We start from the raw sequence: 71,721 nt of genomic DNA, 5'->3' as shown, positions 1-71,721 counted from the left end.
AGCTGACCAGTAAAGCGGTGAGTTGAGAAGAGCGTTTCACCCCTAGATTTTTACAGCAGGTTCTCACTCGCAACCTAAACGTGGAAATTTGCGGTTAAAAATACGGACTGCCGCCTCCTTCCGTAGTTCTATAATAAGCTTGTCTTCTTTTAAATGTGTTTGAGAAAGGTGCACCTTCGAACAAAGACACATCTATCTCGTTTTCGCTATTTTTTTTTTTACCTCTTTTTCTGTTTATTCTTGTCATAATTTCAATCAAATTAAGTTTGATCCGAGAGGTGTGACCCTGTGTAGAGGCTGACCCCCTGTTTGCTAAACTCTTTCATGATTTTATTTTATTATCTTACTTGATGTTTTTGTCCTGTGGCTTCAGCGGTGTGCTTCTGAAAACAGGCCGCGAGAGTCTGAGATGGTGGGATCAGACCTAAGTGGTGGGGTCGGAGCGGAAGTCAGCTCTGAGCGTGTGCGCGCCTGCCCTGCGTGGGCGTTGTGATGACGCTGATGGATGTGAGTCCTCACAGACACGCAGGGATGGACAGCTGTCCCCTTCCGGTTGGAAGGGGTGCTCCAGGCCAGGGGGTGTGGGAGGAGGAGGAGCTCAGAGTCCTCCTGTTCTGAGTGCCTCCGAGGAGCCTGCCCACCCACCGCCGCCCAGGTGAAGTGACCCATCCGTCAGTTCCACCTTGTGGACGGTGACCACTGGTCGGCCGGAGTGCAGGGAGTCACAAAACGCCGCGTTAACATAACCTTTTGCATCTCAGGCTCCATTATGTCTTTCTTTTTCTTTTTTTTTTTTTCATTTTTCTGAAGCTTGGAAACAGGGAGAGACAGTCAGACAGACTCCCGCATGCGCCCGACCGGGATCCACCCGGCACGCCCACCAGGGGCGACGCTCTGCCCATCCTGGGCATCGCCATGTTGCGACCAGAGCCACTCTAGCGCCTGAGGCAGAGGCCACAGAGCCATCCCCAGCGCCCGGGCCATCTTTGCTCCAATGGAGCCTTGGCTGCGGGAGGGGAAGAGAGAGACAGAGAGGAAAGCGCGGCGGAGGGGTGGAGAAGCAAATGGGCGCTTCTCCTGTGTGCCCTGGCCGGGAATCGAACCCGGGTCCTCCGCATGCTAGGTCGACACTCTACCGCTGAGCCAACCGGCCAGGGCTGAATGCATTACTTTATGTAGTACTTTTTTTTTCTTCAGATTCCAGGCCCCCAAATTAAGGAGCATCTTATACATGGGGATATACGGTAATTCCCAGTGCAGGTTCATTTATTTGGCTGTCTGAGCTGCAGCTCTGAAAAGCACTTGTCTGACATCAATTAAACACTCCTTGTCCCCAGAATGACTCCCGTCATCCCCTAGTTCCAAGAATCTTTACATCCACTGGTATGTCTGGTAGCGTTTGTGATCATTACGAGAAGAGAGATAAGTTTAGGCCAAGGATAAAGACCTAGCAGAGACCTGATTTTGTGTCCACGGCTCCCACGTGCTGGGTCAATAGGAAGCCAACTTTTGTAGGAAAGCTTAGGGATTCTGTGTCTCCATCTAATTTCTGGTCCATCAGCTATGGAAAGATGCTTTTATAATAATTTGTATATAAAAAAAAAAAGTCTTTTCTGAATTTGTAGTCACCGTGAGGAAAGAATTGGGACACGTATGTTTAGTGTAATTCTCAGCATTGTTTTCTTTGCTGATATAGCAGAGAATATGTCCTCTGTTAACACTCATCTCTAAGTAACACCGGCTCCCATAGTCAGTGATCCTACAAGGGAAGTAAGTGGGAGCAGCGGAGACATCAGTTCCAGGAGACGGGAGTGAACTTAAAAGTCTCGCAGGGGACTCGGAGTCACCTGAAGGCAAGGGCTTCAACGCCACTAAAAACCAGGGGTTTATATGTCCTCCTTATATATGCAATCAAAAAAAGAAAGATGCAGAGAAACAGTAGGACAGTGTTTGCTGGGGGCTGGGTGAGGGGAATAGGGAGAGACTGGTAAAAGGTACAAACTCTCAGGTATAAGATGGATACGTTCTAAGGATCTGGTGTGCAACAAGGTGACTTCATCGATAACAGTGTTGTATATAGTGAGTGAAATGTGCTAGGAGAATAGAAGGTGAGTTCTCACTGAGAAGAAAGAAGGAAAAGATACAAATGGGAGGTGATAGGACGTGCTCATTAATTTGATGGGAGGAACACTTTCACAATGTATCTATCCAACAATGACCACAATGTACACTTTAAAGATGTGCCTTTATATTCATATCCTTCAATAAAGTTGAAATTAACTTAAATTTTATAAAAAATACATAAAATAAAATCACTGGCTTATATAATAACTTAGAGCCAGTGTCAAGGGTGCATGTATTTAAACCCTGCAATGTGCTTGTGGACAATAGGGCTGAAACAATAACAACATTTCAACTAGACGATCATTCAGTCAGGATCACATAGCTAGCAGTACTCTCCTCACATCTGCCAATCAATGGTCCATGGGGCCAAGTCCAAAAGGACGTGCACTCCTAGAGGTAGGAGGGAGCTGCCTTATATAGACAGAAAGCTCTGCCCCCTGGTCTCTGATTGGTCTGTCCTCATGCAAATGAAGACTCCAAATCCTTGCAGTTTGATTGGTCCAAAAAGCCCTGTCCTGGTTGGTTAGAATGGAGCTGCTCTTGTTGGTCAGTGAAGATGCTACTAGGGATATAGCTGCACGGCTCTGATGGGATGGGGAAAGCCTCAGTCCTATTGGCTGAAATAGGATTCCAGGAACTCATCTATAAGGGCTCAGCTGGCAGCACTCAGGGTGGCAGACAGTTGAGCAGCGGTTTTCAACCTGTGGGTTGCGACCCCAGCGGGGTCGCCTAAAGCCACCGGAAAATACATAATGCATATCAGGTATTTACATTCCGAATCATAACTGTAGCAAAATTACAGTTATGAAGTAGCCACCAAAATTATTTTTTGGTTTGGGGTCACTGTAACATGAGGAACTGTATTGCGGGGTCACGGCATTAGAAAGGTTGAGAACCACCGTCCCTGAGGCAGTTTGTGTGGGAGGGCTCCCCCCCCAGTGCAGAAATGGTTGTGCCCCCCCCCCAGTGCAGAAATGGTTGCTGGGCTGTTTCTTACATTTGAGCCTGTTAGCCACCAGCAGCCCTTCTCAGTAGGTATCTTCTTTCTCAGGGTACACCTGTACATAAATCAAGTCCATTACCTCAGCCCAGAACACATTCTTCTCTGTTTGTTTTCATCATCTCTAAAAAGAGGAACATTTGGTAATTGTCTTATTAAGTTCCTATTTTCTATGAATCTCAATTTGTGAGCGATATAAACCATCCCCCGTGGGTGATGTAATTATTGTTTTAAAAAATTCAAATTGCTTTCCTTTACGCTAATTATAAAGTCATCATTTTAATTGACTGGAGGAGTTTAAGGCTCCCCTATTCCGAGTGGTGTGTTGTTTTCAAATCTTATTTAAAACTTATGTTTAATTTAACAAGTCGCTGCCGTGGTTGGGTTATGCAACTTGCAGATATGGAGAAAGCATCAGCATTCGTGGTAACAGAACATACCGTCACCCCCTCTGTGTGGTCTGCTGTCTTCTTATTCAGGGGAAGAAACTGAGCACCAAGAAGTGACCTGAATTCTCCACACGTGCGGCCATGCCCAGCATCTAACTGGACAAGGAGACGTCACCTGGGCCCTGCAGTAAGTGGCCCAGGCTGCACACTGATGATGAAACCAGAGAGAATGGGTACCCCTCTGCCACACTGCGGGAAGCCATGAGTGGACTGGGTATTGCCCATAAGAACCCAGAATGAGAGCTTCTCCATTCCAATGACTTAAATGTTACAGAAAAGTCTAGGACATGTGATGTTATCTCTGAAGTTGTAATCCGTTTCCTCTGCCTTTCGGAGCTGGTTTTCTGAGCACAATAGAGAAAAGTGTTTTGTGAGATAGTTACTTAACCTTGTCACACGGAGCCTGGTAGTTCTTTTGTTTGTTTGTTTTGGTTTTTTTTTTATCAAGCTCAAAATACAAGCAAGTTTTAAAGTTCTTCCATCAGTGATGTTACAAGAAATATGCATGGCAATTATGAAATGATTTTTCATCTCTATCTAATCTCAACAACTTGGAGAGTTGCTGGGGAAGATGTTTTGTTTCCATAGTGATTTTAAGCCCAAGAAACACAGAAAATAGATTTACAAGGATAACAAATTCTAAAATAGATCAAGAAAGTGAGTTTTGTTACATGAGTGTAGATAGAGAAGAAGGTATTCACATGCTGTGTTTCTCTCCACTATTTTGCTTTATTAATCGCAGAACTCAACCTTTGTGTTTGAGATGATATAGTTAATCCACTTAGTTACCTTTCTTTTCCCTTTGTTAGAAAAACACAAAATCACTCACTGCATTTATTGCACACAACGTGAGTGTAAGTGAGTCATCATAGGGTGGCAAGGAGGTAAGACAAGACATGCCTGGAGCCTTGATCAGGGACATGGGACATTCCACCTGGGACTTCATCAGTGATGAATTCTGTTAGCCAGAGAGAGGGATAGGCTATTTGAAGGAGAAAGGTGAACAGATTAAAAACAATTGTCAAGTTGTAAAAAGCACGGTGTGTTGTAAGTATGGCCACAGACGTGATACAATTTAAATGTTACCTGGTGAGTTTTGTCGATGGAAACAGAGCCCAGCTATCTGGGGGCCCTGTGTGTGAGGATGCGAGTCGTTCTGCTTCCTGGGAGCTCTGTGTGTGAGGATGCGAGTCGTTCTGCTTCCTGGGGGCCCTGTGTGTGAGGATGCGAGTCGTTCTGCTTCCTGGGGGCCCTGTGTGTGAGGAGGCGGGTCGTTCTGCTTCCTGGGGGCTCTGTGTGTGAGGATGCGGGTCGTTCTGCTTCCTGGGGGCCCTGTGTGTGAGGAGGCGGGTCGTTCTGCTTCCTGGGGGCCCTGTGTGTGAGGAGGCGGGTCGTTCTGCTTCCTGGGGGCCCTGTGTGTGAGGATGCGAGTCGTTCTGCTTCCTGGGGGCCCTGTGTGTGAGGATGCGAGTCGTTCTGCTTCCTGGGGGCCCTGTGTGTGAGGATGCGAGTCGTTCTGCTTCCTGGGGGCCCTGTGTGTGAGGATGCGAGTCGTTCTGCTTCCTGGGGGCCCTGTGTGTGAGGATGCGAGTCGTTCTGCTTCCTGGGGGCCCTGTGTGTGAGGATGCGAGTCGTTCTGCTTCCTGGGGGCTCTGTGTGTGAGGAGGCGGGTCGTTCTGCTTCCTGGGGGCCCTGTGTGTGAGGATGCGAGTCGTTCTGCTTCCTGGGGGCCCTGTGTGTGAGGATGCGAGTCGTTCTGCTTCCTGGGGGCTCTGTGTGTGAGGATGCGAGTCGTTCTGCTTCCTGGGGGCTCTGAGAGAGGCCTGGGGACTGTCCGAGCATGGAGGGACAGTGGAGCACTGTGTTTCGTGAATTTGACTCTACGCGCGTCTCAGATCGGCAGGTGCGGGAGGAGCGGGTCAGAGCCGCTGGGGGGTTGCGGGGGCAGCATGGGGGGAGCAGAGGAGAGGCTGCACGCGGAGCCGGCAGAGAGACCGCAGTTCCTGATGTCTGAAGGGGCCCCGTGCGAGGGAGTTTAATGACTAGACTTCAGATACACTGAGAAAGATGAAGCTTATTCCTACCACTTACCACTGTGTGTCCCCGACTTACCTTGAGAAAATGACCCAGAAAGGCCATCCAGGTAGAGAAGAAGGTAATGCAACTTACGGGATAAGGGGCACGTTTGCAGGGAAGGAAAACGGGGCTGAACCGTATGAGGGGCTGACCACCTCCCCGCCGACTCCCGGGACTATCTCAAGGTGGGGTCATTCTCCACCTGCAGTTTGATTTTGACCCTGCTCCTTCATGCAGCCATCCATTCTACAGATATCTCTAACATCTTCCCCATAGCCTGGATCCGTACTCATCAGCAAAAATTTAACAGCAGTGAAAACCACAGAGCGTTGGAGGCGATGGTGTCAGATCCCCCGCTCGGTGTGCGAGGCACCTACGTATGGTCGGAAATCCGTCCGTGGGGCTGTTCTTCTTTTTTCAATGAGTGCTTAGAAGTCATCATTTTCAGGCCATTATTTCTCTGGGCAGAATAAGTGACGTCTTGTTCTAGACGGGGCTCTCACGGTGGGATGTGTTTGGTGTTTACTGAGAAGTCATGAGTGAGACGATGATGTCACTCTGCAGATTCTCTCAGCCCACGTGTCCTGGCAAAACCCTTCAACTAAATGTAAGCTAAGTTTTTATTGGCTACAATAAAGATTTAACTGTGTAGTTTACAAATTAGTATTATCTGTCTTCATAAACCTTTCTCAGAGCAACAGAGTACCGGACATCTACATCAGCCAGTGGGTTATAAAAACGAAAACACTACTTGGTGGGAAGTCATTGCCTTTGTTCAGAAATGTTTCAAATACCCTGTGGGGGGTGGAACTCATGACAGCGTAGCTTCTGTTTCGTGAGCTCTCACCATGTGCCACATCATCGTAACAATTTAACGTTTTTGCAGTTTGCTGAGCTCAGACTTTTGTAGTCATCATCTGGTTCAAAATTCCTACCAAACTCATGGGAAAAGTATTATTTTATTCCCATTTTACAGATGAGTACATTGAGAGAGAACTAATCTTTACCCAGAACAAGAGCTTGCATATAGATGATCCCATCTCAAAGCTTTGCTGCTATATAAATGCTTCACTGGGTATATAACCAGAGACTCCTGGACATTGATAAGAGTGACATGGTTATCAGGGGGAGGGGGTTGAGGGAGGAGGTCAGGGTGGAGAGGAGGACAGAGGGACAGATTTACGAGGATGGACGATGACTGGACTTTGGGTGACAGGCAACAGTTCACATGCTATAGAGATGTTCACCTGAAACCTGTGTACTCTTATTGATCAATGTCACCCCGTTAAATTTAATTTTCTAAATATTTTTTTTTAAAAAGAAAAGAAAAGAAACTTAGTGTTAGACACCTCACAGCCAGGTGTGGTTTAGAGCAGGGGTCTCAAACTCAACTCAGCATGTGGGCCGCAGAGCAAGATCACAGCCGTTCAGAGGGCCGCACTAGGTCTACAAAAGGCAACTGTTACGCAACACTTTTCTTGAACTTCGTGGATTAGTCTGCGGGCCGCACAAAATTGTTCGGCGGGCCGCGAGTTTGAGACCCCTGGTTTAGAGGACCAGAAGGTGCTGAGGGGCCCGGCAGGGTCGGGAAGAGGAGACTTTGTCACTGACCACCTTCTTCATACGGAAACAGACTCTGCTGCTTAGAGCAAACGGACCCCCAGACATGTGTTTAGGGGTGCCTGTGCATGAACAGGGTTTTAATACCAGCTCTTTCCACTGCAATTCTATGAATATCAAAAGTGGCTTTAGAAATGGATCAGCTGGACTGGACTTAACATGTTATTTAAAAACAGCACTAACCAGTTTCTGCAGCACAGTTACTATGCATGCTTGCCTCCTCTTGGGCAGGTCTGAAAACAAAGCTAGCAGATTTCAACTCAATTCTTTCTCACCCTTCTCATTTTAATTCATAACTGAGAAACTTAATAGTAAAAATTTCTCTCGTGAGATCATTACTCCTTCATTTTTTATTCATAATCCTTTTAATTCAACAATCTGTGATTTTGTCTGCTAACTTACTTATTAAAATCAAATGGAATTTCTAGACTAAAGCGTGCATCTAGTTGCATAGCTGCATTGTTCCTAGAAGAACATTACTTATGGAAATTTAAAAAAAAAACCAGTAAATGAAGTTGAATGATTACATTTTTGCATTTTTAAATTCTTAAAAATAAATAATGGCGAGTTATTCAAAGTAAGGAGCTGCAGATAAATTAGAGCCCTAAACAAAGTGGCAAAATTGAACTTTATTAAATGTGTGTATAGATTGTACACTGTTGGAATGAAATTAAAACAAGAATATATGCATGTGTGTCCACAGATATATATACACAGCTATGTGTGTATACACACATATATATACAGATACACGTATATTCCAAGTATCTTTCCTGAAAAAAAAATACACACACACACATCCAACTGACTCTTGAACAAAATGAGGAAGTTTAGGGCACTGACCCCCACAGGGGCTTCCGCTTCAGTACAGAATGTGGCCAGATGGTGACCCCACATTCTCTCCCCGTGACACCTGCCTGCGTGTTGAAGGCGTGAGAGCCACCGTCCAGGGCTGGTATGGCCTGGGGACGAGGCTCCCTACACGCAGGGCCGTGGACAGGGGCTGCTGGCCAGAGCACGGGCTCCGGGAAAGAGCCCTGGGCGGGCGTGCACTCACCTCTCAGCTCTCCTCGAAGCAGGCACAGACACCAGATCTGCTGAAACCCGTCCCACGTGGCCCTCGCAGGCAATCCTTCGTGACGCTGTTGGCAGAGGGCACCCTGCTTCCGTCAGTGGGCAAGTTCATGGAAATGAACCAGCAGAAGGGACAGCTTGGCAATTCATGGTTACACGTAAGAAAATTCCCCCCAGAGGCTGATGTGGAAATGATCAGCTACACCTTGAAAAATAGTCCCGCCTGACCAGGCGGTGGCGCAGTGGATAGAGCGTCGGATTGGGATCCAGGTTCGAGACCCTGAGGTCGCCAGCTTGAGCGCGGGCTCATCTGCTTTTGAGCAAAGCTCACCAGCTTGGACCTGAGGTCTCTGGCTCGAGCAAGGGGTCACTCGGTCTGCTGAAGGCCCACGGTCAAGGCGCATATGAGAAAGCAATCAATGAACAACTAAGGAGTCCCAATGAAAAACTAATGATTGATGCTTCTCATCTCTCCGTTCCTGTTTATCTGTCCCTGTCTATCCCTCTGTCTGACTCTCTCTCTGTCCCTGTAAAAAAGAAAGAAAGAAAGAAAGAGAAGTGGTCCCGATCAGTACAAAAGTCCTTCTGCGATGGCCGTTTTAACCCATCTTCTCTCCCGAGCCGCCACCTGTTACCCTGTGAAACGATGGATCGCTGTCGCTGTCCACATCTCCCTGCTTCAAACCGAGCTTGTGCAGAACGTCTGTGGCCCGTCAGCACCAGGTCAGGAGGGTGAGAGACTGACCCCAAAGGGCCGCAGCGTGAGGGCCTCTCAGGGGTACCTGTGATACTGGGGGAGCACCCGGCCGGCCCAGGCTGCAGGGCACACCTTAGAGAAGTGGGAGAATGCACCGCGGCCCCTCACAGTTCAGGTCAGAGCGCTGCTGGCGCAACCCCGGCAGGGCCTCGCGGTCACACGGTCACCCTTCCCCGGGCGTCCTGAGGCTCTGGTTTCATTTCAGTCCGGGCTGGGCCTCAGGCACCGATATGGTTTCAGGCTTCCTTGGTGATTCCAAGGTGCGGACAGGGGGTGAGAGGTCACGGCTATCACAGAACAGGTGGGGGACTAGCACCTGGCCCACCTCTCCAGAAGTCGGGGGTCATTGAAGGAAGAGACCACACTTCACAATTCCAGAATTTAACTTCAGACTTCCTGCATCACCTCCTTCCCCAAACTATTCAGAGAATGACGTGTCCTGTTAATCTGCCCAAAACACAACCAGGGACCTTCCCACGTGGGTCCCGTGGCTCCCACATCACTCACGCGAGGTCTGTGATGCTGGACAGGAACCGGGAAAACTCAATCAAATCGCCCGTCCTCCCTGTGGAGAGCTGTGCAGCTGAGTCAGGGCGGGGCACGCTGAGTCAGGACAGACACGCTGAGTCAGGGCGGGCACGCTGAGTCATGTGCCTGAGATGGTGAATCTACAACAAATCCAACACCTCCGCCAGGTCCCGCTCCTGCACCGACCTAAGTGACAGCCGCAAACCGAAAGAGCCTTTCACGCGGGCAAACTGGGGTTAGAAGTCCTGCAGCATCTCCCACAGGGAGCACGGGGTCCCTGCCCACAGGACGGTGACAGTGCCCACCAGCCCCTGTGAATCCACTGCAGCATCTCCCACAGGGAGCAGGAGGGTCCCTGCCCACAGGACAGTGACAGTGCCCACCAGCCCCTGCGAATCCACTGCAGCATCTCCCACAGGGAGCACGGGGTCCCTGCCCACAGGACAGTGACAGTGCCCACCAGCCCCTGCGAATCCACTGCAGCATCTCCCACAGGGAGCACGGGGTCCCTGCCCACAGGACGGTGACAGTGCCCACCAGCCCCTGCGAATCCACTGCAGCATCTCCCACAGGGAGCACGGGGGTCCCTGCCCACAGGACAGTGACAGTGCCCACCAGCCCCTGCGAATCCACTGCAGCATCTCCCACAGGGAACAGGAGGGTCCCTGCCCACAGGACGGTGACTGTGCCCACCAGCCCCTGCGAATCCCACTGCCCGGTAGGTCCGATCCCTCCTCTGGGAGGCCCTTGAGCCCCCCTCTCACCCTGCCACTCACTGAATGTTTCCTGTGTGCCAAACGCCAGGCCAGGCACTGACGGCACGGAGCTGTTGAGGAACTAGGGAAGGTGTGTACAATTACACTGCAACAGAGTGAATACAATGTCACACAGGCAACGGGGAGGGATCACGGGAGTAGAGAATGCCGTTCTGATTTCAGTGACATCAATTCATTACAATCGGTTCAGCATCTACTCTTTTTAGTTGCTGGGGAAAATCAACTCCCAGCACGGAACAGCCACGTGAACTTGGACATGGTCTGTGTGTCTCTGAGCCCTGTCTGCACGTGCGGACGTGTTCATGGTGCCCTTCCCTGCGCTCGTCCTGGGTGAAGACCACAGAGAGCCCAGTGGGAACCAGGCTGCCCTGGACAGATACATTTTGTATTATTATTCTATGAGACAACATTGTTATTCTGTTGAAATTATTCTCAGTTTTACTGACAACCGAATTATCTGTGTTCAGACATGAAAAAGAGTACTTTACTCAGCATTGCAAGAAAATAAAAGTCGATGGCCTTGGCCGGTTGGCTCAGTGGTAGAGCGTCAGTCCTAGCGTGGGATGTCCCAGGTTCGATTCCCGGTCAGGGCACAGAGGAGAAGCGCCCATCTGCTTCTCCACCCCTCTCCCTTTCTTTCTCTCTCTTCCCCTCCCACAGTCATGGCTTGATTGGAGCAAGTTGGCCCAAGTGCTGAGGACGGCTCCATGGCCTCCACTTCAGGCACTAAAATATCTCACTTGCCAAGCAACAGGGCAATGGCCCCAGACGGTCAGAGCATCGCCCTGTAGGGGGTTTGCCAAGGGAATCCCAGTTGGGGGCATATGCGGGAGTCTGTCTCTCTGCCTCCCCACTTCTTACTTAAGAAAAAGAGAAAGTGGAAGTCAGCATGAGGGAGGTATTCCCCAAGCACCTGCCCCAGCACCGCTGGGGACTGATGCCCCTGGTCTGACGCTTCTCCATCGCGAGCCCGGCCCCGGCACCGCTGGGGACTGATCTGGTCTGACGCTTCTCCATCGCGAGCCCGGCCCCAGCACCGCTGGGGACTGATGCCCCTGGTCTGATGCTTCTCCATCGAAAGCCCGGCCCCGGCACCGCTGGGGACTGACGCCCCTGGTCTGACGCTTCTCCATCGCGAGCCCGGCCCCGGCACCGCTGGGGACTGATGCCCCTGGTCTGACGCTTCTCCATCGCGAGCCCCCACCATGAGCATAATGAGCCCTTCCTCCCGGCAGCATCATTTTGGGATTAAACTCCTTAAGCATTGCTTAACGATCATGGCTTTCTGTGATTGCTTCATAACTTAGGCAGTTGAAACTCATGATTAAAATATTATGTCATTTTCCTACAAACATGAGAGAGTCCAGACACCTATTTCTGAGGGGATGTTTATGTGAAGTCACGGTTGCAGCTGCTCTTTGGCCAGTCTGGACGTGGGAGCTCTTCCGGACAAAAGCAATCTGACCCTGTCGGAGGTGCTCCGAGTTTCCCGTGGCCCGGTTTAGTACGGCGCCTGAATCATACATCTGTCTGGTGGCTAACACTTTGGGTCAGTCCCCAAACCAAGGACCTTGGGAGGCTGGAGAGACCCCAGAGGCCACCTGTCTGGTGTAAAACGCACCCCAAAGCGTTTGTCTCTGGTCCCTTCCCAGGGTTATTGTCCTTTGTAGAATTTGCCCCTAAACTAATCACACATTTATCCCTCGTCCATCCGTCCATCCGTGGCGCTGGCTGTCCACCAGCGTCCCAGGCAAGTGCCTGGAAGATGAGCACGCAGTCACACTGTGTCCCCAGGACACTGGCCATGGCCCGGCACACGCTGGAACCCAAGACGCACTGGTTGATGAAATGAATGGACGGAACCGACGTTCCATGAAGTGTTAGGAGTTTGGACTCACGGTGCAGGGCTCTGGGTGTCCCTGTCCCATTTCCTGGCTGCACCTGGCAGAGCAGAACCGGGTAAGACAGGGGCACATGGCCAGTTTGTGCAGCCCCACCGAGGAAGTCAACCTGTAAGTTACTCACGTGATTATTCAGCTCTTCCCTTATCCAAAAAATAAAAATAAAAAACAGATTATTTTTTTCTAGATTTTCTGCCTTCCCTAACAGAATTCTGCCTTTCCAGGCCGTGAACAAAGGGACTGGTGTGGATTCCTCCCCCGGTCTCGTCCGCCCTCCCGGTGTCGAGGGTAGAAGCCGTGTGAGGAGAGAAATGAGTCTTCAGAGAGCCCCAGTCCTGCCCCTTTGTTCTCAGACAATGAACTTCCTTAAGAAATACTGATGATCCCACCCCACTTTCCAGAGTTACAGGGTAGGTCTCGGTTGATCGTTCAGAACTGACTTGAAGAATAACTTCATTCTTAGGAGAAAAGTTTGTGAATGTGTCCATTTATATTGCTTATCCATCTTTGTTTATAAAACATTTGGATATTATAATTTGTCAAGCGGCTTAAATGGCCATTTCAGCATATTGCATATAATATGAATATGTTTAAAGGAATAAGCAATTGAATATTTATATTAAATATATATAAATGTGTGCATATATATATATATACATACACACACACACAATAGTTGGGATCATACTTAAATTTCAATTCTAACTTCAGTTTTTCATAAGGTACAGATGTTGAGTAATGTTTGAAAGACCTTATCAATTTCAAAACATTCATTCGTTGACCCATGGTGGTGCAGTGAATAAAGCATCGACCTGGAATGCTGGGGTTGCCGGTTCAAGACCCCAGGCTTGCCTGGTCAAGGCACATACAAGAAGCAAGTTCATGCTTCTCATTTCTCCCCTCCCCCATCCCTCCTCTCTCTCTCTCTCTCTCTCTCTCTCTCCTTTCTCTAAAATAAATTTAAAAAATCTTTTTAAAAAAACATTCATTTGTAAATTCAATAAACAGTCATTATGCTCACCGCACATGCTGACCCATAAATAAATAAATATTCTGAAGCGCTAAGAGAGGAAAACAAAGACAAAAGCAAGAAACATCCTTGAAAAATGAAAGGTAAACAAGGCTTTCCGCCAGGGTGTTTACAATCACGAGTCCTAAATGTTAATGGCTCCATTTCCAATTCCAATTCCGCCGAATGTTTGCAGAATTAAATGTGTTTGCAGCTTTAAGTACGTACTTTATATTTTATCGTAATGACAACACGAAACACCTTGCCTTGCAAAAAATTATCATGCACTTGTTTAAAAAAAAACACATTTAAAGATAAATACCACCCACAATTATTCTAGGTCTTACTCAAGGCCCTGAGAATTTCTTTAGAGATGTCTACTCAGACAGTGTTTTGCTGCATGGGTTGGCATTTTTCTAAACACAGTTGCAGACGGGACCAGCTTTTGATGGGAGGAGAGGAATGGGAGTTTTGGAAGACGGGATCACCGTTTTCCATGAGGGACGCCGGGGAGCAGTTCTGTGTTTGAATAGGTGTGTTCCCGTCTCTGCTTCTCTGCTGAGGTAACCATCGGGGCTTGGACTGTCTGGCCAGAGACATTCCCTGAGGCTCTGTGATCTCCAAGGATACATCTTGGAAACCGATTCAAAGTCAGAAAAATGCAGTGACTTTTCCTCACCCCACTCTGATTTCATGCTTTTGTAAGCTGTTTAAAAAGTTATGCATGTCGAAGAAGGACCTTGGTGCTCACACTACACATATTTATTAAAATATGTTTCATGCCTTAAAAGAGATTTAAAATGGTGGATAATAAACTTCCTTTTATGGGGTCAAAAGTCATTCTAAAAACTGGACATTCCCAATTTTAGGAGACGCCTGAACCGTGCCCTGTGTAAGAGCATTGTTGGTCTGAACACCCTGGAGCTGTTCAAAATTCTGCGATCAGGTTGTTTTTTGTGCCTTGGAGCTGTTGAGACCCAACCAATTTAAATCACAATACAAGTGTTTCCTGCTCATTGGCTCACACCTCTCATTTCTCAAATGTAACTGAGTAGCCCCCTCTGTGTGTAACAATAAACGGTCACATGGAAACATTATTACATTTTTACCCTACAGGAGTTTCAAGATTTAGTTCAGGTGAATAATTACAGGTAACTATTAATAGTTGAACTCTGTAAAGGGCTTAAGAAAAAAAAAATGCTGCCACGTCAAAATACCTAATTTGTTCATTAAATGCAGATATATGTTCAAATATTTTATAAGCAAAACAACGCATTCCTGCTAGGACACTGTATCCTTATTTAAATTTGTGAGAGAAATGGGGTAGATACCATGTTTTTCGCTCCATAAGACGCCTGGGCATTTTCCCCTACAATTTACGAAAAATACGGTAACTTGCTGTCTGGGGACATTTGCGGAGGTGTCAGGTGTTGGATGTGACCATGTGACGACAGAGATCTGGTTCTGCTCCTGCTCCTCCCAGGCGCTCCCTTCATCACGGGGACAGCCTCCTGCCCGCCCCGAGCTGCCCCCGGACACTCCCTGCTCCCAGACGCTCCGCTGAGGTTCCCAAGGCCGCCCAGCGGTGACTTCCGGAGCCCGGGGCTCAGACCCTCACCTCGGGCACCACCCAGAGTGGACATTTGACCACATGCCCTGCGCCCGGTGAGGCCCGCGAGGACGCTCTCTCCTGAGCAGGAAGGCTCTGCCCCGCCCAGAGAGTCACTCCCTTCTCCGCTTGGAGCTCAGGGGCTGTCATTTCCAGACAGTGTCCTCGTTGCTCAGAGGAGGTAGGTGCCTCCCATGCCCGCTTTACAAGGGCAGGCATGTTGGTTTGAAGCATCCGCATGGTCGAAGCTTCACAGTCCCTCCCTGAGAGGAGAGCCCGGGTCTCCATGGGGGGGGGGGGGCTGACGCCTGCGTCCAGCCAGGGGGCTGAGCAGGGACCATCACCCGGACCACTCCCATCCACCCCCCGGCTCCCTGCATGGGACTCAGGGTCCTGGCTCTGTTCTGGCCACACAGGAATGACCCCGTGCTCTGACTTCTCAGCACTGTCACAACTGGATTCTGAAACTACCCAGGCTTGTGGGACCCCTCACATGCCGGGTCAGCCCCGGTGATGAGCTTCTCAGCGCGGAACAGCATGGAGCGGTCTGGAACAGCCTTGCTCAGGGGTCCCCAAACTACGGCCCGCAGGCCACATGCGGCCCCCTGAGGCCATTTATCTGGCCCCCACCGCACTTCCGGAAGGGGCACCTCTTTCATTGGTGGTCAGTGAGAGGAGCATAGTTCCCATTGAAATACTGGTCAGTTGGTTGATTTAAATTTACTTGTTCTTTATTTTAAATATTGTATTTGTTCTCGTTTTGGTTTTTTTTACTTTAAAATAAGATCTGTGCAGTGTGCATAGGGATTTGTTCATAGTTTTTTTTATAGTCTGGCCCTCCAATGGTCTGAGGGACAGTGAACTGGCCCCCTGTGTAAAAAGTTTGGGGACCCCTGGCCTTGCTTGTCCGAGAGAGACCAGCCAACTTCGGTGTGTTGTTGCGGCAACTGTCCATGGCCGTTCTCAGATGTGATTAGGAACTCGGAAACCAGATGGACGTGAGGCAGAGGTTGGCCTCCATATCTCTAAAACCATGTGGGCGCCCAAGCCAGCTGGCAAAAATCTGAAAAGATGAGGCTGACCACACACACATGGAGGATAGACAGAAGATACACACGTAGATAAATTGCACATAGAGAATACCAATAGAGAGAGAGAGACAGAGACCCAGAGAGAGGTGGGTGTGGTCTCCCGGGAGAACCCCACTGGGCACCGGCTGGCCAGCCTCCTGTGACCCCTCTCCCAGAGGGTGTCCTGTCTGAGAGAAGACCTGCTGGGCTTTATCACACCGGAAGCGAGCACTTGGAGGGGTTACGGCACCTTCTTCTGCACAGGGTCTCAGTATCAGATGACTTTGCAGATTTGTGCCCTGGGAGCAAGTTCAAATTCTGTGAGGTGTCTGTCACCTCCTTCCCTGTCACCCGCTCTCCGATACCCTCGTGTAACCCCTGCGGGTGCTTGCCCGGCGTGTCAAGATGAGCCCGGAGAGAGTCGTCCGAACACCCACCAGTTCCCAGACCGCACCAGCACGGGGTCCTCCCTCAGTCCTGGTCTCACCTTCTGTCTTCACCTGATTAATTCCCCTGAGCTCGCCTGTCCTGGACACTATCCCAGGGGCGTGGCTGTGCCTTCCATCAGCCCCACGGGGTGGGGATGTGAACCCCGCTCCGTGTGAGCCCACAGGTGTTCCAGGCACAGTCACTACTGGGGAAGCAATCCCTCTTTGTACGTGGCCATTGTCTTTATATCTTTCTAATTCTACTACCATTCAGTCTTCCTGCCTTCAAAGCAAGATCATTATTTCTCCTGTTTCTGTTGTTCTTTTTAAAGTTTTTCTAGTGTTCTCTCTTTCTCAGAGGGATTCTTCAAATTTATATTCCCACAACTGACTTGATCCATCTTCCCTTAAATTATGCATTGCAGCCGTGTGTCTCAAAAGACATTCTGCAAGGCCCCCCTATTAGAATATGTATAAAATATTCATTAGACCAGTCCACATTAACAAGCAGAGAGAAGTTCAGTGATTCAAATCTATAGGGGTCTTTTCCCCTGAATGACGGAAAACCTTATCTACAAAATACCTTATTAGAGGACGGTGAACACAATTTAGGTCAAGAAAGTAAAGAAGAAAGCTAACACGCATTGACCACTCACTAGAGGCGTGAGTGACCTAATTTGATCTTTTCTGAGGCTCTTTCGGTTCCTTAAGAACCATTAACCTCCCGTGACGGTTTTGACAGATGAAGAAGCAGGTTTGGAGGTGGGACCCCGTGTGGCCGGGCTTCTCAGATGTGCATAACAGGAACAGAAGTTCTGGCCCACTTCACCACATTCTGTATCCCGGCCCACTCCGTCAGAGTTCTCCCAGAGACAGGACCAACGAGATGGACATCTGATGGTTGGCAGATAGGTAGATCAGTGATAGATAGATAGATAACTATTGTAGATAGATAGATAGATAGATAGATAGATAGATAGATAGATAGATAGATAGATAGATAGACAAGTAAAAGGAACTTTATTATGAATAATTGTCTCACACAATTATGGAGCCTAACGAAGCCCAGGACCTGCCTTCTGAGAAATAGGCAAGCCCTCTCCACGCCCAAGGGCAGGAGAAGATGAGATGAGGTAACCCTGCTCTAAGAGTGAGCCGGAAGAAAAGGGGAGGGTTCTTGCTTCTTCCACCTCTGGTCCTATTCGGGTCCTCAGGGGACTGGGCAGTGTTCACCCACATTGGGGAGGGCCTCGGCTTTGCTGAGTCGATGATTCATGTGTCCATCTGACCCAGGAGCACCCTCAGACACACCCAGAAATAACGTTTACTCTGGCCACCCCGCGGCCAGTCCAGCTGACCCGCAAAGTTCACCAGGACGTTCTGTCTCCACAAAGAGTCCAGGCTGGCTTCATGCCCTCCCATGAGAATCAGGGGGGTCTGAATATATATCAGAAAAAGCAAAAGTAATTGTATTCTCTCATTTCATTACATTTAAATACATATTTAACACTCTTCCTAAAGGAAATAAAAAGCGACTGGCCTCTGAAATTTTCTGCTCCAACAAAGCACGCAAGTAAAACAGTAACACCCACTCAGCGCTTTCCAAGAAGAACGCGTTGAAGTGGGGCTTCAGCCGCCCGCCCTCGTCACCGTCCCCCGAGGCAGCCACACACCGGTGACGAGACGAGGGTGAACGCTATGCAGTGCCGACTGTGACCTCGCCAAGAGGTTTATCAGAGGTCCGCAGCAGCGGCGTCCAACTCACAGCGATGCCGCCAACGAGAGTGACACAGGACCCTCCGGTGTCCTTCTTGATCCCGTCCCTGGGCTGGCTTTCTGTGTAATGGTGTCAAAACAGCCCCGTGACTGTGGGGCAGGGGGAAGGAGAGGGAGGCGCCAGGTCAGGGAGCTGCTGACGCTGGAAATTCCTGTTAAAATCCCTGATGGCCACAGTGTGGAAGGAGCTAGACCTTTGTAAACGGAGCAAGCAAAATCTCTTACTACCTGCGCATCCTCCCTGGGCGGGTGGGTCTGAGAGGTCAGACAACGGAGGACCGGAGGAGGAGGAAGGTCAGCTTCTGACCGCCGAGAAACTGGACAGTGATAAGTAACACTTGGTTCCAAGCTGAGAACCGAGATTCATTCTCTTATACTTTAGGGTCAAAGAAAAGAGTTCATTAGTCGGTGTTTTGGGAAGTCCCTTGCAGTCACTTCCGAGGCTAAAACGATAGGCGCTAAGAAAGCATGATCAATTCCCGCTGTTTAGGAGGGTCTGAGCCGATCACCTCACACAGGGAGGAGAGCCCTGTCCACTGACCCACGGGTCTGGTCAGAAAGAATGTTCGAGAAGCTTCTCAGCACCAACCAAACCGCTTAGCTTCAGTCCCCGGGGACCAGAATCCAGAGTCCACAAGAGCTAACAAACCAGCGTCCACATTTAAGACCCTTCTGGAAGTTCTTAGGGCACAAAACCAACATCGCCCACCACGAGGGTAGATGGACTAGTTTTACCACAGAACTGACATTATTAAGTCTACTTTGAAGTCTGTCTGCGTGCGTAACTTACACACACACAGGCGTACGGATTAAGAATGCACACTGGTACGGCCATCATGGAAGAAAATGTGGCAGGTCCTCAAAGCATTAAGAAGAGAGCCAGCAATGACCCAGCAATCCCTCCGCTGGGTATCTACCCCCAAACTCGAAAACACGGGTAGGTAAAAACACACGCACCCCCCTGTTCATCACAGCATTGTTCACAGTGGCCAAGACATGGAAACAACCCAAGTGCCCCCCGACAGAGGACCGGATAAAGAAGATGTGGGACATACGTACAATAGGATACTACTCAGCCATAAGAGAGGATGACATAGTGACATTCACGACAATACAGATAGACCTTGGAAACATGGTATTAAGTAAAATAAGTAAATATGATTTCACACATAGGTGAAATGTAAAACTGAGACGCGTGACGTAGACAACAGTGAAGGGGTGACCAGGGGGAGGGGTGGGGGGAGGGAGGGAAGAGGGACAGTTATACAGTGACAGAAAACGATTTGACTTTGGGTGATGGGCACACAACACAATGAAGAGTTTGCACGCTCTAGAGACGGTCACCTGGGACCTATGTGCTCTTACTGATCAAGGTCGCCCCACTACATTCAATTTTCTAAATAAATTTAAATATATATATATATATATATATATATATATATATATACACACACACACACCCTTTCACTTTTTCTTTTTAATTTTTTTTTTCATTTTCCTGGCACCCAATTCTGACACATCAAAAAGGATTGCTTCATAGACTTTTAGTGTAAATAGACTGGTGACAGTGATCTTTGCAAGTTCTTAACTTTGCTGGTAAGTTGCGGGGCGGAGGGGTCCAGGTGAGATATCCTCCTTCAGGCCCCCTCCCAGGTGTCCCCACTGCCTCACTGCCCCCACTGCCCTGGGCCCGTCCCCCACACCACAGGATGGGCTGTTTGACTCTCACACCAACATGACTTGATAAAGAACAGAAACTCCATATGTATATATTTATTAAACAGAAGTAAACTCAAAGTCATGGCTCTGGGCACCAGCTCTTCAATGTGTCCTGCTAACTCTTTCTAATGTTTGATGCTTTATTCACAGTTTACAGTAAAAACACTGATGATAAATCTAATTAAACCATTCCTCAGAAGCCAAGCTATAAAAGAATAAGCCCTTTTTCCTGCTCTCCAAATTTCATGCCCCCGTAACTTAAAGCACGCTATTTTCAGAGTCATTTCAACATTGTTTCACCCATAATAATTTAAAATTACCCGACACTTCATATTAGTCACAAACCACGTATCAAAGCCAGTTTCGTGAAAATCATCCTTTCTTCTCAATAAACAACGATTGAGTTTCAGTGGTCCAGTTCACTTATCAGAAGGAGTTCTTGACTGTTTGGTCAAGTGTTGACACTGGCAAACTTCAGAACATAATCCTACACCATGGGCACAGAGGATAACCTGCTCTCAATTAGGTCACCACCCTCTGGTGTCGTTAACATGTTCCTCTGTCTTCTTTCCTGTGAACGTTTGTAGCACTCTGGTTGGGCAGCTCCTGTATACGAACAATGGCTTTCGAGCACAGGGACTGCGTCTCCTGCCACTGCGAGGTGTCCTGGAGATGTTGATGTTACTGTAAGTGAGAGAGGTTACTTTCTAAGTAACATCACTTAAAAAGAAGTGATGTTATTGTAGGAATTGGCAGCAGACCAAGAGGAGGAAATTGTGTCAAGTGCAGAAACTAAACTCAGTTCCCCTTGGCGCTTTGGTGTCCAGCAGTTGCCTCAAAACATTTGTGTGTCCAGAATAATCTCCCTGCCTGCCCAGGTGGTGGCACAGTGGATAGAGCACCTACCTGGGACACTGAGGACCCGGGTTCAAAACCCCGAGGTCGCCAGCTTGAGTGTGGGATCATAGACGTGACCCCACGGTGGTGGGCTTGAGCCCAAGGTCACCGGCTTGAAGCACAAGGTTGCTGTCTTGAGCCCAAGGTCACTGGCTTGAGCAAAGGGGTCATTGGTTCAGCTGGAGCCCACCCACTACCCCCAGTCAAGGCACATATGAGAAAGCAATCAGTAAACAACTAAGGAGCCGCAACTAGAAGTTGATGCTTCTAATCTGTCTCCTCCCTGTCTGTCTGCCTGTCTGTCTCTCTCACACTTAAAAAGAGAGAGAGAGAAAGAGAGAAAGAGAGAAAGGAAGAAAGAAAGAAAGAAAGAAAGAAAGAAAGAAAGAAAGAAAGAAAGAAAGAAAGAAAGAAAGAGAAACTCCCTTTTATTTTCTCTTAACTGAGTTCATTTCAGCACCCCCAGAAACCCAGGGACGGCTTCACCCCTGACTTAAGGGTGTCATGGAAGGGGTGTTACCCCCCAGTGTGACCAACTAAGTAGTAAATAGATGTCCTTGGGTGGGAATTCATATGCAAAAGTCCTGAAGGCCTTGACATGGGAGAGAACACAGACGTTGTGTGGAGCCTCGGCTGGGTCCCCAGCGCTGGTTCACCCCAACATGGGCCGTCTGAGCCGGGCAGGAGGGGCAGGGGACCAGCACTCTGGCTGCGGCTGACCGTCACAATGCACAGCTTGTTGTACTGGCTCAACAGCTTTAGGCTCCTTTTCTGGACACTGTCGCCGTAATTACAGCTTTGTTTTTCAGCCCTTACCAAGTGACCCTAAAAACTTGCGGCAGAGGGCACTGTGAAGGGCCTTTGTCATCTGCACCTGACAGGGGAATCGGTCCGTCTGTCTCCCTGCTCGCCGCACAGAGCTGTCCCTGGGCCGGAGCAGTCAACAGCGGAACGGAGCGGACAGAACCCTCTGGGGCCGGGGCCGCTCTCGTCTACAGGGCGCTCTGCTGGCTGGGTCTGCGGTTAGGGTACGACCACCCATTTTAAATAACGAAGAACCAGGAAACAGTACCTTAAGCCAGTGGTTCTCAAGGGGTGCACCTGGGCGCACTGGTGCGCCTAGAAGATTTTCAGGTGTGCCCTATGGTATTCCAGCATAACTCAAAACATGTAACATAAAAATGTTTGTTAATGTCGGAATAACACGAGCTGGGGACTGCGCAAGGCCCGTTTCCGTAACAGGACAGGGAAGGAATGTGCCTTCTTATCTAGGAACGTATCTTTTTCCAAACTGGCTCACTGCCTCACTGGACAATTAGGAAGTATCACGATAGCGGCCACTTCGCTGTGAGCCCACTCGAGTCAAGGAGGGCGGGAAGCAGACGGGCCCTGCTCAGACCCCAGACCCCCGCTCGTGTTTGGAAGAGGGGTCAGTAAGGACCATCCGGTCGACCCTCTGAATTCACCGAGAGAACATCGAGGCCGGACGTTGACCGCACCCGCCTAACCTGCCGGTTCCTTCGGGGCCGGGGCCGGGGCGGGGCCTGGGCGGGGCAGGGCTGGGGGCGGGGCCGGGGCAGGGCCTGGGCAGGGGCGGGGCTGGGGCGGGGCCAGGGCGGGGCCGGGCTGGGGGCGGGGCCGGGGCAGGGCCTGGGCAGGGCCGGGGCGGGGGCGGGGCCTGGGCGGGGCCTGGGCGGGGCGGGGCCTGGGTGGGGCGGGGCTGGGGTGGGGTGGGGCGGGGCCGGGACCAAGTGCTGTCCCTTAGCACCCAGAGCGCATTGTCACCAGCCAAGAGTTCCCTTCCCTCAGCTAGTCATCAGGGCCAGCCAGGAAACACAGCAGTGGATGTCACCAGGGCTGCGCACACAACTGACGGTCTGGGGCAGTGGTTCTCAAACTGTTTTAAGTCGGAGCACATTTAAAATCCTACAAATAATTGTAGGCGCACTATATACAGATTTCTGAGAAATATGTTATAATAATTAAGCCAAATATTAAAGAAAAAAATATAAAGTCCAAGCGTGCTTTTGTGGTAATTAAACAAAATAAATACAACAAAATTAAATTTATTCTGACATTTTTATGTTACATTTTTTTGGGTTATGCTTTTTAGAATTCGTAAAAAAAGAGGGGTTAAAAAATTTTTTAAAAAGTTATCTTTTTATATATATAGATACATTCTTAGTAAGATTTAGTAAATTCAGCAGGTCCTAGCGTGAATGTGTTAAGTTTTTTCATTCTGTGTTTATGAGAAACATGAGCCTGATGTGTCCTAGCAATTTCTTCAATGTTTGGGCATATATTTGAAAGGCAAACTCTCATTTCCTCGTCAATACATCGAAGAATTCCTCTCTTTCTACTCTTAATTGTGTTGAGTGCAGAAAACCCCCACCATACATATCATCTTAACTTTACACCAAACAAAGGATAGAAGAAACTTGCCTCCAGTCTTTCTGGGGAACATGGGGGGTAGTGTAAACAATCCAGCACCACAGCTTAACAGCCTTTTGCAACCTAATCAGGCAAGTAAGGTGGGGGGTGGGGCAGACTGTCAGCTTACAGCCAATTCCCCACACCTCTGTCCCCCCAAAAATCTAAACTCCAAAAACCCTGTTGGTTTTTTGGTCCCCAACAGGCACATATTTCTCTGGAATACCATAGAGCAGTGGTCCCCAACCTTTTTTGGGCCACGAACCGGTTTCATGTCAGAAAATATTTTCACGGACCGGCCTTTAGGGTGGGACGGATAAATGTATCACGTGATCGAGACAAACGTCAAGAGTGTGTCTTAGATGTCACAGAGGGAATCTGGTCATTTTTAAAAAAATAAAACATTGTTCAGACTTAAAAATAAATAAAATGAAAATAATATAAGTTATTTATTCTTTCTCCGCAGACTGGTACCAAATGGCCCACGAACCGGTACCGATCCGCGGCCCAGGGGTTGGGGACCCCTGCCGTAGGGCACACCTGGAAATCTTCTAGGGCACACCGTGTACCCTGGCGCACACTTTGAGAACCGCTGGTCTGGGGGTCCCTCCTGGTCAGCCCTCCTCCTGTGCTCTCTGTTTTAAACCACTTTACAGAAACAGCTCACAGATTCAATAACTTTTTCTTTTTCTTGGCATTGCTTTGACCTGGACCCCACGAATGCTAGAGGGTAACTTTCACGAGGCTCTGAGGCTACGCAGACTGGCATTGGCATGGACTTTCAGACTTGATTCTACGGAGAAATTCTAACTCCCTTCGCCCTGCTTTCAGACTGCCAGCCCGAGGCCACAGGGAGGGGGCCTTCTCACTCTCCGCCCTGCCGGAGTTTCTCCAGACACTCGAGATGTCTCTAGAGATTGGGACAGAACCGGCTGAGGACCAAGGAAGAACACCTTCCTGAAGCCAACAGTTAGGTTCAAAGGTAAGCACAAGAAAGAGGAACAAAATAGAAAAATCAAGAAATCATCATCTCTTTTTTTGATGAATCAAATGGGCTTTAAAAGTTGTTAGATATTTGCCTGACCGGTGGTGGCGCAGTGGGTTAAGCACGGGCCCAGGACGCTGAAGGCCCCAGTTTGAAAACCAGGGGTCGCCAGCTTGAGCACAGGCTCATCTAAATGATCCCAAGGTCGGTGGCTTGAGCAAGGGGTCACTGGCTTGGCTTGAGCCCCCCCCCCCCCCCCGGTCAAGGCACAGATCAGAAAGCAATCAATAAAACTATAGTAAAGCAACAAAGAGGTGATGCTTCTCACTCTCCCCACCCCCTTTAAAAAAATCTGTTAGCTCTTTGAACATAAGACACAGAAATTTCACCATCAAAAATCATTTTTTATAATATCTTTTTTTTTAACTTTTAATTCTAAATAACACTTGAGACAAAACAGTTATGGTATAAGAAATATTGTGCTTCCTATCAGATTAATTAGATCTGCATTTCAATCATAAAATCTTTGCTAACATTTGCCACTCACAGCGCCTAGAAGACACATTGCCCACGACCTTTAGGACATCTGTCAAAATACTATACGGTCGGGTCAGATGTTTGCAACAAGTATGTCCTGCACTGTGTTTGATCAACCTCAGGGTTCCACGCTAAGTTAACAGACAATGTAATGTATTTTTATTGACAGGTTAGAAGGCCTGATCAAAGGACCTCTTTCTGGTATGAAAATCTGAGAAATACAGAATTTAATACAAAAAGTGAAGAAAAAATATACCGAACATTTTAAAAACATGCCGGAGGTAGCAGTAAAAAGACCAGAAGCAACTGGAGGTAAAAACACAAAGGGAAAAAAATGGAACTAAGTAACCCAAGAACAGATGTTCACCTGGAGGCATCGCCCCAGAGGCTGGTCCTCAGGACCCGTGCTCTTACGGACGTATCCTGCCCTGGGGACAGGGGCTGAATCGGAACTCAGGTGGAAGGCTCGTAAGGTGGATGAGAGACTCCCAGGACAACATCTTCCCAGGCGGGCGAACGTGCTGGTGTATGAACTAAGGAAATGCAATGAGCTCTTGCCGGCCGAGGAGGGGGATCCTACCCAACTCCGCCTTCCTGTGGCTCCAGCAGCAGCAGCAAAGAAAACATTCAGCTGCTGGTTTTCCAGATTCTAACATCACCCTGCACTCCCAAGGGTTCAGTCCTGAAGCGATAGCACCAAAATCGTATCCACACGATAGCTGTAATTCTTCCCACTGACTTTGTTTAAGATTTTAGAATTTTCATGGAGTTTTCTGTTCACAGCAATACTGAGTGGAAGGTACACAGCTCCCCGTGGCTTGGGTGGGCACACCCGGGGGTGACGGCAACACTCAGTCTTCCGACTCAAACGCTCACCACCCAGAAACGCCCTCCACAGGCGCGGCCGGAAACAAGACTTTACCAGTTCTCTGGTGAAAAGTTCCTCCTTTGTCCGCTCAACTGACACATAAAACGAACCATCAAGATACTTGCAGGAAAAAAAAATGTGACGTGTGAAAGGACAGACACACTACCCCGTGAGAACTGACAACGTCACCATCGATGAGCCCATCGCTAGAAGCAGCAATACACGGAGGGACGGAACATGAAGTTTCACAGTCTGGACCGTTCCTGACATACAGCAGTAACGGACGCCTCAGTCCCAGAGAAAGGCTCCAAAACATAGTGTAGGTGCTTCAAGTTGAACATGAATAAATTATGGGTCATGGCTTCAAATCTACTTCGGTCTCAGGCCACGTGTGGAGAAGTGTGGAGATGATACTACTCTGCTCTCGACGACTGATTCAGTCACAGGGTCTGGACCGTGCTGACCAAGCCTCAGCCTCCCCAAGACGCACCTAGATCCGGCATTGTCCGATTATGACAGCCAGGAGGCGGCTGGAAGGGTCCGGGGAGATCCGTACACGACCACACTGCTCTCCAAGTGAGCATGTTTGCAACCCAGCGTCGGAGAAGAGCAGTCTCGTTTTATCACTTGTGTTTAAGACATTAGCTCATTTAGTATCGGCATACCCTTTTCAACGCATAGTGCATTGATGGCATAGTATCAAGTATCTGTTTACACGTAAAACGGTATGATTGGACTCATCAAAATGTCAGCTGATAAACCAGATTTTTTTACCCCATCCCTACAGATTTCACTGGGACCAGAAGAGGCTGTCCCAGAGATGACTCACTGGAAATCTGACAGCGTCCCTAGGGGCTAGGCAGAAGCACCCAATGTGAAACTATGGTCCAGGTGGGGTACATGCTGCCCAGTGTGCCCGCTGACCCCTGGAACGGCTTAGAGGAAATCCCGGCCAAGTCCCAACGTTCGGTCTCAATCACGGCAGCTGTCTGCAGTTGTCCCTTTAAGTAAAAAAATAAAAAAGTAAAAAAAAATGGTTTTTCATGAAAAAGCGGCGGGTGCATCTCGCCAGCGCCCGGCACCCACGTTTGCCTCCGGACACGCGCCACGCTTCGTTAGGCATCAGGCGTGCTTGACGGCTCTCCACCTTCCCTGGCACAGAACCTTCAAAAGGCCCGTTTTCAGCGAGGACATTCTGAAGCGAGCTGATTATCTTCTATTCTATTCACGTTGTTGGTGCCAACGTGCGCTGGTGAAGGGCGGATGGCGGATTCTGCAGCTGGGCGCTGGGCACGGCCGCCTGGCTGGCCCCAACGCCGGCTCTGCTTTGGAAAAACTGGAGCAACTGTCCACCCAGTGAGAATAGCAAACAACACCCTGGTTACATTATCACCCCAGCTTCCCCCGTGGGTGGGATCGGCGGACCACGCTTCAGAACTTCTAAAATGGGCTCCTGTCTCAACAGCATGACCAAACGTTAGTATAAAGAGGATGAGTTTTTGAAAACTCTGTCTCAAAGAGTGGGAGCATAGCGGTTGAGTTGTCACCGAAACTCACTGCAGAGGACTCGCGTCTCTGGGAAAGGCGTCAGCGGTCTGATCCTAATCTGCTGTGGGTCTCCCACATCGTTACACACTCTCGTTCGGGGAGATGGTGGGGATCAGCGGACAACTACCTGTGAGTGCGTTCCCATCGAGCGACCTGATACTTGACCCTTTCAAATCTTGGACTGAAATTGGCCTATCAGAAAACACTGCCACATTTATTTCAAGTTTTAAAACAAAAGAGTGGTATTTTGGGAATGTTTCGTTTTTCTGTGGCTCTGTGACTCGTGGTTGAATAGTGGTTAGCCATGTGCTCCTGGGTGAAAGAAACCTGCAGACCTGACCGGGAGATGGCTCAGTGGGTACAGCACTGGCCTGGGATGCTGAGGACCCAGGTTCGAAATCCCGAGATCACTGGCTTGGAGCCTAAGATCGCTGACTTGAGCAAGGGGTCACTGGCTCAGCTGGAGCCCCTGGTCAAGGCACATATGAGAAAGCAGTCAATGAACAACTAAGGTGACTCAACTATGACTTGATGCTTCTCATCTGTTTCCTTTCTCCTCTGTCTGGCCCTGTCTCTCTCTCTCACTAAAAAAGAAAAGTAAACGGAACCTTCAGGCCGGGCTCAGTATCGATGCCTCGTGTAACCAATCCAACCCAGAAGAAGCTACCTCCCTCCTCGGGGAGCGGGCGTGGTCCGCTGGGGGCTCTGTCGCTTGCGTCCACCCCACCACGGAACACGAGGGGAGGAGAAGATACCTCGGTCTGAATGGTCACTAACCACAGCCCAGCGCAGCGAATACCGTGATCCTGCTGAACGCCAGCTGCAGAGTCAGGACCAGTTTTCCTTTCTTTCCTTTTTAAAATTCCACTCGGGCTGTGCTGTCCCTGGTGCTGAACTCGGGGAAGGGAAGTCGTGATCCCACAGCACAGACAATGAGTTAGGACAGCTTCCCCGATCCACAGGCAGAATTCCAGTAATAACAAAACCTGCCACCAGGCGAATGGTGATGTGAGCACCACGCAGCAGCGGCCTCGGAAATAAAAACAAAAGCGAGACAAACCCGCAGGGTGAGGGACAGCGTGTCTGAGGCTGGTACCCTGCTTGTGACAAGGGGTCCGATCAACAGGCGATTTTAAATATGGCGCCCACCCCCTGAGCTGAATAATAATGCTCCCCTAGGTTCCTGTTCGCTCCGGGGATGCCAGCTGTCATATTTCAGACTATTCTGGTTCTCCATAGAGAAGCAACGTGGAGCGTGGCCGCCGTGTAAGCTCTGTGCTGGTCCTGCCCGGAGGTCAAGTTCATGCCTCCCTCCGTGACCAGATCTCACCACCTGTCTGCAGGTCTGGGCCCCTTTTTTCCCCCGTTTCTCCTTAAAAGTGCCTCGCTGCCTCTCCCAGCCGGGGCTCCGCTCGCCCTGCGAACCCTGAACTCACCTCTGCTCCCTGCACCGCAATTCTGCACATGCTCCGTAGGCGGCAACTCTCCCCGCCCCGGCCGAGTCTTGGATCCAAACCCGAAGGGACCTCGTGAACTTCTTAGAAGAGCCTTTTTTGGCTGGGGTGTCCTGTCTCTAGTCCAACATCTGTGTCCCTAAAATCGGTCGGCAGTCTGTAAGGGGGGCGTGGCTGCAGGTCCATGCCGTGGGCTTGTGTGCCGGAGGGTGAGTTTCAGACGTGACCAACCCAAGTCTCCGAGTTAGACACCTCAGGAGCACACAGCGGTCCCCACACCTGCACTCAGGTGCCCAGGCGTCTCAGGTGGGCGGGCGGGTCCCTCTGACAATGAACGTGGGGTCCTGTCAGCCCGTTTGGCCGCTAGGTCACAGATTTGGCTGTTTTGATCTCGAGGTGGCACAAAGCCCCTTCTTCTTCATTTAGAGATGTGTTCTGTCGTGTTGTCGCATGAGCGGGGTTCAGGTCCAACCTTCTACGATAGCATCCCCACATCCCAAGTCACAGAATTCAGATCCGTCTTTAAACAAACCCCCCCTCCCCCCGGGCCGTCATGTCCTTCATGGCCCGTGAAGCATCTGAAAATAAAAAGGGAGATGACGTCCTCCCCACGGACGTGATACCTCGAGGCCGGGTCCCCCGGCAGTCACTGAGAACCCTCCCGTCCTCCTCGCCCTGTGCACGCACCCCTGCCTGACCGGCAGGCACCGTTAGCACATGCTGTGCCGTCAAACCGTTAGGTGGAAACGCTGACCAGTTCCCACCGACCTCCTCACTCAAAGGAGAAGAGGGCTCAGGCCGCCCGCGAGGACAGTCAGGGCCACTTCCTAGTTCCCTTGTCACTCGGGGAGTCACCTGCTGCCGACCCGAGCCCCCCGTCATCTCTGAGCCCCCGACTTTGCAGCGGCCCCTTCATCACGTCTCCCTGGAGCTAATTCGGGTCATGACAAGGCTTCCGGGTCCAATGGCACAGGGCTGGCCTTGACCCTCCGAGGCAGAGCCCTGCCGTGACCCGGGGGCCGAGCACCTGGGCCCTCAGGGTCCAGCGAAGACACCTGTGAGGTTTGGCCGCGTGCTCGCTGCAGCAGATCCTGCCCGTACAGGTGTCCGGCCTGCTCGCTGCCACGGCTGCGGGTCTGCGGGGACTCCATCTGCAGATTACCGTTAGCTCTCAACACGCTCATGCCGCTGACCGGTGCTCCGCGTCCGGAGCCTCCCCTGTCCACTGCGGGTGACGGACAGGCATGCCATCCAACCGTGGAAGCAGTCCTGCCCCTGCGGTCCCGTTCACGGAGACACCGAACAGCCCCGCCTCCTGAGCCGCAGAGAGCTTTGTTTCTGAGTTTCTTTGTTTTTTAACTTTACATTAAAATGTTATTTTTGTTCTTATGACTTGACATGAAGCATTTCCTTCCACCTAATCAACAATGTCATCGTGTTATGGACCCACAACTCACTAGAGGATATTTCATGAGAATTTTTTTTAAAAAAAATCAATTCCTATGAGTTCTGTCTGCTTTATCACTATCTGAATTTCATGCCGAACCAGCTCAGAAACCGTGAAGTGACATCAAGGGGAAGGCGGTCAGTCCTTGACCTCCGCGTTCCCCTCGATGCACTTCGCGAGGTCACATTCGGTTCAGTGACGTGCAGGACGAGGGCCGCTGTCTCAAGGTCTCGTCCGGGTCCGGGACGCGCAGATGGGAGGCGTGCGCTCCTGGCTCGACGGGGAAGGTCCCTGCCACGCAGGACTCCCGGCTCTCACGGTGGGGAGCCAGTTCACACAGCCCTCTTCCCTGCCGAGGAAAGCGAGGACACCTGAAAATCCGTTTTCAGAGGAGCATCCCAGGCGCCGAGCTCCGGACACGGGAGAATTGCAAACCAGAGTCCAGGGGACAGTGCAGCCTGGAGCCCAGAGCCCAGAGCCCGGAGCCAAGCGAGTGTGTGATGGGCTAACACAGCCTCATGGTGGAAGCAGAGGAGGGGTGAGGACGTGCATAAAAATTAAGCAGAAAAGAGACGAGTCTGACCAGGCGGTGGCGCAGTGGATAGAGAATCGGACTGGGATACGGAGGACCCAAGTTCGAAACCCCAAGGTGCCAGCTTGAGCGCGGGCTCATCTGGTTTGAGCAAGGCTCACCAGCATGAGCCCAAAGGTCGCTGGCTTGAGCAAGGGGTCACTCGGTCTGCTGTAGCCCCACAGTCAAGGCACATATGAGAAATCAATCAATGAACAAATGATTAATTGTGAATAATTGATGCTTCTCATCTCTCTCCCTTCCTGTCTGCCTGTCTGTCCCTATCTGTACCTCTCTCTGTCTCTCTGTCTTTGTCACCAAAAAAAAAAAAAAAAAAGAAGAAGAAGAGAGACTGTGCTTCCAAAAAGCCCGTTTCCTGACCTCGGCATCCGCAGCCCTGAGACCGGGCAGAGACCACCAACCCACGAGGTGATGGTGGGTAAGGGCGGAGTGTGTTCTCATGACAAACACCGAAACACACAATAATCTCCCAGGTGCCCCATATTGCGGCTCCAGTGCCATGACAAGCAAGGCCCACGTCCTGAGCCCAGTGCCCCTCAAAGCTGGGGTGCTGTCCCTTCGTGGAGGTGAAAACTCACGGCAAGTTATCCAGCCATTACCGCGGCGCTCACCCCGGAAGGGTGGCCTCACAGGAAACCAGACGCCCCCCCCCCACAACACCTCCTGCCCCCCCCGCCCCCCCCCCTGCTGCAGGGGACTCACAAACCTCCGTGGGTGTGAAGGACGGTGAAATGAACACACAGCTGGTGAATGAGGCCAGCATTGCGGTCATGGGTCAGAAAACCAACGGCCTGTTTTCCAGTAAAACTGGGAGCTATTGGGCGACTCTAATCAGAAAGTGACAGACAGACCTGTGTCTTTGCTACGTGGATGGCACATTGGTCACGCACCACGCCCTCCCCAGCGCTCCCAGCGTCACCACCGCCCTGTTCCCGCAGAGGAAGAGAAACTAGCCTCAACCTCCTCTGCGGTGTTCTATAGCCTGTCCCTCCCTCAGCCTCACCACCAGTTCCCGTTTCCGTGGCACAGAAAACATGTTCATTGTCTTCCAAGTGTCCACATCTCGCAGGGACATGCTGGTTGTTCAAAGATTCGTGAAACCCATTCATTAAACTTGCTGGTATGTGACAGTTCCTCGTCAGCACCGTGGGGGTCTGTGTTGAGTCTGAGGCTTTAGATCCCTGACAATCCAGGCGTGTAGCCCAGAGCTAGGTCACCCGCTCCTGGGTGTGACGGGCGAGCCTTCCGAGGACAAAGTGCTGGTGAGGGAGGCACGGCCAAGGCCCACCGCGCTGCCCGGCCCAAGCACCACGGCAGGAGGACTGTCCCCGACCCTGAACCCCACCCCATGACATGACGGCTGTCATGTTTAAGAATTGCACAGTACTGAAAAGGGGCCGGCAGGAAGCAGCCACTGCCTTCTTTATAGTCAGAGAAGAGTGTCACCATCACAGAAACGTGCCCCAGGACTCCAGGCTCTGCCGTCGCTGACCAAGTCGTCGTCCACATGAGGGACAGTCTCGGCTCTGGCTGCAACACGTGGAATCCCCCCACCAGGCTGCACCCAGCCAGGAGGGACATGCAGATGCCCCTTCCAAAACTGGCCGGAGAACTCCGTCCACGCCGCCTTCCTCTCCCAGAGCGCTGAAGCCGCTCAGGGAAGCAAGGTTCACATCCGGGTCGAGTCTCTCCTCGTGCTGTGTCCTTATACAGTATAAAACGAAAAGGTGACGCTTTGAAGACAAAATTATCAGGCCAGTAGCCTGGCTCATCTTTCCCAGGTCACCTAATGGTCGAGCAGAAATGCACCAATGGCCTGATTTTTTTTGGCGGAATTCTTGTAGGGACAAACGTAACCATGAGGAGATGGGTTTTGTCACGGACCCGATCGGACGCGAGCCTGTGTCATGGCGAGCCAGAGCGCTCTCCTCTCTGGAGCCCGGCAGAGCACAGCTACTCCGTGGCCTAGTGTATTTATTTTATAGGAGACCAGAAAGCAAATTTTGCACATGCATCAAACACACCTCTCATTAAACAGAGTTCTGTTTTAAGGAACGGAGAGTGAAGCCGTGGAGGTCGACTGAAACCCGGAGATCCTCACAGAAGTCTGGAAAGGTCCCCGTATTGCGGCTCAGGGCACAGACCCCACAGCGCTTCCGTGCAGCTGGTGAGCAGAGTAAAGGCGCGTCCTAACGGTGCGAATTAAATCTCTGTCATCAGCTAATTAGGACAGTCTGTTCACGCTTGGCTCGTGTCCAACGACTGTCTCTCTGGGTTTTGGTGCCAGGACAAACCGTTTATTTCCATTAGGACACAATCTGAGCGAGGGCTGGGCACCGGGGACTTAGGCACACACATCTCCGCCGGCGCCAGGAAGAGGGTGGATCTCATTAGTTATGTAACGCGTAACGCGAGGAAGCGGCGTTCTGGTGGCCGACCCTGCGCGCCATTGTCCATCGTCCACCTTCCTGAGAGCCGACGACTCCGTGAACATCTCTGGACGTGACGCACGCATCCGCTCTGCTCCCCGGGAAGGAGGGCGTGCGCCGGAACAATGTTGAGGTAAAACAGAGCGAGGAGACGCCACAGAGGAGGGGGCATCGCAGGCATGTCGCTGCCCCTGGGCTGTCTCCGGGGGAAGGAGGAGATGGGGAAGCAGAGCCTGGCAGGGAGGCGGACAGGAGGGGACCCTCCAGGTGAGCAGCTGCGTCCCACAGCAAGTAGGCTGGCACCAAACACGACCACAGAGTGCCCTCTGGTCCCGGGACCGAGGAGCCCAGCCAAGGAGGCATGACAGTAACCCAAATACCAGGACTTCCTTCCTTCCTTCCTTCCTTCCTTCCTCCCTCCCTCCCTCCCTCCCTCCCTTTCCTTCCTTCCTCCCTCTTTCCTTCCCTTCGTTCCTTCCTTCCTTCCTCCCTCCCTCCCTCCCTCCCTTCCTTCCTTCCCTCCTTTCTTCACCTTTCTTTCTTTCTTTCTTTCTTTCTTTCTTTCTTTCTTTCTTTCTTTCTTTCTTTCTTTCTTTCTTTCTTTCCTTTCTTCCTTCCTTCATTTCTTTCCTTCCTTCCTTCCTTCCTTCCTTCCTTCCTTCCTTCCTTCCTTCCTTCCCTTCCTCCCTCTCTCCCTCCCTCCTACCCTCCTTTCCTTCCTTCCCTCCTTCCTTCACCTCTTCCTTTCTTTCCTTCCTTCCTTCCTTCTTTTATTTCTTTTTACTTCTTTCCTTTTTTTCTTCCCTTCCTCTCTCCCTCCCTCCTCCCTCCTTTCCTTCCTCCTTCCTTCTTTATTCCTTCTACCTCATTGGTCATTTTTTCCCTTCTCCTGGGCTGACCTGCTCATCTCCCTGACCACGGAGGACCCAGGACTCTGCACTCAGCTCTCTTCTCGGCTCTGTGCACCTCAGTCCCTACGTGAGTCCGGCGTCTGTGGACCGGTCAGATCAGGACCACCCCTTCCCATGGGCTTCCGTAACCTTGAACACGTTTGCGTGGCTGAGGCCACATCTCCCACCAGTTTGTCCAGCTGGTGTCCGAGTCATGAAGGAACAAAGGTCCTGAGGAATGTGAGTCCTGACACTGTGCCTCCTCATTCCCTGTCCCTGTCCCTGTCCCCGACCAGACGAGGGAGTGGACGGACGGCTCGCTGGCTCACAGGCCCAAGCTCTCTGCTTAACAGCCAGGTGGGAGTCTTTACATTCAAGGTGTTCAGCGTTCTGACACCTCGCCCGAAGCCGGGCCGATGTGGTCACAGATCTGTCTTCCCCCAGGGTCTCCTGTCACAGCTTCTCCAGTCTGAAGAGTCCCATACGCAGCAAATAACTGAAACAAACCGAAATATGAAAAGTATGTACTGCTCACAAAAATTAGGGGATATTTCAAAAACGAATATGAAGCGATGAAATTTCCTCTAATTTTTGTGAGCAGTATCTTTTTTAAGACAAGACTTCAAATAGGACTATCTTCTCCCCCCCACACACATAAAAATCATGGTTAGAAATAAATTTCCTTTTATAAAGGAAACCATGGACCCAGCTGTTTGAAGACTCCCGGGCCCTGCACGGAGAGCTGGGTGTCTCCTGGGTGAGGGGCTCCCGGCGGCTGTCACCAGGGTGTGTGATTCGGGAAGAGAAGAGCCACCGGCTCTCAGGCAAGACCACTGCCCCCCGCACCCTTGGAAGGACACTGTCCCTCTCTGGAAGTCCCCAGAATTGAAGACGATGGGCAGGTGGCGAGGACGGTTCATTTTGACAACGAGGCAGAAAGCATCGTGACAGGAAAGGCGTCGTGCGGCGACATGATCAAAAACTAGATGGAGTCCAAATCACTGCTGGTAAAAACAGAGCGTTAAAGAGGCCCAGTCACCGAGTTCGAACGCTCGTCCACGGTCCTCTCTCTGCCTCGCAGCCCGCTGGACGGTGGGTTTTCTACCGTCCTCCTGACTATGTCTCCTGAGGCCAGCCTGCGCCCAGGGCGGGCTCCACCCTCTCGGCGCTCGGCCCGTCACCACGGAGACGCAGTGCTCCCCTCGGCTGTCACCACGGAGACGCTGTGCTCCCCTCGGCTGTCACCACGGAGACGCCGTGCTCCCCTCGGCTGTCTCCATGGAGACGCAGTGCTCCCCTCGGCTGTCACCGTAGAGACGCTGCCACTCCCCTCAGCTGTCACCATGGAGACGCTGCCACTCCCCTCGGCTGTCACCATGGAGACGCTGCCACTCCCCTCGGCTGTCACCACCACGGAGACGCTGCCGCTCCCCTCGGCCGTCACCACGGAGACGCTGCCGCTCCCCTCGGCCGTCACCACGGAGATGCTGTGCTCCCTCGGCTGTCTCCACGGAGACACTGTGCTCCCCTCGGCTGTCACCACGGAGACGCTGTGCTCCCCTCGGCTGTCTCCACGGAGACGCTGTGCTCCCCTCGGCTGTCACCACGGAGACGCTGTGCTCCCCTCGGCTGTCTCCACGGAGACGCTGTGCTCCCCTCGGCTGTCACCACGGAGATGCTGTGCTCCCCTCGGCCGTCACCACGGAGACACAGTGCTCCCCTCGGCCGTCACCACGGAGACGCTGTGCTCCCCTCGGCCGTCACCACAGAGACGCTGTGCTCCCCCCCCCCCCCCCCCCCCCCCCGCTGTCACCACGGAGACGCTGCCACTCCCCTCGGCCGTCTCCCCGGAGATGCTGCCGCTCCCCTCGGCCGTCACCACGGAGACACTGTGCTCCCCCCCCCCCCCCCCCCGTCACCACGGAGACGCTGTGCTCCCCTCGGCCGTCACCACGGAGACACTGTGCTCCCCTCGGCCGTCACCACGGAGACGCTGCCGCTCCCCTCGGCCGTCACCACGGAGACGCTGTGCTCCCCTCGGCCCGTCACCACGGAGACGCTGCCACTCCCCTCGGCCGTCACCACGGAGACGCTGCCGCTCCCCTCGGCCGTCACCACGGAGACGCTGTGCTCCCCTCGGCTGTCACCACGGAGACGCTGCCACTCCCCTCGGCCGTCTCCCCGGAGATGCTGCCGCTCCCCTCGGCCGTCACCACGGAGACACTGTGCTCCCCCCCCCCCCCCCCCCCGTCACCACGGAGACGCTGTGCTCCCCTCGGCCGTCACCACGGAGACACTGTGCTCCCCTCGGCCGTCACCACGGAGACGCTGCCGCTCCCCTCGGCCGTCACCACGGAGACGCTGTGCTCCCCTCGGCCCGTCACCACGGAGACGCTGCCACTCCCCTCGGCCGTCACCACGGAGACGCTGCCGCTCCCCTCGGCCGTCACCACGGAGACGCTGCCGCTCCCCTCGGCCGTCTCCACGGAGACGCTGCCGCTCCCCTCGGCCGTCACCACGGAGACGCCGTGCTCCCCTCGGCTGTCACCACGGAGACGCTGTGCTCCCCTCGGCCCATCACCACGGAGACGCTGTGCTCCCCCCCCCTGTTACCACGGAGACGCTGTGCTCCCCTCGGCCCATCACCACGGAGACGCTGTGCTCCCCCCCCCTGTCACCACGGAGACGCTGTGCTCCCCTCGGCCGTCTCCACGGAGACGCTGTGCTCCCCTCGGCCGTCACCACGGAGACGCCGTGCTCCCCTCGGCTGTCACCACGGAGACGCTGTGCTCCCCCCCCCTGTCACCACGGAGACGCTGTGCTCCCCTCGGCCGTCTCCACGGAGACGCTGTGCTCCCCTCGGCCCATCACCACGGAGACGCTGTGCTCCCCTCGGCCGTCACCACGGAGACGCTGTGCTCCCCTCGGCCGTCACCACGGAGACGCTGTGCTCCCCTCGGCCGTCACCACGGAGACGCTGTGCTCCCCTCGGCCGTCTCCACGGAGACGCTGTGCTCCCCTCGGCCGTCACCACGGAGACGCTGTGCTCCCCTCGGCTGTCACCACGGAGACGCTGTGCTCCCCTCGGCTGTCTCCCCGGATCCGACAGCTGGCTGACCGTGTGAGGCTTCTGTTTGACCTTCCAGGTTTCTTTAAGTACTGGCTTTGAAAAAACGGTTCTTGAGAATAACGTTGGGCACAGCGTTCCCGCCAAGAACACAAGACTGCCATCTCCGGGAGGGCGGTTCAGAGGCCGCTTCCCTCGGGCGAGTCAACGTAACCTTTCGACGGCGCGTTGTTTTCCTGCGCGGTGGACTCCCCACCGGTGGTGTCCACCCCCCGCTCTCCCCACAGGCCCCAGGGCCAGCGGCCTCCGCCTCCTACACCGGATTCCCTCCTTCCCTCCTCTCTCCGCACTCGCCTGTGCCCTCTCGGGCTTGTTCTCCTCAGCCGGCTCTTCACACATGACCTTTCCTTTCCCCAGGACACCTTTCTGCTCTCTGCGTGCCTTCCGCTGCCTCTTGAAGTTATGTCCTCTGGTTTAAAGAGGGACAGGTGGAGATAGAGATAGAAATAGAGAGAGAGAGAGGGAGGTGGCATGGGCATAGATAGCGATAGAAAGAGAGAGAGAGAGAGGTGACATGGACATAGATAGCGATAGAAAGAGAGAGAGAGAGAGGTGACATGGACATAGATAGCGATAGAAAGAGAGAGAGAGAGAGAGAGAGGTGACATGGACATAGATAGCGATAGAAAGAGAGAGAGAGAGAGGTGACATGGACATAGTGATAGAAAGAGAGAGAGAGAGAGAGGTGACATGGACATAGATAGCGATAGAAAGAGAGAGAGAGAGAGGGGGGTGACATGGACATAGATAGCGATAGAAAGAGAGAGAGAGAGAGAGAGAGAGAGAGAGGTGACATGGACATAGATAGCGATAGAAAGAGAGAGAGAGAGAGAGAGGTGACATGGACATAGATAGCGATAGAAAGAGAGAGAGAGAGAGAGAGGTGACATGGACATAGATAGCGATAGAAAGAGAGAGAGAGAGAGAGAGAGGTGACATGGACATAGATAGCGATAGAGGTGCAGGGAGAGTAAGGAGTTAAAAGGAATAGAACCAACTCTAAACACAAGTAACTTGCAAGACTCTTAAAACGGAAACAAAGACCTTTCCTTGGGCTCTGGCCTCATCGTCGTACCTTTTCTAGTAGAAGACGCAGAAAGTGACTGTGTTTCTCTCTGGCGGTTTGAACATCGGCCGCCATCGTGAAGGACAACAGTGTGCCGGTCGGAATGTTCTAGTGAAAACTCCTAGTGGACTTTATGTTACCAGTTTCTGAAAGGGGGGGGTGCTGGCCGCATGTCCATCCCTCGGTCCTTCCCCTGCCCCTCTGGACCAGGAACGAGCCAGTCTGAGGGCCCTTTCTGTTATCCAGGACCCGACAGAAGGCGTGAGAAGCAGGGACAGACTCAGAAGACGTGTGCTGGGCTGGGTGGGTGGAGGGGCAGGGACAGAGGCAGCCTTGTAGGAGCTCCTGCTCTCCCTCTGCCCCCAAAGCCCCCGCACCCTCAGCCCCGAGCAAGGACGGGGGCCCCTCAGTGTCGACGGCGGCGGATGGACTGGCGTGTGCAGCAGAGACTCACCCCCCGGGGTCTGTGCCCTGCGGAGGATGCACGTTGTCAGCCAGACGCTCATCTCTGTTTTCGGTTTTGGTCTGCAGCTGAGCATTAAAATAATTTCTAATATTTCCCTGTAGCAGTCCTTCGGGGGCGGGGGGGGGGGGGGTCAAGTACCTTTGTCCACGGGTGTATTTGGAGAGGTCAGAGGACGCTATGGTTTATGATACGTGATTTGTATAATGAGGAGGTCAGGTCTGACGGCCACTTAGATTCTTTTGCTTCTAGAATTCTGTGATTCAGATGTTGGAAATGAGGGGTGAAATGGGGTAAAAAGGAGAGAATAGGCCAATAGCGACGTCCCACGTTTGTTTTTCCTGGTCTTGTCCACACTGTATAGCAACCCGGACGCTGTCACCGCAGCGGGTACAGAAATTGTCTGGGTCTGTGCCGCACATCACCGTTCGGCGATATTTACCCCCCTATCCTAAATCTCCAAGAACCGCCCTGATTGACAGCTCTGAAAGATGCATTATTCATGGGGCTGTCAGACCACGGGGACAGGTCTTATTTTACTACATTAGAGTTGAATTAACTTGACCAATTTTAATGCGGAGCCCCTTGGGGCCGGGAAGATGACCCTTCCGGCACATTTTAAGAGGCCGAGAAACATCAGTTTATCTGAACACGCAAAAGTCAGCAAAGTATACATCGTAACCACCCCAGGCCGATCGTCGGAAAGGAAAGATGGAATGGTGAACACAGTGTGCTTCACAAACAGTGATTTTGCTGAGAAACAAAAGAGGTGTCTTCCGAGTAAGGGACCCCCCTCCTTCAGTCCCTGGACCTCCCACTGCATCCTGCTTTTCCCGGGGGTCAGAAGGAGGACGCACGCCCCTCCCGTTCTCCCGTGGGCCGTGGCCACCCCAGAGAGCAGCCTCTTTGTTAGCTCGGAAGTTTGGGGTGCAGCCAGAAAGCAGACCACCGGGATGTTCCACAGGGGTCACCCCCCTTTCTACCCTTTTCCCTGCAGCTCAGAGGAATCTTGCATCCGCCCTCAGCTCCCTACTCTGTTTGACCCCTCAGCAAAACGAAGCCCTCCCACATTTCTGTAGAAATGTTTCTGTCACGAGTAAGATAAAACCCTTTACTAAAAGGAAAAGAAAAAAAAAGGAAGCAGAAAGAAACATTCAAACCTCTGGGAATCGCTCTGTAAGCTCTGACTACAGAAATGCTGACTCCAGAAACTAACATCCATTTATTTCTTCAACTTTGAGTCAAACCCACAAAATCATATTTTAAAAAAAAATGTTTTATTATCATGAAAATAAGCATGCACTAATATTTCTTCAGAAACTCTTAGACTCTCCACCCATGTGTTTTTAGTATGAGGACCTATCTTTAATGTCAAGATTAGATCTTCCTAAATGGGGGGGAAAAATAGTAGTCTTTTTCTTAATGAAAAAAATGGAGCCAGTGACCTCTATGGAGGAGTATGGACTGATTAACCACTCCCTCGCCTGGTTCTATTTTGACCACACGTCCTGACCTGCCATCACGAAAAGCCCTCTCTACACTTGTCCCCTCTGTCTCGATGCCTAGAATAGTGTCCCCACCTGTCCCTTCTCCTCGCGGGCCCTCTCAGCATTACCTGGAACTCACCTGTCTGACGCCTCTGATCACCTGGGAAGCCGCCGGTGTCTGCCGCCCCCGGGAACACACACACCAGCCTTTCCTCAGCGAGGGTCCCCCTGCCGTCTGAACACATCGCTGGGAAGCCTCTGACATTCCCCCCCAGCGCAGGCCTGGTCTGGCCACCCTGCCCACGCTGCTGACCACGGTGGGCTGTGGACACATCACAGCAGGAGGACGCAGGGCCCTGGGTGACCGCTCAGGGGTGAGCCGTGTGCCTGCAAGATCTGTGTGCTGAAGTCCCATCTCCCAGGACTTCGTGTTCTAACCTTACAGGGGAGGTCGGGTGTTCAAAGGGGGGGAGGCACAGAGTGGTTCCTGTGTGCATCTCATTGGTCAGAACGACACCCAAGGGTCACCTCTGGATAAGAGAGAAGCGAGAAAATACGGTGTTTTCACGGAAAACGTTGCCAACTTGACCCACAAAATGGGTTTCCATATTTAGGTACAGAGAGAGAAATAATTTTGGGTGGGCAAATAGTATTTCTCCCCGGAGAGGATACAAGCTCTGAAAATGCCCAGGGCTATATCTACGGTGGACAGACGGCCATCGGTGGCTTTGGGGAGGGAAAGGAGTCCTCTTCCTGTCTGGGCATCACTTAGAGATCTTTCCAAAATAATAGGTGTTCCCCTGGGAGGAAGTTCCTCCCTCTCTCTCTCTCTCTCTCTCTCTCTCCCCCTCTCCCTGAGGGGCCTGGCGTTGACATCGTCCCGCCCTGAAGCCAGATGGGGAGGAAGTGGACGGGTGACCACTGACCTGCTCGGACACTAGAGGTCTCCAGTGAAAAGCTCCTGTTAAACTGGGTCGCTCGACCGCTCCGTGAGGTACGGTCAGGAGAGGAGACTATGAGAAGTGAGCAGAGCCCATGGGGCACAGGAGTGGACGGACTTGCGTATAAAAATCGTTACCCAATGTCCCCCATTACGGGAGCCGTGATTAAACTCACACTGGGGTTAAAGGCAGCCAGGTGTTGTTACAAAACAACAGCTGACAACTTGCCGTGTGCTGACTGCTGGCTGTCTGAAAAGAGAGGCTCCGTTACTCTCCTGCATTTAACCCCGTGGCACCTCTCCGTGGTTTGATGACGTGTCATGCACTTTTCCAACTCTGGGGTCTTTCTTGAAATTGTGGGTGTGAGCCTGTCCAAGCGGTGGCACAGTGGATAGAGTGTCGGACTGGGATGCGGAGGGCCCAGGTTCGAGACCCCGAGGTCGCCAGCTTGAGCGCGGGCTCATCTGGTTTGAGCAAAAGCTCACCAGCTTGGACCCAAGGTCGCTGGCTCGAGCAAGGGGTCACTCGGTCTGCTGAAGGCCGCGGTCAAGGCACGTATGAGAAAGCAATCAATGAACAACTAAGGTGTTGCAATGAAAAACTGATTGATGCTTCTCATCTCTCTCCGTTCCTGTCTGTCTGTCCCTGTCTATCCCTCTCTCTGACTCTCTCTGTCTCTGTAAAAATCAAAAAAGAAGGAAAATTATGGGTGAAACTGTGCGTTACAATCCCCGTCGCGTGTCCAGTGGCCTGGCGGCATCTCGACCGGGTTGCAGGGCAGAGAGGTTCCCTGGGAACCTTCCGGGCGACCCTTCCGCCCACAGGCGGGGCGAGAGCTCTGAGCAGTTAGCTCGAAGGTCTTCCCTCACCCGAAAAAAAATAAACCCATGTTCAACCAGGAGAGACTTCTCTCTCTGCTTCCGAGTGCCGCGCGGGTCTCAGAGGAGAAGGCTTCTGCGGGCGGCAACTCGGTGAGCAGGACGGAGCGCCGTGACTTACCGAGTTTCCCTCGTTTTGGGAAAAGTGAACCGAGCACTACGGGCTCCCGGTGCCGTCGGTCATGCTGCACGGGGAGTCCTGCTGACGGAAGCGAAGGGGTCACTCGAGCCACAGAGGCTGGTGCCGGAGCAGGGGCCGCGGTCACCCACGCAGCTGCCGGGCGTGCGGAGTGTCTGAGACGCGGGCTGTGCACACCTGGCCTCACGGTCAGCAGCCGCCCAGGGGAGCACCGGCCCCCGGAGACCCCCGTGGCGTTAACCCCCGGGGGCCGTGTGGAGAGCAGGAGCCACACAGTAGGGTCTGCCGAGAACCCCACACAGGAAAACAGGAATGACTTGTCATCTTAGAAGTAGACCATCATTCACGAGGGAAAATACGCAGGCAGCAACTAACTTGGCAAACATTTTACCCCATCGGGGGGCTTTCCTCTTCCTCCTGATTGAGTTCTGTCTCTGGACGTGTTGAGTGTGAATGCAGAAAACATGCCCCTTGCCCTTTGAAACCCTCACTTGTAGCGACACAGCGCCCATGACCTCAGTCTCTCGACCTCTCTGCCTGTCGCCTTCCTAGACTTTTAAACCAGGTTTTCAAATTTCTTGTCCCCCCTATTTCCAACTGCAGACGCCTCTGTCCGACTGCCGGAGAGCTGACGGTTCTCTCAGGTGGATACTTGGCCAGCCCACTGGTCCCTCTAACCCAGGGGTCCCCAAACTACGGCCCGCGGGCCACATGCGGCCCCCTGAGGCCATTTATCCGGCCCCCGCTGCACTTCCGGAAGGGGCACCTCTTTCATTGGTGGTCAGTGAGAGGAGCACATATCACTTGTTACAGCTAGCAGTGACAAATATGGAACCGGATATTGACCATCTCATTAGCCAAAAGCAGGCCCATAGTTCCCATTGAAATACTGGTTACTGGTCAGCTTGTTGATTTAAATTTACTTGTTCTTTATTTTAAATATTGTATTTGTTCCTGTTTGGTTTTTTTTTTTTTTTAACTTTAAAATAAGATATGTGCAGTGTGCATAGGGATTTGTTCATAGTTTTTTTTTTATAGTCCGGCCCTCCAACGGTCTGAGGGACAGTGAACTGGCCCCCTGTGTAAAAAGTTTGGGGACCCCTGCTCTAACCTTTGCTTCCCTGGGTTCAAAAGCAAGCCTCCTAAAATGCAACAGTGGCTCTTTTTATTATTATTATTTTAAAAGAGCTGCAGCCATCCACAACAGAACCGCTTTGAAAAGTTAGAATTCCCAGGAAGGATGAAAAGAACATCGAACCCCAGTTGCCATTCAGTTTACTTTGTAAATAACGCTAAGTTGCCATTCAGTTTACTTTGTAAATAACGCTAAGTTAACATTCAAACGCCAACTTCCTTGGGAATTTCCGTTTGGTGCAGCGAACGCTCCCCCAGGTCTCCCCGAGCCTCCACGGCCCTGTAGTTGAAACTCAGCCGTCAGATCACGGCAGCGAGAACTGGGAGCGCTTCACGGAAAAATGATAGATAAACAGCCAAAACAAGACAGCTGTTTTCTGAAAACGGGAAGTTAAAGCACCTGGGCCAGTTCCCACACTTGTCTACTAAGAACAGAAGTATCGCTCCTTTTTCAGAACAGGAGCAGAGAAACCAGGCAAAGCTTTGTTCCAATTCCCAGATCTCTTGCGCTTGCTCATCTTCGAGCCTCATTAGAAATCTCTGTCTTTGTTGGGTCCCAAGTGCATAAGACCCGTCTTCAGGTAGAAGGAGTGTGAAACTTCTCTATTACACAATTTTTTTTTTTTTAATTTCAGCAGGCAAGATACTTTTCCTAATTGCATTTAAAGTAGAAATCTAATCATTTATTCTAGCCACATTAAGGGAATGAGGTCGTGAGGGTGTTCGAGGAAGTCAAGCTAACGAGCTCCCTCAGAGGGTCACAATGGGAATACCTTCATCACCTGTCTCTGAACCTCTTACGACCCAGAGACATGAAAACAGGTAATTAAGTCTTAATTCCTTTTTAGTGGACAGACCACCTCTTTACTCACCCCACTTCATCCCTGCGGTTTCCTTTAAAAAAAGCCGTGGCCAATTAAGCCGAAGCCAATTCAGAGAAAGAATTGCATGGGGGTGGGGAGGAGCTTATAGTCTCAGAGAAAGAAGTATTGTAACTATTTATAACTATTGTGTAAGTGGCATTACTGTGGATTAAGTTTCCGAACAGCAACCTGCTGGTTCATGTACTTCCAGAAAATGAAACTTTTTGAACAGACACCACAGGGACCCGAAACGTCTTTTACAGCTTTGTACACAATCAGCACCCTCAGAATGAACGCTAGCCGCCACGCCGCGCACTGATGGAGGTGTCATTATGAATGGCGGGTGTCACTGCCTCTAAGAAGAGGCTGTGCGTGTGAGATTTGTTTCCTTTGATTCTTAATGGAAGGTGATTGACTCTGTTCAAGTTTACAAAACTCGAGAGTGTAGAGCTTGATAAATGTCTACATGTGTTGCCTCCAATGGAGGCACCGGTGTCCACCCTGAGAAGACTCCTGTTTGTCCGATACCAGGAAATACCGTAATTTTGTCTGCACTAAAGGCAGTGGTGGGATTCAGCTGGTTCGCACCATTTCAGCAGAACCGATACCTAATTTTTTGTTGAGTTCAGCGAACTGGTGGTTAAAATGGTGCTTGTCATCAGGGTTCTCTAGGGTGGGCGCCTGGGCAAGCTGCCCCAAGTGGAAATCACACATTGACATTCTTTATTCCTTTTTAACGTCATCTGCGCAACAGCATATGCTAAGCGCCCGTAGTAATGTTCATTCTGTCCACAGGTGAAAAATATTGGAAGTGAGGACGCCAATCAAGAAGCAATATGGAAATACCTTAAATAACAGTGTTATTGTTCTTTGTCAGGTATTATTTAATATTTTTTATTAATATTTTAAAACTCTTTCTTATAACAAGCTAGTGTTGTGTACCTCCTTTATTGTCCTTATTGAAGTATTAAATGCATGAAATAATAAACTACCTTTTGGTATATCATTTCTTTTACACTTAAAATGGTCATTAGGGCGGAGAACTGGTTGTTGAATTATTTGAAGCCCAGCACTGATTGAAGGTGACTACTGTTCTCCTCTCTATCAGCGTACATTAGTGTAGCCAGTGTTTAAATTCTAGGAAATGGAATCCAACAGCACACATACTTCTGTGCTTGGTCACCCTCACAGCTCTGAGACCCACCCCGCTGTGGTAGCATGTAGAGACCATACCTCCTTTTCTGTGTGACGCTGTTTCATCGCGAGAACACATCAAACTATTTGTCTATTCTCTCGTGGATGGGATTCAGGTCTCTCTTAGGTTCAGGCTAATATGAATAAAGCTGCTATAAACATCGAGTTGTAGGGTCTTTCGATGACTTATCAACGTCCATTTCCATTGGGTGTGATGTGAGGAAATGCTGTGTGTTAGGATGTTGACAGGTTTCCTAGATGCTACCAGCGTCTCAGAGGTCCGAATCGGGGCACGCCTTCCAAGCAGCACGCAGGTGTCGGGTCAGTGACGGCACCCAGGGCTTCACAGAGGAAGCAGGACAACACCAGAAAGTGCTGACACAGCCTGACTTTCTAGATGACGCCAACCACCAGTCATAAAGAAGAACTGATCGTTGTAGTACATTAACATTAAGAACCACTGCTCGCCTGACCGGGTGGTGGCGCAGTGGACAGAGCTCACCTCACACTCACTAACCACTCACCTCATCTCCCTCCGTGTCCTCCCCTCCTGAACCAGGTGACAATACCTGCCTTAAAAAGTGTGCTGAGGCCTGACCAGGCATCAGACTGGAATGCAGAGGACCCAGGTTCGAGACCCCGAGGTCGCCAGCTTGAGCGCGGGCTCATCTGGTTTGAGCAAAGCTCATCAGCTTGGACCCAAGGTCACTGGCTTGAGCAAGGGGTTCCTCGATCTACTGTAGCCCCCACGGTCAAGGCACATATGAGAAAGCAATCAATGTACAACTAAGGAGTCACAACGAAAAACTGATGATTGATGCTTCTCCTCTCTCTCCGTTCCTGTCTGTCTGTCCCTATCTATCCCTCTCTCTGACTCTCTCTCTCTGACTCTCTCTGTCTCTGTAAAAAAAAATAAATAAATAAATAAATAAATAAAAGAACCACTGCTCATCCAAACAAAACCACAAAGAGAATGAAAAAATAAATAAGTAATAAGAGCCAGAAGAGGAGAAGAGACCTGCCATCCATCCAACCAATGGCGTGTGCCCTGCGTATCCGAACAACACGCACAGGAGGAAGGACGGGCCACCTGACTCAGAGTGGGCACCGCCTGGCAGAAGGACTCCCCAGAGGGCGCTCTCGAGCGGCTCCTCTGTGCCCACGGTTCTTGCTCATGAGATCAATGCAAGGGGGATACCACAGCTGTAGCCCAACCATCCTCTGCGCTGCCTACATATCCCAGTCGGTGTTTTCCCGTTTCCCCTCTCGTTAGGACAGGGCTGGTGCCTCCAGGCGCACTTCCGGCCCCGTCCCTTGGACCCATAAGACTCTCCAGTGAGAGAGCTGAGCGTGGACACACGAAAATCCATGCTTCCCGGGACAACTGGGCAGTCACGGTGAGACGGGCACAGTTAGAGGGCTGAGAGAGACACAGACAGCACACACGGTGCTGAGCCATGCACACCCCCGTAGGAGAGGGGTCACAGCCCGACACCCACCCACTGGACGGCCGGATGGCTGGGGAAGGAAGGAAGACTGTTACCAACTGCAGAGGCTGTAATGTCATGTGCTCGGAATGCCTACCTGAAACTCACCCAGTTTACAACCCAACCAAGCGCCGACTCGGCCGGTGCTGGACGGCGCCCAGTGTGGGAGGCGCTGCCCCGAAAGCAAGCCTGTCCTCTTTGTCCGGCTCACACTCATCCCAAGTTTTCCGAGAAAAAAATACAACATATATATATGATATATATGCCTCCCAGGAAGTTGTACCGGTTGCTCGATCTCTCTCTCACCACAGCGTCCGGATCCATCCTGTCTGCCTTTGCGACGTGTTGACCTCGTTGGCGAAACAGCTGCCACCTGCTAATCGGTCGACGTAGGCTTTATTCCGTCCTCATCTGCTGTCCCAAAGAAAGCTAAAATCGGCTTAAAGGATGTCACTATTTTGCACAAAATTCACGATGCCTGAGGTCCCGTCAGTGCTAGGAAAGTGCTGGAACTTTCTCACAGCTGCGGAAGCCTTGTCCGCACGCAGGGGTCCCTGGTGGGAAGGTCGGGGCAGAAAGGGCCGCCCTGCACGGCGGGGCAGAGGGCAGTCCAGCAGCGCGGACGGGAACATCTCGCTCTAAATCCTCATTCGGAGGCGCACTTCCGACCACAGAGCAGCTTCTCAGCAGGACGACCTCGGGTCAGCCTCAGCAGGACCTGCGTACGCGGCTGCAGGCTCCCCGGCGGCGCTCCGGCCTCAGGTTCCCCGGCAGCGCTCCGACTGCAGGTTCCCCGGTAGCGCCCCGACTGCAGGTTCCCCGGTAGCGCCCCGACTGCAGGTTCCCCGGTAGCGCCCCGACTGCAGGTTCCCCGGTAGCGCCCCGACTGCAGGTTCCCCGGTAGCGCCCCGACTGCAGGTTCCCCGGTAGCGCTCCGACTGCAGGTTCCCCGGTAGCGCCCCGACTGCAGGTTCCCCGGTAGCGCCCCGACTGCAGGTTCCCCGGTAGCGCCCCGACTGCAGGTTCCCCGGTAGCGCCCCGACTGCAGGTTCCCCGGTAGCGCTCCGGCTGCAGGTTCCCCGGTAGCGCTCCGGCTGCAGGTTCCCCGGTGGCGCTCCGGCTGCAGGTTCCCCGGTGGCGCTCCGGCTGCAGGTTCTCCGGTAGCGCTCCGGCTGCAGGTTCCCCGGTAGCGCTCCGGCTGCAGGTTCCCCGGTAGCGCTCCGGCTGCAGGTTCCCCGGTGGCGCTCCGGCTGCAGGTTCCCCGGTGGCGCTCCGGCTGCAGGTTCCCCGGTGGCGCTCCGGCTGCAGGTTCCCCGGTAGCGCTCCGGCTGCAGGTTCCCCGGTAGCGCTCCGGCTGCAGGTTCCCCGGTGGCGCTCCGACTGCGGGTTCCCCGGTAGCGCTCCGACTGCGGGTTCTCCGGTAGCGCTCCGACTGCGGGTTCCCCGGTGGCGCTCCGACTGCGGGTTCCCCGGCGGCGCTCCGGCTACAGGTTCTCCGATAGCACTCAAGGAGGGCTCAGCTGATCTCTGCCCAGTCTGAAGGCCCGGGTAGGAAAGGGTCAGAGCTGCTCACAAGCTGAAACCAGCACTGCACAGAGGTCAGGAGACGGGCAGCTCCCACCCTGGACTCCGGCCACCCACACAGGCCTTGTCCCTGGGACTAGGGACATGGACCTAAAAGTCTCTGGGCATAGACGCCCCTCCTCCGTGCTACCTGTGTGGTTGCCACCCAGGGTCCCCCGTCACCCGCCCCTGTTTCTGGCGCTGGCCTCACCCGGCGCTGGCCACAGGGACCAAGACATGTCAGTCATTCCCCTGGGGACAGGCTGCAGTGACGGGCCCAGTGCTCTCTGCACGGGCCCTGCTGTCCTCTCTGCCCCTGGGACGTGACCTCTGAGGCAGCAAAGCCTTTGGCCTGAAAAGGAGGGGCCATTGGCTTAGCAGGTGGGCCTACCTGTCCGTCATTCCGTCATGCCTGTCCGTCATTCCGGCATGCCACCGCCGCCCCTCCCTACGTCCCAAACTCTGCCCGGTGGGGGTGTGTGCAGAGCCCCTGCCCGGGGCCTGGTCCGCACATCTGACTCTTCAGTGGAGGTCTCAGCCTTTGGCCTCCTCCTGCCTCTGGTCAGGATGGTCCCTGGTGCCCAGTCCAGGACAGACCGGTCACGGGCGGGGCAGGCTGTCATCGGGAGGTCCAGCCGACACTCTGAGCCCGACGTTGTTATCCCTGCACCTGTGACTGGTGACCCCGCCGTGGTTTTCCAACTCCAGACGCGAGCTGTGTCTCCTAAAGGCAGAGCGCAGAAGGGGACACCCCACATTGGCGGGGGTTTTAAAACTGACATCCATCAATTCGATCCCATCGGCCCACTGTGGTGTATGGGATTGAGTTGGTTCAGATGAACGCCCCTCACTTCTTTCCTGGGGAACGCCAGGCTGTAGGAAGAGAAGGTCCATAATGGGGCGCGCGGGGGGACAGGGCGTGGGGGAGGTACCAAGACAGCCTCAGCACTCAGAGTCCGTCTGCAGGGGGCCAGCCCAGGGGCGGAGGGGCTGACAGCTGCATCCTTCCTCAAGTTCCAGGCTTCCTCCTTCCTCCGAGGGAGCAGCCCCCTCACCCCGGCTTTCTATATTTTGTGTTAAAATATTCACGGGAGGAAGGTGATAAGAGCTGCAGAGCTAAGAGCAGCCCTTGTGTTTTCCGAATAGAGTCTGCCAGGAGAGGGCCTCGTCCCCTTGGCGTGGAGCTGTTATCCAACGAGGCAGTGCTTCTGATTAAAAACAACCACAACAACAAGAAAGGGCCAGTAACTCCGGAGTCCCCCCAGCTTACACACCTCCAGGTGACCGACTCCCCACATCTCTGGGGACAGGGCGGCTCTAATACCCCCCCCCCCAGTAAGACACGGCATTTGTAATACTGAGTCTTATCATCTTTCTGAAAATAGAGCTGTGTGTGCCCAAGTCCCACCAACGTTATCAGCAGAGGAAAATATATATATATATATATTTCCCCTAGTCAATATGCACATTTACAATAAATAAAAAGTGAGGTGGATGAAGATGAAGCGAGTTATTCTGTACGTGGTTGGCGTCAACAGGTGACATGGTGGAGAGAGTGCTGTATTATTCAGTTTCCCCCAGAATGGCCGAGATGTTAGACATTTTTCTCAGAAGGGCAGGAACGTAGACTCTCTCTGGGGTCTTTCTGGAGAGAATCCAGTGACAATAACTGTGTCACGGGAGGAAGCCTTCCGGACTCGTGGCCAAGGGTCTCCAGTTCTGTTCCAGGTCCGGGGGTGACCGTGGTTCATGCGATCGTCTAGATGTTTAGTCTACACTTCCACAGGACACATGATCTGAAGATTGTATCGGGGGCCACCACCCAGCGTCAAATCTCCTTCTGTCACCATATGTTTGACGTCCTTAATCAAGTTTTTTTTTCTTTTAAGTTTGGGGTTCTTTGGATGGTTGAATGGGGCCTGGGGCTGGGCCCCTGGACCAGTTGGAGCCGCTGCCTCCCGGAAACAGGAGCTCCTTCCAGGCTGCTGAGCCCTCCCCGTCGCCGTGGAGACGCCCGGAGACAGGAGCTCCTTCCAGGCTGCTGAGCCCTCCCCGTCGCCGTGGAGACGCCCGGAGACAGGAGCTCCTTCCAGGCTGCTGAGCCCTCCCCGTCGCCGTGGAGACGCCCGGAGACAGGAGCTCCTTCCAGGCTGCTGAGCCCTCCCCGTCGCCGTGGAGACGCCCGGAGACAGGAGCTCCTTCCAGGCTGCTGAGCCCTCCCCGTCGCCGTGGAGACGCCCGGAGACAGGAGCTCCTTCCAGGCTGCTGAGCCCTCCCCGTCGCCGTGGAGACGCCCGGAGACAGGAGCTCCTTCCAGGCTGCTGAGCCCTCCCCGTCGCCGTGGAGACGCCCGGAGACAGGAGCTCCTTCCAGGCTGCTGAGCCCTCCCCGTCGCCGTGGAGACGCCCGGAGACAGGAGCTCCTTCCAGGCTGCTGAGCCCTCCCCGTCGCCGTGGAGACGCCCGGAGACAGGAGCTCCTTCCAGGCTGCTGAGCCCTCCCCGTCGCCGTGGAGACGCCCGGCTCTGCAGGGAGCCCGCACCCTGCGGCAGGTGTCCCTGGGTCCCTGGGGGTGGCGTTCTGCGCCTCCCTGCGGAGGAGCGCGGTGAGCTGCACGGCTCACAGAAACGCCGCTCCGTGGTCCGTCCAACACCTGCAGATACGATTACGATTTCTCATTGTCCGGAGAAAACTGCTTCTTAATCAGGTTGAGCGAAGTCAACAAAATATCGATGATCCAACACTCTTCCTTTTTTCTTTTTGTAGAGAAACTCAGCACTTCTAGCAAACAACATTTCACCATGGTTTGGTTTCCATATCTTCCAAAAAAAAAAAAAAAATCTGCTTCCCTCTAATTAAGGAGATAATGCCATCTTTCCATACAAGATACATTCTTCATGAGCAAACTAATTTAAAAACTCACCCTGTTCAGGGGGTTTATTTTTCTAGATAAGAGTAAATTGCCTGGTGTTTTTTGTACCTGTCTCTCAGAGGCTGCTTGTCCTTTTTTTAATTTACAATTTAATTTTCCATAAAATTTAATATTAAGCATTGCTTTGGCTGGCAAGAACATTTAAAATGAATATGTATTGATCACCTAGCTTCTCCGACAAGCAGAACTTAATTCGGGTCCAGAGTAATAAAAGATAATGAATTCCTATCTTAAAATTGCTTAATTTTCCCTTTTTGGCTTTTGCATGGGGCCCCCAGAAAACCTCTTCCTCCTCCAGGGCGGTCCTGCGGACATGAATGGTAGTCAACTTTCAGCAAAAATGCATTGATTTTATTTTTTTGTTGTTTTTTATGTTTCCGGGTGAGAAAGGTCCATGCCACAGGGAGGCAGAGAAAATAATCACACATGACGTCCCTCCCGTGAAGGTGTGAGCACAGCAGACGGTGTCTGCTGAGGGACAAGCCAGGGGGCTGTTGGCCAATGTCACTCAGAAGGACACAGGCCCACCAGGGAAGACCGAAGAGCTCAGAGAAGACGCTGGGGACATGGCGGGCAGTCCCCAGCATGCGACCAGGTACAAGTGCAGGGTCAGCAAGAGTGTGGGCTGGTGGGGACAGGACTCGGCGAGGAAGCCAGCCCCGGCCCCAAAGCAAACTGACCGGTGTGACTCACGCACAGTCCCCGAGGGCTCTCCCCACACGGTCTGCTCAGCTGCTGTCCTCAGGGGCCACACGGGGCCCCTCTCATGGAACAGGGACAGAGCTGGTTTCTCTCTGCAAGGCTGTATTTCAAGGGGACCCAAGGGCAACTGTCTAATTCTTGCCCAGGTCATGCATGGATAGAGATCACTATATTAGAAGAACCATTGGACTCCTTAGAGTGGGGTGCAGAAAAAAACATTCCTAAGACGAGCTTTTACAGAAAGCCTTGAATTCCAGACAGTAGAGGGCGGAGGGCAGGGCTGTGGACCGTGGAAAGTTTGAGGCAGGCTCCGAGGTTGGTAAACGGATCAGCGAAGGTGAGAACTAGAATTTGCTTCTAATATATGTCTACACACATCTATACACACACACACACATATCTATATAGTGGTGTACGTATGTGTGTGCAAAACATATACCATTCTAATCCATAGCACAGATAATCATATAGGATAGTAAAGTAGCACGTGTAATTATATACAGATCTGTGTATGACTTAAGACTTCTCTTTAACAGACGGGAAGTTGGGAAGAAAGAAACGTTCCATATTACAGAACATAAAGTCCTACAACATCCAACCACCCCCATTCCTCATTATCTCTAACACATTCTCGGGTGGTTCACAAATCTGCTAACAACGCCCCCTCTGAACAATCCGAGTGTTTTACAGTCTTCAGTGAGGATGTTGCTCAGTCTGGTTGGTGGAGGGATGAGAACAGATATAAAAATAGTTGTTTCCTTCACTGCCTTATGGATTCCCTCAGTCTCACCAGGTGAATGAATTAAGCCTCCATTGGGAGCCGAGAGTGACCATCCATGTGGTCACGGAGTGAGAAGCACAGACACTGGACTCCAGTGTCCGCCCCCAGGTGGAGGGTCGGAGGCGTACAGCGCCCCAGCCACAGGGATGGCACCGCGGGTCGGCAGCTGGGACTCAGGAGCCAGGAGAAGCCAAGAGGAGCCAGAGGGATCCAGGAGGACCCAGGGGGGCACAGGGGGACCCAGGAGGACCCAGGGGGAGCCAGGGGGACCCAGGAGGAGCCAGGGAGACCCAGGAGGAGCCAGGGGGAGCCAGGGGGACCCAGGAGGGGACCCAGGGGGAGACAGGGGGACCCAGGGGGAGCAAGGGGGACACAGGAGAGGACCCAGAAGGACCCAGGAGAAGCCAGGGGGACCCAGGGGGAGCCAAAGGGAGCCAGGGGGACCCAGGAGGGGACACAGGGGGAGCCAGGAGGACCCAGGAGGACCCAGGGGGAGCCAGGAGGGGACCCAGGGGGACCCAGGAGAAGCCAGGGGGAGCCAGGGGGACCCAGAAGGAGCCAGGGGACCCAGGGGGACCCAGGGGGAGCCAGGGGAGCCAGGGAAACCCAGGGGGATCCAGGAGGGGACCCAGGGGGATGCAGGAGGGGACCAAGGGGGACCCAAAAGGAGCCAGGGGGACCCAGGAGGAGCCAGGGGAGCCAGGAGGACCCAGGAGGAGCCAGGGGGACCCAGGAGGGGACCCAGGAGGGGACCCAGGGGGAGCCAGGGGGACCCAGGGGGAAACAGGGGGACCCAGGGGGAGCCTGGGGGCCCAGGAGGAGCCAGGGGGACCCAGGAGAGGACCCAGGGGAACCCAGGGGGAGCCAGAAGGACCCAGGAGGAGCCAGGGGGACCCAGGGGTGCCCAGGGGGACCCAGGAGGAGCTAGGAGGAGCCAGGGGGACCCAGGAGGACCCAGGAGGAGCCAGGGGGACCCAGGGGGATGCAGGGGGAGCCAGGTGGACCCAGGGGGCCCAGGAGGAGCCAGGGGGACCTAGGGGTGGGCAAGGGGGAGCCAGGGAAACACAGGAGGAGCCAGGGAAACACAGGGGTGCCCAGGGGGACCCAGGCGGAGCTAGGAGGAGCCAGGGGGCCCAGGAGGACCCAGAAGGACCCAGGGAAAGCCAGGGGGACTCAGGGGGAGCCAGGAGGAGCCAGGGGGACCCAGGAGGAGCCAGAAGGACCCAGGAGGAGCCAGGGGGACCCAGGAGAAGCCAGGGGGACCCAGGGGGACCCAGGAGGGGACGCAGAGGGATGCAGGGGGAGCCAGGGGGACCCAGGGGGCCCAGGAGGATCCAGGAAGAGCCAGGGGGACACAGGGGGAGCCAGGGGGACTCAAGGGGAGCCAGGAGGAGCCAGGGGGAGGCAGATGGACCCAGAAGGGGGCCCACGGGGACCCAGGAGGAGCCAGGGGAGCCAGGAGGAGCCAGGGGGACCCAGGAAGAGCCAGGGGGCCCAGGGGTACCCAAAAGGGGACACAGAGGGACCCAGGGGGAGCCAGGGGGACCCAGGAGGAGCCAGGAGGACCCAGGGGGAGCCAGAGGGACCGAGAGGGAGCCAGGGGGAGCCAGGGGGACCCAGGAGGGGACCCAGGGGGAGCCAGGAGGACCCAGGGGGACCCAGAAGGAGCCAGGGGGACCCAGGAGGGGACCCAGGGGGACCCAGAGAGAGAAAGGGGATCCAGGGGAGCCAGGGGGACCCAGGGGGAACCAGGAGGGGACAAAGGGGGAGCAGGGGGAGCCAAAGGGAGCCAGGGGAGCCAGGGGGACCCAGGGGGACCCAGGAGGGGACCCAGGGGGAACCAGGGAAACCAAGGGCGATCCATGAGGGGACACAGGGGGACCCAGGAGAAGACCAAGGGGGACCCAAAAGGAGCCAGGGGGACCCAGGGGGACCCAGGGGGAGCCAAGAGAAGCCAGAGGGACCCAGGAGGAGCCAGGGGGACCCAGGAGGAGCCAGGAGGACCCAGGAAGAGCCAGGGGGACCCAGGGGGACCCAGAGGGAGCCAGGGGGACCCAGGGGGACTGAGAGGGAGCCAGGGGGGGCCAGGGGGACCAGGGGGACCCAGGAGGAAACCCAGGTGGACCCAGGGGGACCCACAAGGAGCCAGGGGGCCCAGGAGAAGCCAGGAGGAGCCAGGGGGACCCAGGAGGAGCTACGGGGACACAGTGGCACCCAGGAGGGGACACAGGGGGACCCAGGGGGACCCAGGAGGGGACCCAGGGGGAGCCAGGAGGACCCAGGAGGACCCAGGGGGAGCCAGGGGGGGCCAGGTGGCCCAGGAGGAGCCAGGGGGACACAGGAGGAGAGAGGAGGAGCCAGGGGGAGCCAGGGGGACCCAGGAGGGGACCCAGGGAGAACAAGGAGGAGCCAGGGGGACCCAGGGAACCCAGGATGATCCAGGAGGGCCCAGGAGGAGCCAGGGGGACCTAGAAGGAGCCAGGGGAGCCAAGGGGCCCAGGAGGAGCCAGGGGGACCCAGGAGGAGCCAGAAGGAACCAGGAGGAGCCAGGGGGACCCAGGGGTGCCCAGGGGGACCCAGGAGGAGCTAGGAGGAGCCAGGGAAACCCAGGAGGACCCAGGAGGAATGAGGAGGAGCCAGGGGGATGCAGGAGGACCCAGTGGGAGCCAGGGGAGCCAGGGAGACCCAAGGGGATCCAGGAGGGGACCCAGGGGGACCCAGGAGGGGACCCAGGGGGACGCAGGGGGAGCCAGGGGGAGCCAGGGGGACCCAAGGGGAGCCAGGAGTACCCAGAAGGGGACCAAGGAGGAGCCAGGGAGAGCCAGGAAGAACCAGGAGGACACAGGAGGAGACCCAGAAGAACCCAGGAGGAGCCAAGGGGTGCCAGAAGTACCCAGGAGGGGACCCAGGGGAAAGCAGGGGGACCCAGGAGGAGCCAGGGGGAGCCAGGTGGTCCCAGGGGTACCCAGGAAGACCCAGGGGGCCTAGGAGGAGCCAGGGGGACCCAGGAGGGGACCCACAGGGACCCTGGGGTAGCCAGGGGGACCCAGGGGGCCCAGGGGGACCCAGGAGGGGACCCAGGGGGAGCCAGGAGGAGCCAGGGGGACCCAGGGGGACCCAGGAGTGGACCCATGGGGACCGAGAGGGAGTCAGGGGGAGCTAGGGGGACCCAAGAGGGGACCCAGGGGGACCATGGGGGAGCCAGGAGGACCCAGAGGGACCCAGGGCGAGCCAGGGGGACCCAGGAGGGGACCCAGAGGGTCCCAGGGGGAGCCAGGAGGAGCCAGGGGGACCGAGGGGGAGCCAGAGGGACCCAGGGGGAGCCAGGGGGGCCCAGGGGGAGCCAGGAGGGGACCCAGGAGGACCCAGGAGGAGCCAGGGCACCCAGGGGGACCCAGGGGGAGCCAGGAGGAGCCAGGGGGACCCAGGAGGAGGCAGGGGGACCCAGGGGGAGCCAGGGGGAACAAGAAGGAACCAGGAGGAGCCAGGGGGACCCAGGAGGACCCAGGAGGAGCCAGGGGGACCCAGGGGGACCCACGGGGAGCCAGGGGGACCCAGGGGGAGCCAGGGGGACCCAGGGGGAGCCAGAGGGACAGGGGGGAGCCAGGAGGAGACCCGGGGGGACCCAGGGGAAGCCAGGGGGACCCAGGGGGAGCCAGTGGGACCTAGGAGGAGCCAGGGGGACCCAGGGGGAGCCAGTGGGACCTAGGAGGAGCCAGGGGAGCCAGGAGGAGCCAGGGGGAGCCAGGGGGACCCAGGGGGAGCCCGGGGAACCCAGGGGGCCCAGGTGGACCCAGGAGGAGCCAGGAGGAGCCAGGGGGACCCAGGAGGAGCCAGGAGGAGCCAGAGGGAGCCAGGGGGACCCAGGAGGACCCAGTGGGACCCAGGGGGACCCAGGGGGGCCCAGGGGGAGTGAGCAGAGTTGGCAAACCTGAGTCTGTCTCGTCCCTCTCCTGCCCACCAGGCAGTGGTGGGACCGGTGTGGGCACCGGGCTTTTCTAGCTCGCTGCCTCATGGCACCAAGACGTGGGGCCAGCCACATGGAAAGGACACAGGTCCTGTGCAGTTGTCGGGGCTGATGGGGAAAATCCTTTGGACTCCGTGTGGCCGGAGCTGGTGCAAAGCCAGAAACAAGCAGGACACCGGCCGGAGAGCTCCCTGCCGTGACCCGGCAGCAGTGCCCCGGGCTTCTTAACCATCAATTTATGATTGGCCGTTGGTCAGCATGTTAGAAGAGTGGTTCAGACAGGGCTTGAAGCGGAAAGGTTGAAGCAAAACTTAACAGAGTTGACTATCACTAAGAGAAAGAAGGGCCAGAAAGAGAGAGGCAGGGAGAGAGAAGACGGGGAGGGGGAGGGAAGGAGCGCTGATGTATCTATACAAGCCCTTCCTCGGACTCAGCACTCCCTTCAGGGATGTCACGAGCGGAGCTTTAGAGCAGCGAGGGGGAGGAGGAGGAGCCCGGCATCAGCTGGACCCTGGACCGCGGTTCCCTCCCCTCACGCCGACGGTCACCACAGGGACAGCAGACCCTGACTGCCTCCCTCCACGGACACCAGCAGAAGCCAGACAGACAGAGGTCAAGGCCAGAAGGACTGCCTGCTCTCTGCGTGCTTCTTGCTCTGGGGCTCTGTGAGACCCTCATACGGGGCACAGGAGGGTCGGCCGTCACTGGGTGGGGGCCCGGGACTGGAATCTTAAAATCTGTAAAGAGAGGCCCTGGCCGGTTGGCTCAGTGGTAGAGCGTTGGCCTGGCGTGCAGAAGTCCCGGGTTCGATTCCCGGCCAGGACACACAGGAGAAGCGCCCATCTGCTTCTCCACCCCTCCCCCTCTCCTTCCTCTCTGTCTCTCTCTTCCCCTCCTGCAGCCAAGGCTCCATTGGAGCAAAGATGGCCCAAGCACTGGGGATGGCTCCTTGGCCTCTGCCCCAGGCGCTGGAGTGGCTCTGGTCGCGGCAGAGCGACGCCCCGGAGGGGCAGAGCATCGCCCCCTGGTGGGCAGAGCGTCGCCCCTGGTGGGCATGCCGGGTGGATCCCGGTCGGCCAGGAGGACATGCGGGAGTCTGTCTGACTGTCTCTCCCCATTTCCAGTCAGAAAAATACAAAAAAAAAAAATCTGTAAAGAGAGAGAGCTCGTGCTGGCCTGCCTCAGCTCATGCACAGCTTTCGCGGGGAGGTGGAAAGCCCTCCGATGGCGCCCGTCACAGGCAGAATCACAAAGCCTGAGACGAGCTGCAGGCTGGCCCACGGAACCCGGGAGCGGTGCCTCCCAGCAGAACAGAACCTGAGTCCCACCCGTCGTTTAGAATTATCCAGGACGCAGATTAAAAAAAAAAAAAAAAAAAACGGAAACTGAAACAGGTGAAATAGCTCTCATAACAATTTCATTTAAGCCAGTATGTCCGGAAACAATCATTTCATTGTGTGTGCAATCTTAGGAACATTAATGAGATGTTTTACATTGTCTTTTGTACTGAATCTTCGAAATTCGGTGTGCATTTCACACCTACATAAAAATAACACAAAGGCAACATCTTCACCCATGCAGGAAAATTGTGTCTTCATTATGCAGCACCGCGCGGAAGGGAGCCACGGGGTCACGCTTCCAGAAATAAAACGTTTCAGCACAGCAACCGGTCTGTACGATTAGAACGTTCAGGAAGCGTGTGCGTGATTTTACTACAGAAATTATTGCTTTCCTTGACTTGTTCACCTCTTTGAATTACAGAACTTAGGAAAAGAGCAAAAAATGCTTAATTGTGTGTGACAGGGCAAGTATGTAAATCTTATCAAAATTTATATACATAGGTCCCAGCTGGTTGGCTCAGTGGTAGAGCGTCAGCCCAGCATGTGGATGTCCTGGGTTCAACTCTCCATCAGGGCACACTGGAGAAATGACCTCTGATTCTCCACCCCTCCCCATCTCTCTCTCTGTCTTTTTCTCTCTCTCCTCTCTCATAGCCATGGCTCAATTAGAGCAAGTTGGCCCCAGACACTGAGGATTAATCTGTGGCCTCATCCTCAGGTGCTAAGAATAGCTTGGTTGCTGAGCAACAGAGCAATGCCCAAGATGGGCAGAGCATAACCTCATAGGGGGGCTTGCCAGCTGGATCCAGGTTGGGGTGCATGTGGGAATCTGTCTCTGCTTCCCCGTCCTCTCACTTAATAAAAAAATTTTTTTAATTTATATAAATAAAACAAAAATCAGAAATCATTCCTTTTGAAAAAAAGTCTACTTAAAAGGACATTTTAAATTTAAAAAGATAGAAAGGAGGAGAAAAGACATAAATTTACCTTTCTAATATAAAGGAGACAAAGCTGGATATCCATTTAAATCTATCTCTAGATGTCTAGATCGAGCTAAATCTACGTAGACATCTAAATCTAGGCAGCTATTTAGATGATGATGGTAGGTGGGTAGGTAGATACTAGAGGTCTAGATAGGTCTGGATATCTACGGATTTCTAGCTAGAGATACTTAGCAGATACTCTGGGCAGATACTTAGATGAGGGAGAATGTAAGCAAAGAGAGAGAGGAAGGGAAGAAGAGAAAGGACTCGAGCAAACCAGCCAGGCATTGAAAATCCAGGGACAGACAGATCTGTCATCGAGGTGTTTCTGGCATGGTCGTTCCTGGGTTCCCCAAGACAGAAATCCAGAGGAAGCACCAGAGACGTTTCCAGACGGGTTTTATTAAGCTCCTGCTCGAGCACAGGGGAGGCAGCCCAGAGGAAAGGAAGGTCCTCGGAACCGACTCACTGGGAGGCTCTGTGGGGCTGCTTTTAGGAGCGAGGACGAGGCGGGCTTGTGAAAGGTTCAGAAAGTGACCGCGGGCTTGTGAAAGGTTCAGAAAGTGACATTTCCCTGTCAGGGTCGCTGAGTAACTCTCTCTGTGCCTGTGCTGTAATGAGCGCTGCTCACTACCCAACCATCCCCCCCAAGAAGGCCACGCAGCAGTCAAACCTGGACCAATGGTGTGTGTGGAGCAGTGGTGTCCACATCAGCAATCAGAAGGGAGGCAACCCCTGGCCCAGTGGTCAGCAAACTCATTAGTCAACAGAGCCAACTATCAACAGTACAACAGTTGAAATTTCTTTTGAGTCAAATTTTTTAAACTTAAAATATATAGGTAGGTACATTCCCTAATGGGGTAGCACCCGCACATGGTATTCTGTGGAAGAGCCACACTCAAGGGGCCAAAGAGCCGTAGGTGGCTCGTGAGCCGCAGTTTACCGACTACTGCCCTGGCTGGTTGGTTCGGCAGTAGAGCATCGGCCCAGTGTGTGGAAGTCCCAGGTTTGATTCCCGGTCAGGGCACACAGGAGAGGCGCCCATCTGCTTCTCCACCCATCCCCCTCTCCTTCCTCTCTGTCTCTCTCTTCCCCTCCTGCAGCCAAGGCTCCATTGGAGCAAAGTTGGCCCAGGCGCTGGGGATGGCTCCATGGCCTCCGCCTCAGGTGCTAGAATGGCTCCGGTTGCAACAGAGCAACGTCCCAGATGGGCAGAGAATCACCCCCTGGTGGGCATACCAGGTGGATCCCAGTCGGGCGCATGCAGGAGTCTGTCTGCTGCCCCCCACTTCTCACTTTGGAAAAATAAAAATAAAAAATAAAAAGAGAGAGAGAGGCAAGAACCACTATTTGCATTTCTATAGGAGGAGGAAGCGAGAGGTGTATGTATGTTTGCTTTCCCAAACATATTTTTCTTCACAGGTCAAATGGACCAAATCAACTTCCAGAAGTGAGATGAGCCTCATGCGTAGCGCTATGTACACTTAGACGATGTTCAGCTGGAAACAAGGAATGGAAAACAAACTGGCAGAATGCGTGGGCAGAGACGTTTCCTATGGGAATCAGCCCCGTGTCTTCGATAAACTGATTTGCATCTTGCTGTTACTTTAATCTGCTACAACCTTAGAGGATAAGGGGGTGCTAACCAAGAGAGAAATAGGACAGGTGAAGGAATGCCTGCATCTCTGTGACAACCTCTCTGCCCTTTGTCACCGACCAGGAATTCTAATGAGGATAGTTTTGATGTTTTCTGGAAGCTGGAAGAGCCGAACACAGAAAATAAGTCATGAAAACAAGTGTCAGAGTCCTTGGATGGGACAAAGGAAAGTTTGGATTTTTCGCATTATTGATGTGAGCTTTGTGAATAAGCAACCTTGAATTAGCTATGTGTCTATTTCTGTGGCAAACCAAATCCTGAGCTTTCCTGTGGGGTGGGGTGTCTCCACGCCGTCGTCCCAACTCAGTGAAAAGAGCTAAGTTGTCACCTCGCCCGTTTTCTAAATATATGGATCGGCTTGGTTGCTGTCTTCTATTTTTTTTAAGCAAGAAAGAAAAAAGAAAGATTCTCATCCGCACGCACATTAGAAGCGGAAGAGAAAACACCGTTTCAGAACTTATTTTGCAAACACACCAAAAATTAACAGAGGGGGGGATTCGAAGAAAGCACAAAACCGCGGGAGAGCCGGAGGCAAGCCGCCCTCGTTAGCGAGCAGAAGTCGTGAAACAGAACTGGACGAGGCCCCACGGCGGTGGTCACAGCAGCCAGCAGGGGAGGGGGCTGAGAGGAGCCTGGTCGGAGCCCCAGGGGTCAGCAGAGCGCGGGAACTCAGCCGTCCCAAGCCCCTCCCCCGAGCCCCCGCCCCTGCAGGGCAGCCTCCGGGTGTCGAAAGGTGCGTTTGCGGGTGGGGAAACAATTATTATTACTGCAATTAATGGTGCTTCAGTTCTGTGCTGGTTTTCATTCATCCGCAAGTGGATGATTAGTAGCTCGTTTCCACAAATAATTGGGCGCCGATTTCAAATCTGAGCTTTACTGGAGTTGGCGCCGTCCAGGAATCTTCTACACGTTGTCTTCAAGATATCAATCTTCATTGAAAAATTAATGATCCGGGGACCTACTTAAAACTTGCTCATTAATATTCCTGCCAACTGTGGACCCAGACTGTATGTTAGGGACCCCCCCACACACACATTTATCTCCCCCGGCGGGTTTTAGGGGGGGCTTAGATAGGAGGAGCAATGTTTGGGAGTGTGGGGTTTGGAGAGCAATGGAACGGAACACGTGAGTGAGCAGAGGGACAGAGGCTCAGAGCCCCTCGGCCGAGGGTGGTGGAGCCGCCGGGAACCCCTCACAGAGAGGTCAGGACCTGAATGGGGGAGGGGCCCACGGCCATGTCCTGCCCACCATCGTGATGGTCACCGCTGAGTTCGAGTGGGGTGGGCAGGTGGCAGGGAGGGGCTGATGGAGACAAGCCCAGCTCCCACCGTGCACATCGCTGCTGACCCTGGGTGGTTTTGACTTTGTCTCTATTTTTAAAACACAAGAGGACAAGCCTGATCTGTGGTGGCACAGCGGATAAAGCCTCGACCTGGAACGCTGAGTTCAGCTGGTTTGAAACCCTGGGCTCGCCCCTCAAGGCACATACGACAAGCCATGAACAACTAAAGTGAAGCGACTAGGAGTTGCTACTTCTCACTCTCCATCCCTCCTTCTCTCTCTCCTCTCCCTGTAAAATCCATCAATAAATCAAACAGGGCGACCGAGGAGAAGTCCACAACGGTATGCACTGCGCGTGTGTATGGAAGACATATGCACTATTCCGGTTTCAGGCCCATGAATTCTAACGTACAGAGACACGTGCCAATCTCAGAGGCTCCCAAAATGACCCCGCCCCACGCATCCCTTTCAACAACAAATATTCTGCCAAGTCCTCTCTTTAACCCTCTGTCGAAACTCATCGACAATAGAACTTGTCTACACATATAATTTAAAGAAATCTAAAACTGATAGAACTCCCTAATGTCACTTAGAGACAAAAGAAATGAAAAGGGGACAATTTGTACGTAGATTGGATACCCATTTCCCTTGTCACTGGTCCCAGAGGTCCACGGTTAGAAAATGAAGGTGTGGTCAGGTCTGGCCACTGTGTGCAGGACCCTCCTGGGTGTGCCGGACAGAAACACAGGCTGAGAGCAACGTGTTCTTTGCAAAGAAAAGACTGTGGTGGTGTTGAAACCAGAGACTTTGTTTTCCAAAAATTAATAATAATAATAACGTGCTCTGAAGTTCTCATTGAAGCAACATGGGTGTTCGCTCACATTCCACGGCACTACGAATGTGCGGTAAAGCCGCGAACGTTCGTCATCTCACGTGAAAACGTGGAGGTGAGCTCTGGGCTTACCACATCCAGACGGGCTCAGGAGCTCGGGCATCTGGGCAACCCCGTGGTGCTCAGCAGGGGGTCTGGCATCCTCTCCTCCCCTTCCAACAGGGTGAAGAATCCGATTTGCCCGCAAAGTTCCAAAACGCCCCTCAGGAGGCAGTCCAGTCCCCTTTAAGAAGCACAGACGTGGGCAAAATTATCGGCTTTTTAAGTCCATGTACCGCGTGGGCGCACACACGTGCACCGGGGAGATACCCCGCCAGGTTCCGCAGTGGTGACGGGACTGTCCCTCTCAGGCTCAGGCCCCCTGCCCGACCGGGAAGACCCAACAGAAAGCCCATCCCTCCCTTCTGTCCATTGAAACGCGGTCCCTGTCGGTGCTTTTGAAGCCACACGCGCTCCAGGAGGTCAGCCCTGGTCCCAGGGTCCAAGGGTCCCTTTCTCTCCTTGGCACCTGAGGCTCTGATGCTTCCCACCCACTGTTTAACCTTCAGCAGGTGTGTGGTCCTGCGTCACACATGTTAGGTCTGGGGGCTCTGGAAGTACATGCTTATCTCCCTGGGAACAAAGACTGATGTTTATCTGTCACCTGCCACGTCCCCTCTTTTTTTTTTTTTTTTTTTTTTTAATTTTTCTGAAGCTGGAAACAGGGAGAGACAGTCAGATAGACTCCCGCATGTGCCCGACCGGGATCCACCCGGCACGCCCACCATGGGGCAACGCTCTGCCCACCAGGGGGGCGATGCTCTGCCCATCCTGGGCGTCGCCATGTTGCGACCAGAGCCACTCTAGCGCCTGGGGCAGAGGCCACAGAGCCATCCCCAGCGCCCAGGCCATCTTTGCTCCAATGGAGCCTTGGCTGCGGGAGGGGAAGAGAGAGACAGAGAGGAAAGCGCGGCGGAGGGGTGGAGAAGCAAATGGGCGCTTCTCCTGTGTGCCCTGGCCGGGAATCGAACCCGGGTCCTCCGCACCATGTCCCCTCTTAACTGTGAGGGTGTGGGGGAGGGGTTCACACCTCGTCACAAGGCTGGTTTACACCCAGTATCGTCTGACAGACGTGGGCCTGGTCGGTGTCGGTGTCCGGCAGATTGGCAGAGAGGACTTGCACCACATCTGTGGAGAGGTGTGACAGGCATGGAAAACCTTCTTTAATTTAAGATCAATAATAAAGTGGCTGAGAAGCAGGAACAGACTCGAGAAGTCGTTAGTTTCCAGCGCTTCACTGTGATTTATGTGCTTAATTACAGGCTTGTAAAAATTCATTAACAAGCGACATCAATTGTCTTTACTCCTCACGTCTGGATTACTTACACATGCAGACGCGTATTTATGCGCGGAAGGGAAGCAGCCCACCCCGCCCCGAACTACAGTCCCAAGGAGTCGGCGGAAGCCGGCTGATACAAAATACTACTTTAGTGACTGAAGTATTATTGAGTAACTAAGTTAGCTGCAGGCGGTTTTAGGAGACCGGGCTTTTGTTTTCCTCACATGCATTCCATTTTTTACCAGAACTGTATGATGGTGCCGGAGTTTGGTTCTCAAAGGACGGAAACTCGACTTGTGGAAGGCGATTCCTACAGATCGAGTGTCTGTCTCCCTCAAAATCCACGTTAAGCCTACCCCTGAATGTGATCACACTGGGAGGTGACCAGGTCATGAGGGCGGGGCCCTCATACAAGAGACCCCAGAGGTCCCCACCTCCCACCATGTGAGGAGACACCCTCTGTGAGCCAGACGGACGGTCCTCACCAGGCACTGAGCTCCGGCCTGCAGACCGTCTGCGGCTGCTGAGAACCGTCAGTCAGTGCCAGTCTGTCGTCGTGGCCCAAAGGGGCAAGACCATGGTCAGCCATCATGGTTACTTCGCTTTGTGAAAGTACATTTGACACTTGAGAGGGAGGGCACGCGTGACTGTCACTTAGTGACATAAAAGGCTCCTATTTGCCTCAGAAGCTCACCAGTTCTCACTTAAACTGTTCAGCGGGCATGATGTTGCCGTACCACCAGGTGGGTGAGGCCTGGAGCTCTGTGGTGTCACACAGGACCTGTGGTCAACAGCACTGTACGGGCGCTTCACACGGTAGCTCTCAGTCAGGTGGTCTTATAGCACACACACACGTACACACATGTGCACACACGCACACACTACACAGAAATCCTTCTAAGGGAATGGTTGTGACTATTACCTTGATCGTGGTGATGATATCATGGCGAACGCATAGGCCTAAATTTATCTACATGTATACAATAAACATGTGCAATTTTGTATCTCAGTATTCTTCGATAAAGCCAAGAATAACAACAGAATGAAACACAATTGGGTCCCTTACCAGTGTTGACCTTTTAACAATTATGGATCTCATCTTCATCTTGAAATTAACACAAAAACAGCATTGATTTAAATGACATTTGCAATATTCTGCATTATATACTTCCCTATAGTTTCCTAATTCTCAGCCTGTCTCTCTCCCTCTCTCTCTCTCTCTCTCTCTCTCTCTCTCTCTCACACTCTCACACACACACACACACACACACACACACACACGAGCACACAGCTCTTCCTGGTGTGTAGAAACCACCCGCCCACAGAGATCCCTGTAGATGGTTAGATTTATCACATTTATTTTCCTCCAGACACCAGTGCGTGCCCGTGTCACTGGGGACGCCATCAGCAACGCTTCAGCCCGCACGTGTCCGCAGCCCCCGCGTCCTCCCGAGCACAGCAGCGCCCTCGGCACGGGAGGGCTGAGGGGCTGAGGCCACAGCCGCTCGGGGCTTCGGCGTGAACGGACGCGTGAGGGCTCCTGAGCCTGAGCTGCGTGAGACGCTCTGTGATTCTCATCTGCCTCGCCGAGAGCCTCCGAGTGGATTCCGGGAAAGGCAGACGTGGAAGGAGATTGGGGAGAGGCGAGGAGAAAGAAGGAATCTGAGAGACAGTCCGTACATTGTGTGCGTGTGTGTGTGTGTGTGTGTGTGTGTGTGTGTGTACAAAGCCACAAAAGTAACATGTGCAGTGTTTCCTCGGAGTAAACATGGCTAAGCCGCCGTGTAATTTTAATCTCAACCGAAAGTGGAGCAGAACGTGAACACTGCGTGATACAGAAAGGAAACTAGAATTCAGTTCACTGTTTACACATGAAGGAGAAGAGCTTCCCTCACAGCTGAGACGTGGGGGCCAGAGACAGGGGCCCCAGCCCAGGGCTTCCGACCTGAATCTCTCCCAGTGGGGCTTTGTGGGAAGAGTCCCCATCCCAGAAATAATTGACCTCTGCAAGCCTCCTGGTCGGACCGGGCTTGAATGAACCAAATCCATCTCCTTTTCACTTCCACGGTCTCACGAGGGTGACGGGCATGTGTGGATGCTACAGCAGTGGGTTCCTCCCGCAGAGCACACGGGCCCCGGTCACAGGTGAGAGCAGGGAGGCTGGACACACACCGTGAAGCCGTGCTTGAATTTCTGGGGACAGCTGCTAGTCCCTCGTTTCAGTCTGAAGGGAAAGGTGGCTTTGTGAGGGTGCACTGGCGTCTAGGGCACAGCCCTCCTGACCAGCGGAGCTGTCGGAGAGAAAGAAGACAGAGCCCACGGCGGTTTCCGATTCCGGGTCCCCGAGGACGCAGGTGGAGCTGGGGGATGTCAGCTCCGCTGGTCTGGGGCGTGAGACTCTGGGCAGGTTTTCTAAGACTTTGCAAAAAAAACTGTGGCTGAACGCAGGAACGCATCAGGAGACAGGTCCGTCAGAAGTACTTTGTCTTCTCGGTGGGGAAGCGGTATTTATTCTTTCTACTGGTCTTTCATTGTGGGGAAAAGGACGTCACCATTACGGGCACTGTCTCTCATACTCCTCCCAGCAAACTGACAGTCATCCCACAGAACCAATGCCGTTCCGGGCGGCCCCTCTCTGCCGCGGGATGGCGAGGAGTCCACGGGCTGGACGATGGGCTGCAGAGAACTGTCGGTCAGAACGACTGCATCACGAGAAATAAGAGAGAGAAAGCACCGTGGAGCCAGCAGCCATGGTCCCTTCACACCCAGCAGCAGGCGGGGTGCTTGTTGTCTCTCACACCCAGCTCCTGGGGGGGGCAGGGGGCAGGAAGGAAGGGCCCCAGGACACCTAGTATGGGAGCCAGGGTCCACAGAGGGAGGAATGCGGGCCATCACCCCAGACTAGCCGTGGGAAAGGGCAGGAATGCCATCTAGGTGACAGCGTCCAGCTTTGTCTGGTGTTGTGTGCAAGATCACACTCGCATCGTTTTTACAAGGATGTGAAGCGTGAGGGCTCTTGGTCAGCTGTGGGGTTCACGATTCGGGCGTGAGGATGCGTGCTTCCCGCGTAGGGGCTCTGATTAACTCACCAACACCCTTCGTGTCACCAACATGTCATCAGAAGACACGATAAGTGAGTAAAAAGGAAACTATGTATAAAAAGCTTTCCAAGGCCAAACAGTGTAGAATTCCATGTGCAAAGCTAAACTGCTTTTCTAGTTTGATGAGGATGATGGTGAGGATGGTGATGATGGTGGTGATGATGGTGATGATGATGGTGATGGTGATGGTGATGATGATGGTGATGGTGATGATGGTGATGGTGATGGTGATGGTGATGGTGATGGTGATGATGATCATGGTAATGATGGTGATGATGGTGATGGTGATGATGATGATGGTGATGATGGTGATGGTGATGGTGATGATGGTGATGATGGTGATGATGATGGTGATGATGGTGATGGTGATGGTGATGATGGTGATGGTGATGATGGTGATGATGATGATGGTGATGGTGATGATGATGATGGTGATGGTGATGATGGTGGTGGTGATGATGATCATGGTGATGATGGTGATGATGGTGATGGTGATGGTGATGATGATGATGGTGATGGTGATGATGATGATGGTGATGATGATGGTGATGGTGATGGTGATGGTGATGGTGATGATGGTGATGGTGATGGTGATGATGATGGTGATGGTGGTGATGATGGTGATGATGGTGATGATGGTGATGATGGTGATGATGATAATTGGTCACCTCAAAATTTGCAATATACTCACAGTTACTGTGACTTTCCAAAACCGGGACACGGGACACTGTGCTCTCCAAAGTAGTTTTAGAAGCAAAATCCAATCTCCCCAAGCCTTTCTGGACAGGTGCTTCTAACACGAACACATCAGTACTAATGCTCAACGTTCTCAGTCCGTCTGGGTGTGGTGTGCCCTACTTTTATTTATTTCTCACTTACTTCACACAACCATCCTACGTCCCTGCACTCGGTCCCACACCAGGGAGGGAGGCAGCATGTCTCAGACCCTAACAGCCCCTGAGCCCATGGCTTGGGCGGCGTGGCCAGGCACACACGGAAAAAGCCTCCATGCTGAACTAAACAGAAGTCCGTTCTCAGATTAGAAGTAACACCTGTGGCAACACTGATTTTATTCAGTGACAATCCTTGTCCTTCGGGGTGAGAATTAAGTCAAGCAAACGGAATGTGACCCAGGTGAGGACAGGGGTTACCAGGTGCTTCAGGGGGCCGGCTGGTCCCGCTGGGAGAAACACAGGCCATCCCTGTGGACGGTGCCCCGTCATGTTGTCTAAAGGATCCAGGAATCCTTCAGTGAAGTGGAGCAGAGACCCTCACATACGTGACCCTCCAGGGACAGGTGGCCCGTGGACCCCAGAGCGAGAGGCAGGCCCTCTTCCTGCAGTAGATGCTGAGCGGTGGGGCTGGGTCTGCTCCAGGGGTTTGGGGAGCTATCTCACTGTCTTCAAGCACCACGGGGAGAGGGTGCCCCATTGGGGTGACCAGTGAATGGAGGCTCAGGAGGTTTCAGTCCCCAAGGTCAACAGCGGTGGGCGTGTGTCAGAACCAGGGCACCCCGGACCTCCATGGGTCCAGCCCTGCAGCCAAGCACCTGTGACATCAATGGGACCCTCTGCAGACTTCTGATGACCCTCCCTGACCTCCCTGACACCTTCCTCCAGCTCATCACATAAGCTTATGTGGAGGGGTGGCCTCCACAAAAATGTCACTGTCATTGTTCATGGTGGGGAGGGGGGGTTGAGGAAAACCACACAATGACACAACCACACTGACTTCTTCTAACTCACAAACTGACACTTCGGTTCTGCTGGGGAAACCACGCACGGCGAGTCTCAGCTGTAAGCAGGAAACTGGTGACATACTGTGACTTAAAGGGTCCACAGACCTGTCTCTCCCCAGACTTCCGGCCCGACACCTTCACTTTTATTTATTAAGCATCAGAGCCAGAGCTGAGGGTGACAGTCACTGAAGCATCAGCAGCTGGCCCACCACCCCAGTGTCCAACAAAGTTCAGTGCTCACAGAGGAAGAGGAGTGATGGTCAGTCCAAAAATATCTGCTCTTGAGACAAATGAGCTGCAGAAAAAAAAAATTTTTTGTTGAACAGGTGTCTTGGCAAACCCGGACTTATAAAAATGCAGCGTACGGAGAATGTTGGTCTTCTGCCTTACACGGACAGGTGTGTTCCTTTCTGTGAATATTTCAGCGTGGGTGTCTTAAAAAATGTCAAAATTCTACTCCATAAAATAAAAAGAGCCTGACCAGGTGGTGGCGCAGTGGATAGAGCATCGGTCTGGGACACTGAGGAGCCAGGTTCAAAACTCTGAGGTCGCTGGCTTGAGCAAGGGGTCACTGGCTCTGCTGTAGCCCCTCGGTCAAGGCACATGAGAAAGCAATCAATGAACAACTAAGGAGCTGCAACGAAGAATTGATGCTTCTCATCTCTCTCCCTTCCTGTCTGTCTGTCCCTATCTGTCCCTTTCCCTGTCTCTCTCTCTGTCTCTGTCACAAAAAGAAGAAAGAAAGAAAGAAAGAGAGAGAGAGAGAGAGAGAGAGAGAGAGAGGGAGGGAGGGAGGGAGGGAGATACTCAAGTAAAGTTAAATTGAAAATCGGTACTGATACGTGGCTATGACAATTTTATCACTGGGGAGAACTGGGGACCCACAAAGACCACATCCATAGAAGCCTGAAGAGCGATGACCAGGACGGGCACGGGTGAGGAATACACTGCTCTCTCTGAGTGGGCTCGCGTGCAGAGGGCACAACACTCCGGGCTCCCAGGAGCAGGCGCTCTGTGCTGAGTGACAGCAGAGCCCGTGGACTGTGAGCTCAGCCTTGTGTGGCCGATGGCGCGCTCTCTGCCCGTGTGGTCTGCCCCGGGGACGGTTCCCGGGTCCTCTGCACCATGCACTGGTGCGTCAGTAATGTGACATATAACTGTTTCCATTATCACACGTCCTTCCCTAATTGTAGACCCTAACTCAGGGGCCCCCAAACTTTTTTCACAGGGGACCAGTTCACTGTCCCTCAGACCATTGGAGGGCTGGACTATAAAAAAAACTATGAACAAATCCCTATGCACACTGCACATATCTTATTTTAAAGAAAAAAAAAACAAAATGGGAACGAATACAATATTTAAAATAAAGAACAAGTAAATTTAAATCAACAAACTGACCAGTATTTCAATGGGAACTATGCTCCTCTCACTGACCACCAATGAAAGAGGTGCCCCTTCTGGAAGTGCGGCGGGGGCCGGATAAATGGTCTCAGGGGGCCACATGCGGCCCGCGGGCCGTAGTTTGGGGACCCCTGCCCTAACTGATACAGCATTTTACTTTGTGGGTTTTGCAACAAAATAAGATGGGAAGTTGGTGTGATCGATTAGCAGGGTGATGTCTCTGGACTTATTTCTTTATAGGTAAACGTGATTCTGTACATGGATCCTAGATGAATGAAAACTTTAAATATATCCTACACCAAGCATGCGTGGATCAAATTTTTCCAATTTCCAACGTAATTTAAGAAAACGGTATATATTTTGGCTCTTATATTTCAACCTGTCGCCCCGACCTGGCCCACATGGGAGCTTCTGGGGTTCGCTCTGCCCATCAAAACCGTAATCCAGAAGCAACGTGGCGTCACCCGCGTGCTGCAGGGACGGAGCCGCCCCCGAGACTCGCCGCGCGCTGGACGGCGTGTGACGGGTGTGAAGGTCGGGGAGTCTCTGGGGAACTCCGTGTGCTGTCGATAATCAGTTCCCACTGCTGCGGCATTTCCAGGGACGTGTCTGTTTACCAAAGCGCTCAACACGGCATCTGGCCCTTTCTGCAAAGTCCCTGACTTAGCTGGTGCCTTTCTCTTTCCTAATAAGCAGAGAGAGAGAAAGAGAATGACCCCACCCCACCTCCCCACCCCCAGGTTTCTCTCACTCAGCCAGGACAGCAGTGGCCTCCTGGGACCCTGGGACCTCCAGGGGTCAGGTGATGTTTCAATGTGAACTTAGGGGTCTTCAAACTCCGAGGTAATAGGTCTGCAATTGAATGCAACAATTCTATCATGGTCTCTAAGTGCTCACTGTGATACATTTCACTACTTTGTTGCCAATGACAGCAATGTTTCAGACAGAGGTCAGCGCACACAAAAGTGTGCAGAATTTACTGCAAAGAGCAGTGTTTCTGTACGGCTGGTGCCCTCGTCACTTTAAATTTCTGCTCTAATAGACACTAGACCGATTCCTTCCACCTGCTCCTACCCGAGGATATAGAGTCTAGAGGAATGTTTTTTCATTTCTTTAAAAAAAAAAGAGAAAAAGTCATTTTATTTTTACAGTCAGCTTCTGCTTTTGATCAATAACTTCATCCCACCTGACATGAAAATAACACATTGAAACTCTTTTATAATTTGTCAAATGGTAACTTTTGGGGAGACAGGTTACACAGACTTATTTTTACTCTGAAACAAAGCACTATTGC

Source organism: Saccopteryx leptura, chromosome 4 (genome assembly GCF_036850995.1).
Source record: "Saccopteryx leptura isolate mSacLep1 chromosome 4, mSacLep1_pri_phased_curated, whole genome shotgun sequence".
NCBI lineage: Eukaryota > Metazoa > Chordata > Mammalia > Chiroptera > Emballonuridae > Saccopteryx > Saccopteryx leptura.
The sequence above is the reverse complement of the archived record's forward strand: the minus strand, read 5'-3'. Positions refer to the sequence as shown.